At 37.6% G+C, this 72,089-nt stretch overlaps 1 protein-coding gene and 2 non-coding genes across 4 annotated transcripts; 2 read left to right on the plus strand and 1 right to left on the minus strand.

Annotated features, from left to right (window-relative positions):
• Positions 1–20,833: 20,833 nt before the first annotated feature.
• Positions 20,834–20,939, minus strand: LOC122283584. Its single transcript, XR_006230982.1, has one exon. It is a non-coding gene; the product is annotated as a small nucleolar RNA R71 (small nucleolar RNA).
• Positions 20,940–27,469: 6,530 nt separating this feature from the next.
• Positions 27,470–39,808, plus strand: LOC122281859 (vesicle-associated protein 2-1-like). 2 transcript variants are annotated; one of them, XM_043093677.1, is made up of 8 exons: positions 27,470–27,747; positions 27,923–28,020; positions 30,060–30,130; positions 30,261–30,342; positions 31,317–31,432; positions 31,544–31,675; positions 38,552–38,626; positions 39,290–39,808. In XM_043093677.1, the coding sequence occupies exons 2-8, from the start codon at positions 27,948–27,950 to the stop codon at positions 39,422–39,424; spliced, it is 684 nt and encodes a 227-aa protein (XP_042949611.1). In that variant the 5' UTR covers positions 27,470–27,747; positions 27,923–27,947; the 3' UTR covers positions 39,425–39,808. The 2 variants fall into 2 exon arrangements, with proteins under 2 accessions (XP_042949611.1, XP_042949610.1); XM_043093676.1 differs by lacking the exon at positions 27,470–27,747 and having other exon boundaries at positions 27,800–28,020.
• A 28,928-nt stretch (positions 39,809–68,736) lies between these two features.
• LOC122283546 lies at positions 68,737–68,844 on the plus strand. The gene has a single exon (XR_006230946.1). It is a non-coding gene; the product is annotated as a small nucleolar RNA R71 (small nucleolar RNA).
• The last annotated feature ends 3,245 nt before the right edge of the window (positions 68,845–72,089 follow it).

A 72,089-nucleotide genomic window follows, 5' to 3' on the forward strand; every position in this document is an offset into this window, starting at 1 on the left:
TTAGTAATTCGACAATATTTTGTCGGGCTACATGCCTTATGTACCCAATAGCGTTAGGCGTTACCCCGTTTTGGCATTCTTTAAAAAGAATTCATCTGAGGCACATCGACGGTTCTTTGTCAACACAGGGACTACCACTCTATTCTTAAATACTCCAAAGTGGACAGAGGAGTTTCATTAGGACATTCTCCTGGCTTAGCACTTGGAGTTGTGATAAAAAAAATTTTAAAACATCATTTTATTTCCCAAACCCTTTTTGTTCTTGAAAATGTTTTTCTTATGAAATCACTTTTCCCAAATGCATGTGACATGAGAGTTAAGACATACGTGCTAATGATTGACATATGCCATATGAGATACCATGCATGAAATAACCAAGCATAAAATATTTAATTCATAGCATGATAACATAGGACTCATAATGTATTAAAACACAATCATGGATTAGGTAAAGTAGCCTTGGCCGAAATATATATGCACAAGAACATGGAAAATCATCACTTAAACATACTCCAAATTTCATCCAAAATGCTTAGAAATTGTAGCATAGTAAAATAAGATATGAAATCAAGATTTGAATCACTCAAAGTAGGGTAAAGCCAAATCATCAAAGGTCTTAAAATAGCAACATCATTTTCCTTAAAACCGAGACATGCAAGGGATCTTATTACCATTTTTCATCACAAATCGATTCACATTAGTCATTCAATAATCATATTCCAAGTTCATGTAAGAGTATTCAAGCAAACAAATAAGAATAGCAACCAAAGTAATAGAAACAAACAAAAGATTTACACAAATGTATACGTGCATTAACCAAAAGTAAGTTGAGTGTATACTTACAAAAGTCCGCGTAAAGTAACAAATAGCAAGCTATAAATCGAAGTGTAAATAGTTAGAATAAGGGTTCCAAAGACCTTAATCCGTGAGGCTTGAGTGTGTGTGATTGCTAAGGCTACCACTAGAGTTTAAACACCAATAGGCCATTCGGCTTCTAGGGTTTTGAGTCAAGAAATATTTCATTTTTCTTGTGTTCTTCTTCATAACTCAAAGTAGGGTGAAAAGATAAGTAGTTGACTGAATACATGAAAGATTTGGACTCCTCATCATTCGAATTAGACCAAACCCTAGGAAACCCTAGTTGGTTCCTCAAGAACAAGTGTTAAATTGTGAGTGCTTGGCCATTACCGAACCCCTTAGAGATTCTCATCTCTTCATGAGTTGGAAGTGTGTCATGTGTGGGTGTGTGAATCAAGAAAGCAAAGTCTCATCGTGCCCCTCCTCCTTGCTAAAGTTGAAATCTCCTTTTAGAAGTAGTTTCCCTTGTTTGGTTGAAAAGAAAGTGTGAGAAAGTGAGAAATCCCTTGAGTGGTTGTGTAAGAAAATATGAAGAGAGTGAGAACATGAGAGGTCCAAAAATGACAAAAAGAAAAGCCATTGGGCGTGTGGCTCTTCTCCCTTTATATAGAACTCTCCCACAAAACCCTATTGGTTACTTGAGACCCAATGCATGAAGGACAAGCGGCTTGCCCTTCTTTCTTCCCTTTTGGCCATCCATGCCTCTTGAGTTTCCATCATGAGATTGTTGGGAATGACCAAAGGTTGTGGATGGTGTGTGGGGTTCTTCCCCTCTTGGCCAAATGCCTCAAATGCCCCTCTCATATGAGTCTAGGTGCAATGAATCTTAGGGTAACTAGGTAAAACCATCCATAAGTCTCTTCCTCTTCCAAAATAAGGTGTTGAATGGTTGTCATATGGCTTAGGCGTGCAGTGTCTTCTAGGTGCCACCCCCTCTCTCCTCTCCCCGAGATGATCTTTCCTCTTCCATACATATTCCCTAGGTGACCTATTTCCCAAAGCTTCTTGTAACCCTAGCATGACAAGTGGCAAAATCTGAGAAAAGCACATGGGTAGGCGTGTAGTAGGAGGGAAACCGAAAATCATTGTCTTTTGGGTTTCCTTATTTAAATCCATTAGAAAGAGACTCCTTTTAACCCATTGGAAATGGACTCCTTTTACTTACCCTAGAAGCCACTTCCCTAGAGGATCTCCTGATCTCCTTGGGACTTCAAATAATTGCCAAGTAGCATGAAGAATGGGTGTATGTGTGTTGGCCTAGTGGCCTTTGGCCTCTCCTATACATCTCATCATTTCACTCTTCCAGAAACATCCTTGCATGAGTGACAAATGGCAATACTACTAGGGTTAGGTGTGCAAGCCTTCCCTTGGCTTCCCAACATTCTTCTTTCACCCCCTTTGCCCAATATCAAGACTATGTACATAGCTCTCCATGTGTGACACATGGCACTAGTGATTATGGTTTGAATCTTGGGCTAAAAATTCAATTGAGCTTGGGTTTTCCTTGAGGGCCAAATTTTACTCTAGGATTTTTGGGCTAGCTTTTCTTTTGGGCTCAAATACACAATTAAACTTCCAATGCCTCTTCTTCACTTAAGACACTAAGGCCCTAAAATGCTATAGCCTCTAAAAATAAAGCTGACCCATGCTCTACTAAGTTTGGGTTATCACATCATGTTTTTAAACTACCCCAGGTCAGTATAATTATGACGACAGAGCTACAGGACTTGACTTAGTCCAGGAAGACATGACAGTGGCCTAGATCATGTACATAAATTTTAATTTATGTCTTTATGGCACAGATTTCAAAAATTTTTAATAAATACTTCCACGCATCTCTCTTTTATTATATCAGTATTTTAATAAAGAATAATTTTATTTATAGAATTTTTGTACTTAGTGCTTCCTTTAGAATAAAAGAAAATATTTTTAAATTAAGGTTCAATCCTAGTACTTCAGCTCTCAAGAATTTTTAAAAGTGACTTCATTATTATTAACCTTGGGGAGCAGGGTGTTACAGAGGTGGTGAGGTTTAGTTCTCTCTCACATCAAGTGACCATTTGGGGTTGTTAAGGGCAAAGGTTGGTCTGCCATGAGTGGGTGGAAACTTGCTTACGAATTTTTGCCAATGTGGCCAAGATTCATGGGCTTTAAATTAGTGGGCTTCAATTTGGGATTTAAAGAGGGTTTGGTTAGAGTTTGAGATACTATCAAGCCCAAATCTAGTTTTTCTTAACCCAATCATATTTTCAAGGTTTATAATATTGAATGATGAAGTCATAATATGAATTTGATGGATTAATAGTATGTGGAAGTGATTTAATTAAGTGATTAACCATAATGATAGAAATCGATTTCGTTTAGGGTTTGGAAACTAAGTTGGCCCAATCAAATTTTCAAGATTTAAAAATTTTGATAATAATGTCATACTGTGAATTTTGAAGGATTAATAATATGTAAAAGTTATTTAATTAAGTGATTAAATATAGTGCTAGAAACCGAATTAGTTAGGGTTTGGAGGTCAACTTTAAGGTTTGGATAAAACTGTTTAGGGTTTCAATTTCAACCATGTTTTTGGGGTTTCAGTTAGTTCCAACCATATAAGATTTTACTAGAGTTGAAATTTTCTTTGGTTTGGCACAATTTGGTTTGTTGGATAGAATAGGGTTTTGATTAGGTGGCATGATGTCACACTTTGATTCCTGCAAATCCATCAAATGTTCCTTATGGTGCCAAATGCCTAATACTATTCATTATGTGTGATTACGATCTTGCCAAGTGTCCAAATAAAACTTTTCTAACTTAATTTAAAAATTTCACACTGTGATTTTGAAAACACTGCTCTTGATGCACTTATTGAGGTTACTATTCACTCCAAAAAAATAAACAATAAACTTAGCATTTAAAAATTCTAAATATTCATATAAACCTACAGTGAAAATCATTTACCGAAATTCAACCCTGAAGTGTCCATAAAAATAAAAACGCAGTTTTGAACAGGCGTTTCATACAAAAATATGAAAATGGATTTATTGCACCATAAAATCCTAAAAGGTCAACTGAGTCTAATGGTGCAGACCATAATATATTATGACACTTCTAATTACTTCAAATAATTAAAATCATAATTTTGGCACCACAATGAATGATAACACTAACTATATTGATAGACTAAAACTTATGCAATTGGTCGATTTGTAAAAACTTATGAGGATTTCACAAGATTCCTAAAGCCAATAGAAATTCCACCATTAAATTTCTAGCGGGTTGTTACAATATGTCCATTAGTTTAGTCAAAAACTTCAAAATATAACACACTCTCCAGTTTATTGCCAAGAATGACATTTCCATAGTTAAAACAACTTTTGACGGATCAAACGACAATCAAATGAAACAAACAAAATATCCACAAAAACTAAACTCAAAAAAGAACAACCTTACGAGGCGTTGTATGGAAAGAAGTGCAGATCCTCTCTGTATTGGGATGAAGTTGGTGAAAGGAGACCATTAGGACTAGAGTACTTGCAGGACGTACCAAAGCAAGTGGCACTAATATAGGAAAGGACGAAAGCAGCCCAAAGTCGTTAGAAGAGTTATGCCGATAAATGGCGAAGGAATTTGGAGTTTGTCGTAGGAGATTGGGTGTATGTTAAAGTCTCACCAAGGAAGAGGGTCATACGGTTCAGGAAGAAAGGAAAATTGAGTCCCCGGTATGTAGAACTGTTTGAAAGTTATGGAAAGAGTCAGTGTAGTAGCATATCATTTGGATCACTAAGTATTTACGGCCTCTACGAGCTTCATTGTTACTCACCTTGATCGTTGCTGGAGTAGGCTCATTGCTTACCCAAGGCTTTCTATGTGTAGGTAGGTTACATGCTCGCCTTGCGAGTGAGTTGCATAGCTCGCCTAGGACTTGTCGAGTGCTGGTGGATTAAGTGCTACCAGGCTTGTTTCTTACTCTCTAAAGATGTTTTAAGTGCTCAACTGGGATGTCCAAGCTCTCACATGGTTTGTGCCCACCAAACTTTTGTCCCTTGTGAGTTGCATTGCTCATTGGGATTTTTCAAGTGTTGGTGTGATATATTCTTGCCAGGCTTTTGTTGAGCTCATTGCTTGCCCATGATTTTTCGAGTGGTCTCCCAAGTGTTCTAACCTTTTGGTGGGATTCCATGATATTCCCAATGCATGAAAGATAAAGAGAAACAACAGTGAGAATTATCCATTTTTGTTGTGTAAAAGAGGGACCAATACAACTTTGGGCGGTGGTCATGGGGGAGCTCCTAGGCGGTGAATGTGGTTTGCTAATGGTGGCCTGAGCTCCTCACCATGTGTAGAGTAGTCTCTAGTGGACGAGCTAGCAAGCAGTAGGGACTCTATTCCTCCACTCCCACTGTAATGCTCCATTGAGTGCAGCGCCTCCTTTTCGTTGAACTAGTTTTTGTTGGTAATGTGACCTATTGTTCTAAGAGTGATTTTCTAGATCCCATAGATAGAGTCAAATTGTTGATGCATTTACAATGGTATCAAAGCCCAAAAATATGGTTGAATGGTCGATTATGATGGCTTGGGCGTTGATAAATAGTAAATCAAGCATATAAACAATAAATCGTAAATAAGGAGACACAAACATTTGTATGGTTCGGCATAAAAGCTTATATCAATGGGTCGTTTAGGGAAAAAAAACCACTATGTTGAGTGATTTCATAGTCTCTCATAACCTCTCATATCTCTCAAAATAATGCAGAAGATATGAGGAGCAGTTGAAGAAGATGTCGTCACTGTAGAAATCTACAGAGGGGGAGCCAATAATCTTTCTTGATTTGTAGAAACTCTCCATTTTATAGAGGTCTCTTTCTTTTTTTAGAATAGTGAGTTCTACTTACCTTATGTCACTTGCATCAATCAAGTTTTGTTGTCTTTATCTATTCCTTTTATTCCTAGTAATGGTATGAATCCTAATTCATTTCATATCCAACACCTATAATAATAGTAGAGCTTCTCTACAACTCATAAGTTTTGGAAGGACTCCCTATTTCTAAAATTATCTTGTAATTAATAAACTAGCAAATTGGATCCATTCTCCATGAAAGAGCTATTTTGGTTGGATTAATCATAACAAAGTATAACGGTCATTTAATATGTAGGCATGGGGATTTACCTAAATGTAAGATATATATGGATCTCACAAATATTGCTTTCATATCATGTCTTGCTAGACAAAGATCCATAAGGATAAAAAGAAGATCATAACGTACTTAATTTGGATTCTTTAAAAAGGATCTAATGCTTTTATGAAGTTTTTTGACTTGTAATATTGTGTGTGTGTATATATACAGTCTTTCTTATCACTGGAGAGAATAAGTAGGCAAAAATAAATGGGAGATTTTAAAATACACAAATATTTCCATCCTTCATTTTAAAAAAGAAAATAAAAGTACGGATGAAATAATTGTTTATTTATTATCTATTTTGTAAGCCGGATGTAAAAATTTATATCAAGCCACATTTTGTACATATATATAATATTCTAGATCTCCTAGGTTTATTAGATATTCCTATACAAATAATTCTCTCCATGCCTTCCTAAAGAAAAATGTTCGGTTGCATTTGATTAGTTTAATTACTATGCACACACATTTATATACACTTGCTATCTATAAACATAGTATGTACAGTCGTTAATGAGATTAACACTATGTTTAGTTGTTGAATTATCTCATCTCAACTCATGTCAAACCAATTTTTGAATTTTTTAAAAATAGTTAAATCCATCTCAAATTACTTTTTATACATTTCAACTAAAAAAATTGAACTCATCTCAACTTAAAGAGTTAAAAATCTATCTCAATAAGACCCACAAAATACTATTATTTACAACTCAACTCAACTATTCTCAATATCCATGCGCAGCCTAAAGTTTGTAGACTGAATATTATTATCTATGGAGAGAGAGATGGTGCAAACATTAGGGGAGAGGGAATATAATATGTGGGTGGTATCTTGGTCATGATGTGTCTCACATTGGTAATTTACTAACACTAAAAATGATAGGATTTTCTTGAAATGAAACTAGATTCATCAGTGTCTAGCTCTCAGGATGGTGGCAACTTTTTTTTTTTTTTCAAGAGCCGATAGCCACCCACATAGCAGCTTCGTCCCAAGTTTATTAAAGAATCATCAGTTATGGTTGAGGAATACCGTGGTAACAATGAATATAGAAAATAAATCTCAATAAACCAACCTTTACAGAGAACCACTTTACATCTCTTAAAAAATAAACTACCCACCAAGAAAACACCATAAAAATTAATATCTAACATAAGGAATATCCAATTTATCTATGCGAATAAGACCACGTAAATAATCTTGAAAGGATCCCAAACCAGAAAAATCCGAGATCACGCCTCTTGTCCCCTATTTTGCCAAAAAGTCTGCTACCATATTTCTCTGAAAATGTGCCTAAACCAAACATTCAAATCAAATGCTAATACTTTAATAATCCCAAAGAAACCAGTATTTACGCACCCCCAATGCCAACCATTGAACAATCATAAAAGAATCCGAGTACATCAAAATATCCCTCAAGTTCAGCTATTTATACAAACGAAGGCCATCCAATACAGCTTTACATTCAGCAATAGTGTTAGTGGCATAACCATAAGAATGAGAGAAACGAGTAATCACATCTCCATTCGAATCTACCATCCACATTCAACTTTAATCTTCCTATCACTGGCAACTTCTCTTACACCACTGTTAGAAATTAATTACAAAATCTCCATTGTCTCTTCCCCACAAACATCTGAGTGGGGCTAAAGAACCCATGTGCACTTCACTTTTCTGGTCTTGCTCATTTGTCACGATCAAGCCCCCACAAAACCCTTGCTTATGCTGCCACCACCACAAAATAAAAAATGCCCATTTCTCCCTCTTTTCTTTATGGTACTCAATAAAGTCCAAAGGACACCTTCCCATGATCTCCAAAAAAGCAATTCACCTCCCCTCCTTTCATCCAAATAATTCTCTAAACAGCTAGCACCTGACTTTTTCTTCCCCCGTTCCTTCCCCACTACCAACGACACCATTTATGCATATTCATCAAATCTCCATCTACACCCTCGTTAGCAGCCACCTACCTTTCTGTTTAGGGATGGAACTGCTCTAAAGGTCTTCGTTTATTTATTTTTTATATGTATCTATAGTTTGTAAAAGAATTAAGTGTTTGAGAATTTGGAATAAATTAAGATGCCATTTTTGGAGTAAAATCATGTTTTACAAAATGCATGTTTAAATAATCAGCAACCAGAGGTTTATAGAAAGCTGAGCCACAAAATCCTACTGCAAGTTGGAGCATTTCTCGGTCAACCCACTTCAAAAGCAGAAGCTTTTCTTTCTAACAGGCTAAAGAGTAAAGGCCACGTGAAGAATTAAAGCCGACAATGTGGCTCTCTCTTCGTTGAAAAATAAAAAAGTCAATTTCTTTACTAATAACTAAATTGAAATGTACCAATATCCAAACAAGCAAGAATCACAATGTCCCTCTTTATTCAGCTAAGTCAAAATGCTACAAGTTATAGATCTGATAAATCTTCAAACCCATCTTCTCCTTCCCAAAATCACAAATGGAACAGCTCCCAAGAATCATCCACAAGAGAAAATTAACGAAAGCAGCAAAAGTGACAAGGGGAAAAAAAAAGAATACACAAATAAGTATCACAATCTACAAAATAATATAAATGTAAGCAATAATGAGCCAGATGCATGTTATATTAAGCAAGGAGTGCAAACCCTCCAAACAATGCTAGCAAAGCCATGATGTTTTCATGAATAAAAGCACTAGAATCTTCAGATGTCGAGGAGCCCAGAGTCAGTGCTGGTGTCTGCGCTATGGATGGAGTCGCTGCTTCTGGTCCTATGGAAGGACGAGACGTAGATAATGGTGATGCTTCTGGGGCAGAGGGTGAAGTTGATGGACCAGTAGATGGGGTTGGGCTTGCTGGGCTTGTTGGAAAGGATGTAGGAGGGCTCACCGGTGCTGTAATCGGAGTGGATGCTGCGGGAGGTGTGGAAACTGTTGGTGGGGTGGCTGTGGAGGAGGTTGGAGGATTCGCAATGCTTGGTGGTGGGCTGGCTGTCGAGGTTGGAGGAGTTGAAACGCTTGGTGGGTTGGCTGTGGTCATTGGCAGCGGAGTAGCAGTTGTCATTGGTGGTAGGGCAATGGAGGTTGTGGGTGCAGATAATGGAGCTTGAGCAATGGAGGATACAATGAGGGCGAGTGACATGGTTAACAAGAGAATGGCGCGTGGGAGAGCCATTGCTCTACCAATGCGTATGTCTAGAGTAATAGAGTATAGAAAATTTGGGTTAAAATGAACAAGAAGAGAGAGAGAGAGAGAGAGAGAGAGAGAGAGAGAGAGATTTGGGGGATGTGATTATGTGAGGAATGGGCGAGACACAGGTGAGTTTGACATATAGCACTGGAAATAAAAGAACAAGTTCAAAAGAATATATCTTGGTTTCTTCACAGATGAGTATGTGTAGATTTCACGCAACCGACACAGTGATTGACACGTAGAAAGGGCTTATTTAGCCTTTACTCGAAACCAAAACACAATTCCATGCCCTACTTCACATTTTCCTTGTATCACGAAAGATTATCAATCATAAATTCCCTTTCTTCCAAGTACCACCTCAAAAATTTTGCATGGGATTATTATTGATGACCCTTGGACCCACAGGTTTGATTTCCCGATGGCTCTAGGGAGTGTTTTAGAATTATTTAGCAAAAATAAAACCATCTTAGACTATGTTTTCATTCATCTACCCGTATTCTCAATCAGCTGATTGAAATGGCATTATATAAAGATGAGGAATAAAGATGCAGACGGAGGAGGCCATCTTAGCAAAGGCCAAAGAATGGTGATGGTGATTTGTCTCACTTTTTCCTAATTGACCCTCTCTTGTGGAAAGCAAGTTCAATCTCTTACCTTAGCTTGCATACCCATTATGGAGAGATCTCCGGCCCGCACGTAAGTGGTTTGTCCCACTGAAGTTGTGGTTGCTGACTCATTCAAGAGAATCACAATGACAACATCAGCATCAAATACTTGTAGTACTATCTACAGAAAGATCCAGGCGACTTTCCATAAATATATGAATATATTTAGATTAATTATTAAAATAATCATTTTGGTGATTAGCTTTTTTGATAGATTAGTCTTAGAATAGGTTAATTAATCTTTTTATCTAAATTGCTTTTAATTATGATAAAATCAATCACTCCTTCATTTGTTGGATATAAATATGTTTAGTAGGCGAGAAAGTAACTACAAGTGACTAAAGGCCGTGGTCACGTGAGACAGCTGGTGGTCAAAAGATTAAACATCATCAAACACACCACGTGGGCCCAACAATAAAGTCAACTATTCATATCCCTCCAATCACAAGATTGGGTCATAAAGATAAACCCTAGAAGAGCCTAACTAACATGGAGGCCTAACTAACTATATCTTATTGAGATTTCTTTTTACTTATAAAAAAAAAAAAAAAAACTATATCTTAATGAGATACATATATATATATATATGAAAAGTAAGCCCAAGCAAGATATCTACATTGGATGGGCACAATTAATGAACAAATCATTCTAGAGAAGGTAACACACCAAATTGGGTACTAAGAGTCATACCTATGACGATGTGTTACCACATTATGTCATCTTAACCTTTATAAATAGCCCCCCAGGTATGTACCATAGACACACATACTCATTGATTTTTATAAGAGCATGACTCTTCTTTAATATAGGCATAAGAGAAATCCCCCACTACGTCTCCCGAGACTTCCTTTCTAGTTGCAGGTCATTAAGGCATATCAAAAGCATACTTGGAAATTGCATCAACAATTTGGCATCATCTGTAAGATTGTTAGCTTATTCATAAATTGTGTTCATGATGCTTGCAACTACATGCTCTCATATTGTTAAGGATGTGTTTTGTATGCCTTCAGGTCAGACTACTCAGGAGCTCGGGTCTTCAACAAGGCAGCTCCATACCTGTCCCCCCCCCCCCACTTGAGTGGCCTCTGCCAGAGCCCCATAAATGCGACTTCGCTGTGGGGGTCAAATCGTACTGTCCCATCGAGGTGGCATGCTACTTCTTCCTTGGTGATAAGGGTGCTAAGTGCCTCTTGGGTCACGGCCCACTCGACATGTTGGCCCAACCTGCGTCCTCTTGAGTTAGGGGTACCTGTAGTTATGTGGCCTGAAGTTGGATGGGCTTTGGTTTGGCATTGGACCAGATGACATCCTTTCCTAAGTTGGGCTGAACTCCTTAGGGGAGAGTAAGCAAGCGACATGATGGAGAGAAGGTTCACGGAGTTGGAGGAAAAACTGAAGAAAATGACTCTGGAGAGTGAAGCCTTGTGAAAGGAGAACAAAGCCTTAAAATGTTGGGACATGAGGTCTAAAAAAGGCATAGACCAAGACCACAACAAACAACTCGACACGGAGTCCCAAAGTGAGGGAGCCAACTCCAAACGACCAAGAGGAAAAGAAGAGGATACATAACAGCTTGCGCGACTTGATAGACAAGAATGAAGAGATGCCGAAGAGAGTGGGAACATTGTCATCACTTGATAACTTGGTCAAAGCACTAATTTGTCATACAGTCTAGTGATTATGGTAGTGCCTCTTCTCCCAAAATTTAAAGTCCCTTAGATCGACCTATATGACCAGTCTAAGGACCTTGCCAAGCATCTAGAAACTTTTAAGGCCCACGTGAAATTGCACCCATTTTTATGAGAGATCGCATATCAAGCCTTCCCATTAACCCTCAATGGCATAGTGATTTAGAGCCAGCCTCTATCACCGACTTTGAGGAGCCAGGTAGGAAGTTCCTAACATAGTTTTTAGCCAATAGATGCAAGAGACAGTCAGTCGCATACCTCCTTATCATGAAATGGCGGAAGGCCAAAATCATGAAGGCGTACCTTAGTCAGTTCAACAAGGAACGTCTGATGGCAGACGAACATGACAAGCAAATAACACTGTGGGCACTCTTAGGAGAGATTTCACCCAAAAGTCTCTTTATTGTAGAGTTGGAGAGAAAGATGTAAATGACATTGCAGGAATTTATGGAAAGGTCGAATGAATTTTTTTAATGAGGAAGACACACTAAGATTGTTGATCAACCCACAAAGAGCAGAGACATAAAGATACAGATATAAAGGAAGGTGAGCAAGGGTAGCAAAGGACGAGAGAATGAAGATAAGGCGATGAACAAGCATTACAAGCAGAGGAAGGTGAACATCCCATCTCGCTAAGGTTGGTAAAGCTAGAGGAACCAGATATTGCTATCACTAAAACATACATTCTTTCTACCAGAAATAAAATATCCAATAAATAAATTTCTCACTAAATGCTTTAATAAAAGAAATCCCTCAAAATTCTTGTTCAATAGCACTTACTTAAAATATAATTGTCTAACTTATGCAATGCATTGCAGAAATCTAAATCCCCTCTCTGATAACCTGGACTTAGCCAAGTCCACGTCCATTACTTTTATTATGCAAAGTATATGGGAAGCATTATGTGCCTATTGTCTTAGAAAAGTGGGTGCCCAAGCCCAATAGAAGGCCACCGTGGGCTAGTGTGAATCGGCCACTAAGGGCCAAGGGTGTAGGAAAAAAAACCCTTACTAGGGTTTAGCATAGGAAGAGGGAATGAGCTTTTGGTCTTCCCTAGAGATTTCCATCATTGGAATATAAGAAATGAGCATTTTGGTTACCACAAGTAATGTCATGTGACTAGATTGCAAGACTATACCCTGGGTACATTGAATCTAGACGTGAAAATAAAAGAAGGGGGAAAGAGAGAAGAGGGTTTTAGAACCCTAAGGGACACGCCACACACACATGCATTTGTGCAAGTTCCTAGGTAGTGCAATGATTTAATGCCTAGGGAATATGTAAAATTAGAGGCACGATATACTAAGGGACTACATGGATTCAGCCAAAGGAAGATGCAAGTTGCCATGTGTCACGCATGCATGGAGTGTAGGAGTTCTAGAAAAGTGCAATCATGAGAATTGGGAAGAGACACAAGGGACAAAGCAAAACTCAAGTCTCAAAGAGACTCTAGGGTTTTCGCCAAGGGAGCCACACGCCCAACCAACAAAGGCCAACCACCACCATTGTCACTTGTCATGCATGCGTGAAGTACAAGAGTCTCTAGAAGAAAGAGTAATCATGAGAAAGAGGAAGAGAGGGCTTTGGGAAATGGCACACATGAGTTTTGAGGATTCTAGAAGAATCTTAGTGGGAAGTGAAGACAAGAGGAAGAGAGAGGGTAAGTTAGGACCAGAGCCTTGCACACACCACTTGTCATCTACCTAGGGAACCAACCACACGCCACCCTAAACCTAGAGAACAGGAAAGGATTGTCTAGAAAAGATGAAAGGTTGTCTAGAGAAGAGGAATTTTGGCCAACCCCACACACCCACATGCACTACTTGCAAAGTGGCAAGCATGCACACATTTATCCACCAAAGGATGGTTTAGGGTTTGTGCTTTGACCTTTTTGCCATCTAATACATTGAACTTGGACACATGAAGGAGGGTATATGTGGAAGCTAGGGTTTTGAAAGGAGGGATTCATGTCACTTGTCTAAAGGGCTTTTAGTTTATCAACACAACTCAGAGGACTTTTCGGTCATGGTACCATGTGGCACCCATGCACAATATCTTTTGGTTTTCCAAGGAAGGAGGAGACACCTACAAAATGGGAGAGGCCGATGGGTGAAGAGTCTTTTTACCACTTTTCTAATTCCCACTCTTGCGTCACTTCTCGTCCCACATGGCTACACAATTCTCTCACTTTTCTCACCATTTCTATCCAACCAAACACCATATACACACCCATCACCTTCCTCCAACCAATCTTTTGAGTAACAAAGGAGGTAGAGACACCATCCAAGAGGAAGGCACACTCATGGTAAGGACCATTTAACCATTTCTTCCACACACATGCACGACCAAGACCACTCAACCATTTCTTCCACACACACACACGACCACTTAGAGGTAAAAAGGTGAAGAAAGGGTTAAGATTCATGAGTTCACTTACACATACATATTTGGGAAAGGTTATGGTTTCTCCTTAAGGGAGAGACCGAACCGCCATTAGCATTGAACATGTAAGCATGAGACCTTGGAAGGGAACAAAGAGCATGGCTACCATCTTTAGTTTAACTAAGGCTCCTTTCTCTGTAGAGTTTCAACCTTAAGAGTGAAGTCTAAATGTATGAAGAGCCCATCTAGCCATGGAATGGATTTCATAAGCCATAAGGGAGTAAACCCTAGACACGATACACTCACACATGTATCCACTTGAATTAGGGTTTTCATGTGAACTTGTCTAATGATTTTTAATATGTGTTTTTAGCTTGCTATTTGTAACTCATTGGATTTTTGGTAAGTAGACCCTCAACCTACCTTAGATAATATTTGTATATGCTGTGTGAAACTTTGCATTTTGTGTCTATTGTATATACTTGTTGTTTGATGATAATCTCTTGATTATAATCAGATTCACATGATGATCTTGTCATGCTTAGTTGTTTGTGATGTTTTTAGATTCTCCTGGTTCAAGTTGTTGGTTATAGCATATTTTTACAAGTCTTAATAATTTGGCCATGCCAATATGTATATGCTCAAATTTGAACAATGTTCTTTCAGGTCACATATGTTGAATGTTTTGCCTACATTGTGAACTAAGTAGTCGAATCTTCTAATATTTTCAAGTCATAACTTGTTTGGCTACATGATTGCATGACTCATGACATTCATATATTCATATGGTCCATGAAAAGAAAAGTGTTAAAAGTTTCATGTCACATGCATTTGGGTTGCGAATTGTTTTTTTTTTGTTTTTTTTTTAAAGAGCCTGTACATGTTTTATAATGATTCCAAATACTAGGGGATGGGAGAATGCCCTAGTGGAACTCCTATGTCCACTCTGGAGTGTTTAAAATAGAGTGGTAGCCCCTAGGTCAATAAACTACTATCGACAAACTCTGATGGGTCCTTGTGAAAATGATACAATAGTGGGGTAGCACCTAAAACTAGTAGGTGTCTCGCATGAGTTATATGCAGTGAAGGTGAAATATGCGAAGTGCCGCACAAGTTAAAGATTACAACGTAGTCACCACAGTCAAGTAGGCCATTGGTTGATGCGGTAACTAGTAGAGAACACATGATGCATAGAGGAGCTGTGAGGTATCCAACTATATGTTATGACAAATGAACAAGACAATGAGATCAAAGTTATGTTACATGTTTATTGATCCATATGAAAAATTGGAAATGACATTTTATTGAAAAGTCAAAGCATTTTCGTTGCATGTTGTTTTTTAAACAATCAAAGTTGCATAAGTCAAGTTTTATGTTAAGTACATGTCTATGCATTCATTTAATGGTTTTCCCTTATATGCTATATTATCTATTGTATGTTATGTCTTACTGAGATTTTCTAAAATCTCACTGTGGTAGTTTCCGCTACCATTCTCAATCTGGAATGGTAGAAGTTATGGTAGGTACGCAGGACCCTTGAAAGTAATGAATGAATTAATGAACTGATAGATGATGAGTTTACAATAGAGGCTCATTACAATTTTGTTGCCGCTATATTGGAGCTCACAACATAGCACCTTAAGGACATTTTAGAGGTCCTTAGTAAGGATTACAACTGGACAAGGCTACTCGAGCCCAAAATGGCCTCTAAGTTAAAGGAACATATGGATTTTGTGACAGGATATCTTAAACAAGCTATAGGTTACGTTGTGGAGGCAAAGGGAGTTGCTTCTAGTTTGGGACTTCTCGAGCCGGAGCCCAGTTTAGGGGCAATTTTGTAAATACTAATTTTTTGAACCCTTTTAATTTTAAACATCTTCCTTAGTAGTTCAAACTCTAACTTAGTATAATTTTGATTATAGCCGCTTCAATTTTCTAAATTCGGGAAGTTTGTAAGTTGGCCTCTAACTTGCACTTTAATAATTTATTTATGATTTATTGATAAATGTCACATTCATGATATAAATGTCATTTGAGCATGAAACATCATGTTATATGATACATCGAGTATATGACAACTTGCTTACATGACATGTGCAATTTTAGTCATTTGAGCATGTTATATACAAAATTGTTGGTAAGTGTAAAATTTACATGATTTTTATTTATGTTTTACTTATTAAACTTGTTAGTTTTCCTTTATTTCTTGTAATTTTATTTATTTTTTCTTTATTTACTTATGTTTGAAGGAATGAGATGGAAGATTTGTTAGTTGTCAAGTTGAGGAACTCAAGAAACTGTTGATAATGTCATTGGAGAAGCGAATTTTGTTTGAAGAAGAGGTGCTAAAAAAGACATAATTTGATTTAAGAAAATACTTTAGCCACAAAGACATTACACAAAAATAAACCCACAAATTGATGTGGTTTGATATGGTACGACAGATTGTAAAGTTAATTTTATTACAAAGCAAATCTAACATATTTTATTAAACCACATCAGTTTACGGGTTTATTTTGTGTAATATTTTTGTATACGTAGCAATTTTCTTTGATTTAATCAAAACTATATAGGCATAATAGGCTCCAGCAGTTTGAGTTCACACGACCCTAATTTCCGTTTAATCCACATCTGAAGTTTTCAAATTCAAGAAACTTAGAAACCTCATCTCCCAGTTTCGAACTTCAAGTGTTTACATGTAAACCGAAAAACTCTAAACTCTAAACAATTATGTATATTTGTGGCTGCAATTTTGGTCAAAAATAGTAATTAAAATGATCACAATAGGCCGATAGTGGCCATTTTTGCTTGTCACTGGGTGGCTCTTAAATTTTGTCCCAATCGCCACTTTTTCCAACCATTCATCTAGTGGACACAATTAATTATTTGCTTTGACCATGGAGTGTGTCACAAATAGTCCACAATACAGTAAAAAATGCTACTAGCAAATTCCTAAATTTTAGCTGGAAAAATAATTTTATATACCACACTATATTGCCGAAAACGATATTTTGATAAAGTTGATGTTGTCGCAATTACTCAAATATGGCATTGTTTAATGGTTGGAAAATTCTTTCTTGCTAACATTATTGGCTGCTAATGACATTTTTTTTAAAAATTGCAGTTGTGGAAAATGAGCAATTGCTGCAAACTTAACTTTTTTATAAAAACTTCAGTTGTAGAAATTGATTAATTATCACAATTTTTGTGCTAATATTATTGGCCGCTAATGATATTTTTCTAAAAACTTCAACTGTAGGAAATGAGCAAGTGCTGCAAATTTATTTTTTTCTAAAAACTTCAGTTGTAAAAACTAAGCAATTGCTGCAATTTATGGGCTAATATAATTGGTCACTATTGACTATTTTCTAAAAACTTTAATTGTGAAAAATGGGCAATTGCCGCAAGCTTACTTTTTTCCTAAAAACTTTAGTTCTAGAGCAATTACTGTTTTCATAATTCTCATTTGCGTGCTCAATTATGGTTTTTTTTTTCAAGAATAATTATTTTGCCATTTTAAAATCATTGCACCGTTTAATTTATTTTTTTGATTAGTTGAATGGAGGATAACTGTGTAGAAATGTATATAGAAAACCATAAATAAAATTAGTATCCAACTTCTTAAAGCTAGAATTCATGAATTCTTACACAAGCACAAAAAAATATAATGTGTCTACATGCACGCATGTATTAGATAGGTTAAACATGCTTTCTAAAATGCAAAGCCATAGTCAAGCACTTGAAAATAACTTACTACCCCCTCACCAAAAAAAAAAAAAAAAAAACAATAGAACAAGGTAATCATTTAAAGGAAAATATAAGTATAAGATAGGCTAAGACATGATTAGTACAAAATATCTGATTTCATATCGTCCCTTACAATTTTTTCCATGTGTCAGGTTTCTACAAAAAAAGAATCAATAGTTCATACATGATTAGTACAAAAACTACTACCCATTCACAAAAACTGCCATCCAAACTTCATTTTTTTTTATAAGTAAATTGCTATCCAGACTTCATTTTTTTATAAGTAAACTGTCGTCTGGTCTCTCTCTCTCTCTCTCTCTCTCTCTCTTCCATGAAACCAAAACCAATAAAAAAGTGTTACCCTAACCCTAACCCTCCCTCCTCCATAAAATCGAAACCCATAAAACCCTAACTCATTTTCTTCCCTCCCTCCCTCCTGCGTGAAACCAAAACCATAAAACCCTAACCCTCCATAAACTCCTCCAAAGAACAAATCAGACAAAACAGAGCAAATACAGCGTGCAGATAAGTTCTTCTTATTCTAAATCTTCTCATTTCGGTTTTAAATTACCTCGTTGTAAAAGGAAAAAAAATTCGGCTTCCCCTATATAGAATAAATGTACTTTTCTTTATATTGGATATATTGATCTTGGGCATCTGGTTAATTTCTTGATATTGGATATATTAATCTTGGGCAGCTGTTTGCATTCAAGTTGCTCCCTGAAGTTTCAATTTTTGCTACCTTTTACTTTTCATGTGGACACTAGAAAAAATGACATATAATGCAACTTTGTACAATAACTTGTGGTTGGTATATGCCATTTGTACACTTTATGGCTATGTAGACATAAATCTTGTGATAAATTAATCTCATGGTGCTACTGTATATTATTTTGTGGGTTATTTTGTTTGCTTTATGTTCTATGAATCGGGGTTGTATGCCGTGTTTAGCAAAGGAATTATTGTTGAGCCTTGCTTTCTTGGCTGTTAATAGGAAAATGCATGCCTTATGAGTTTACGAGCTAAATTGTTTTCCTTTTGATTTGCTTTAACTTCTATTGAGGTATAATTTATAGATACTTAGCAATGCTTCTTTATTGTCTAAATCTATCTAGTTTTGCTTCTTTGGGACTGTCTATGTTCAGTCCTTGTTAAAGTTAGATATGTCCTAATAGTATTTTGTTTAGATCAAGCTCTTTATTGGCTGTTAATAACAAATGCATGCTTATTGCTTAGATGAATTAATAACTTCTACATGGTTATCGCCTGTTTGTAATTATATTGCTTATTTCTATCACTATATTGTTATGTCTAATATTAATTAATGTGCCAAATGCAGTATGATAGTGGTTCTAGTTCAAGTTCTTGGACTTCAAGAGCAAAAGACCAAGCTACTTTGGAAAGACAAGCTGCTTTGGAGAAACCACTTTGCCACTGTTAGATTCTATCAAAGCTAAAGATTTATGCCAAAGATTCTAGTTTTGGCAAACAGTTTTTCAGTTGTCCAAATTGTAAGATGAACAAACAATGCTCATATTTTTGATAGATTGATTTTGAAATGAAACAAAATAGTTATTGTAAAATGACATTAGAGTTAACTCAAAGAAGGAATGACATGATCAATCAAGAAGGTGTAATGGTTGAAAAAGCGAAATTTAAAGCTATGGAAAAGAAATACATGGGAACATTAACTACTCTATTATTGTCATGGTGTTGTATTGTTGTGTTTTGTACTGTAATTATTTTTTATTTCAATAATAATCATATATGTAGGCCAATGCTAAAATCCTATGGTTAGTAAGCCATTCATGTATGTCAGCCAATGCAAAGATCCTATGTTTCATCGGTATTCTGTGTGTGTTTGGGACCAACAATATTAATGTAATTGCAAAGTCATAAGCTTAATTGAAAATGAAGTTCCCATTCATGTATGTCAGCCAATGCTAAAATCCTATGGTTAGTAAGCCATTCATGTATGTCAGCCAATGCAAAGATCCTATGTTTCATTGGTATTCTGTGTGTGTTTGGGACCAACAATATTAATGTAATTGCAAAGTCATAAGCTTAATTGAAAATGAAGTTCCCATTCATTTTATTGATTACTAATCCAACCAAATAGGCAATAGCAACATTGATTACTTATCTATTTAAAGTCTAAATTAGATCCAAAAAGAAGTGCCCACTTTTATTCAGACCATTAGTGTAGTGTTTTTACCTGCAACAACCAAATAGGCACCGACATGATCCTACAAATCTTTTCCCATCATTTATGATTTTATCTAGTTACCATATGAATCTATCAAATTATGTAACTTGCTATGGATTTGAGAAATAGCATTGGATCAGAGACTGCAATGGATCACAAGACTACTTATGGTTAATACTATTTGTACAGACTACTACAAGCTAGAAATCAATTGCATTTACACATATTAGATCAATTTTATCTAATACAATGTTGGTGCATCCCATGTCTTCGCCTTCTACTCATAGAATAGCTTCCTCTCTTTAAGCTAAATGCGTAGCTCCAAATACATAGTACCAAATACATATTTCTAAATACATTGTACCAAATGAATAGGTCCAAATACATTAATTGCCCAGAAATTCAACATCTCCAAATAATAAGCATTTCTAACTCTAACAATGCCTTTATCTCCATAGAAATTTCCTATAAAATAAAAATAAAAAAATAACAGATCACATTCCAAGCATAGAAGTTGCATACTCCAACTCAAAAACCAACATCATGTGATATGTTCTTCAAGATCCACCATTTGTGATATGTTGTCATTTATATTTCCAAGATCCCTACATGAAAGATAATAAAAGCATCAAAAACAAAGTTATTAGACTAAAACACAAGCCTTGGCCATGGCTTTGTCATCATCAATAATAATAGCTAAAGGGGCATGCCCAAGCATTGCTTCCTGCCATGTTCGCAATAACCATATATAGAATTCAGTTGTTTCATTGACTAACAACGCTCAACCAAACATTATAGTTTGGTGATGATGATTAACTCTTGAAAACGGCACAAATGACATCTTATAAACATTTGTAAGGTACGTCGCATCAAACGTGACAATATCTCCAAAATATTAGTAGGATATGGCTAAAAAGTTTCTTACTAAATTCTTCTCACCTACAAAAACAGCCCAACTCAGGAGTTAGATTTGTCAATTCAAGTAAAATGATTTCAAGTCACTCTATAAAGCATGCGAAAGGTATAAAGATTTGATTCAACGCTGCCCTCAACACGAATTGCCGAACTAGTTGCAAGTTCAGATGTTCTACAATGGGTTGAATGCGCAAACTCGCACCATAGTTGATGCTACTTCTGGTAGAACTTTGATGTCAAAGATAGTTGAAAGTGCTACATCTCTTTGTGAAGAAATGGCCTCAAACAACTATCAACGGCCAACCGAAAGAACTATGGATAAGAAAGTTGTTGAGATTCATGAATTAGAGCCGTTAGCAGTCCTTTCAGTTCAAGTTACTTCTCTATCCTATCAAATTTCAATTTTAACAACCCAAAGTATACCACAAAGTGTAGAATATATTGCAGCTACAAGTATGACAATTTTGAGTAATAAATCGAGTCAAGAACAAGTTCAATACATTACCAATCGGAACTACAACTATCGTAGTAATCCTATGTCAAATTACTACCATCCAGGGCCACAAAATCATTAGAATTTGTCTTATAGAAACACAAAAAAAGTTCTACAACCTCCTCTAGGATTTGATAGTCAACAAAGTAAGGAGAAGATATCACTTGAGGATGCCATGGTTTCCTTTATTGAGAAGACAAATGTAAGGTATAAAAAGACTAATTTATGGTTGGACAACATTGATACTCATTGTAGCAACATGGGAGCTACTATAAAGAATCTTGAAGTGCAAATTAGCCAACTAACCACAACCATCAATATCCAACAAAGAAAAACATTTCCTACCAACACAAAAGTGAATCCAAAGGACCAATAAAAAGCCATTACACTTAGGAGTGTAAGAGAAATTGAGAGGTCACCATCAAAGGAAACTAAGTCCACCCTTACAGCTCCAAACAATGGCCAAAGCAAGAATAAAGTGGAAGAATGACTCATCTTAAAAAGTGTTTTAAGAATTACTCCCAAATATAAGAGTTGTCAAGTAGTAATAGGGGGAAGTCCCTAAGTCATTTCCTCAAGAAACGATCAATTTAATATTAAAATTCATTCACTATCAAAAATAAAAGAAAATTATTAACTAAGGCTATTTACAATGACATTCACAATGAGAATTCATTCTTGGACATTATCAAAAATGCCCTTATGTCCTTTTGCAAGAGATGGTAAATGAGTGCTAAAGAGTATGCAAGAAAAATGAATAATATAATATGTCAAACACGAGTGGGGAATATAAAATATTTAGCTAGCATCGAAGAGATTTTCGCTCTAATGCACCTTGACACTATTTCAATTACTTCTATACATTAAGTGGATTCATGAACGTGCATTGATTAAATTATGATTATCCTCGCTTAAGAAGCTAAACCGCATTCATCAATGTCATCCAACCATGTCCTACGATTGGGGGGAGGAATGTCCTTCTAAGGAGGAATGCCACAAATGTTATGATTTACCTTTGATAAATTCAAAAATTCAGTAAAGAACAAAAGGAGATAAATTCAATTCACAATGAATAAAATTCATCAAATTTAATAAATTTTCATAAACTTCTTAAAATGAGACTATAAAGAGTATTTAAACCAAAACCTAATTAAAACCCTAGCCAAAATAAATCTCTATCTTCCAAAAATACCCTAAGTGAACAGTGTCGCGGGTACAATAATTTGGCTACAGTAACCCTCTTGAAACCCTAGTTTAATAAAATAAAAAATGTGTGGGCCAAGCATCCTCAAGCCCAATTATTCGAGACTAATTCCTATAACTAATTAAAAGTTCTTTTAATGAAATATCCAAGTCCGAGGCTTTCAACAACAATATGTCCAAGTCATGTCTTCCATAGCATATCACATGGATGAAAACTGAATCTCCTTCTCTCAAGCTCATCTTGAATGTTAGGCTTTTGCTAACTTCATACCAAATAGCTTGCACTAATCATTGTATTACTTTCTTGATTTTCTTAACTCTTAACCTTATCATTGGCTCATCTGAAACTTGCAAGGAATCTTTAAAACTCAGTCCATCTTTGGGCCATCATATTTATATATATATATATATATATATATGTGACGCCCCCAAATCTCCATGCCCGAACACGGGGAAATCGAGACGTCCGGATGGTGACAACCCGGGTCACCATCCCATCGACGGGTGCCAAGTGTGTGCAAAAGAAACAAATGTGCACAAAGAAATACGCAGCGGATAACGAAAGTCATAACTAAGTACCAGAATTCTTCTTAACGTAATACAAGCTGTTTAAAACATACATAAATAAAATATTACAAAAACACAAATACAGTTTTAAACCAAATATAAATCATAGCATCAGCAACCCGGCGGAGCCGCATCCTCGGGCTCAGCCTCCTCCTCTTCGTCCTCCAACTCTGCACCAAAAGCTACGGAACCAAAAATGGTACCGCAGGTAAGTAAAACCCAAACACTACCAGATAAAAACACATATAGAACTCAAACAATATGCATGAAACATGCCCAATGCACAAAGCCCATAAAACATAATTTTCCACACACGCCAAAAACCCATTTGGCCCAAAAAACACATCCTTTCCGAAAAACACGCCAAAAGTCACATTTGGCCTTTATCCGACTCAAACCATTATCCATATTAACCGTATGCACCATGACCTCCCCTAGGGGTCATCCGCACACCCTGGCTCCACTGCCACACCGCAGAGTACCACCACGCATGTGACACCTAACGAGCGATGCCCAGTTCCGTGCCCCGCACGTTTGTAGCCAAGCATCCTCTAGCCCTCACCAGCGAAGGGCCACGAAGTCGGTGCGTAGAGCGATGCCCGGTTCCGCGCCCGGCGCGTTCGTAGCCAAGCAACCCCTATCCCCCGCTCCCGTCGTCTAGCGACAACTCAGGGGACATCACTCAGTTTATTCCGCTCCCGAGTGACCAAAGGAGCTCCACCGGGATAATACCTCATCCCGGCTTGGGGTCGTGATACACACGCACCCGTAAGACCACTCACGCCAATACACAGGCTTTTCACACTTAAACAAAAACACACGTGCATGCACCATGTAATGCCATAACAATGCATAAAAATAATCAACCAACATATATCAATAAAACAAGCAACTCCATCCTCCATCCATCCGACCCCCGAACTCCTCGGACTCAGTCCGGAATCAGCCAACCAACAGATAAATAATTATTGAATGAGCAAAATATATTTAAATCTGAAAGTAGGATTTGGAAAATACTTACAGCGCTATACGGTAATTTTAGAAAATACCCGGCGTTGCAAACGGCGGAGAAAAAGCAACGTAACAGTGTAATTTACACTGTTGTCGTGGGTAATAAATTATCCATTTTCGAACGGGGACAAACCAAGGCTCGGGATTGATAGGGAATGGCCTTGAGATATTTATGAAGCTAAGGGAAATGAGTTTTGGCCGTGGGTGGTGGTGGAAATGGCGGTCGAAAGCCAAAAAGGGGCTGAACGGAGTTGAGCTCGTGGGAGCTGCTCCGGCAACGGATCGAGGCTGGAAATGGGTGGTTTAGGTTGGCAAGAAATAGGGGAAGAAGTTGTGAAAAGATGGTGGCCGGAGGTGGTGCGACGGCACCGAAAACGGTGAAAAACCGTATGGCTTGGAGGAGCTCATGGCAGCTAACGGTGGCTCGGATGGAGGTGAAACTTGGTGGGGATGTTCACCGGTGAGAGGGGAAGAAAACTGGGTGGGTGTTGTAGGCCACGCCACCGGAGAGCGGCGGTTCTGGACTGCGAAAGCAACCAGCGACAGGGGCAAAAACAGAGCAGGTGCAGCGACTTCCGGCGGCTCTCGAAGGCTAACGGCTGGTCCGATGGCTCTGAAAATTGGTGGGGATGATCTCTGGTGGAAGGGGAAGAGAATGGTGGTGGCGGTGCACTAAACGGTGGCCGGACGGCGGAGAACTGGCCGGTCAAAGTGGAGGCGACGGGAAGGAGAAAAGAGAGGAGTGCTGCGCGGGGAGAGAGAAACCGGGAAGGAAAGAGGAAGAAAAAAAAGAAGAAAAGAAGAAAAGAAGAAAAAGAAAAAGGAAAAGGGAAAAAGAAAAAGAGAAAAGAAAATAAATGAGATCCAATCCTCACTCCGGAAACCAAAAACAGATCTACCGAAAACGATATTAAAAACCGTAAAACGACTAAAATAAATTAAACACCACCTCAAATAAATTAAAAACCAATTAAAACACATTAATTTAAAATAAATAAACCAATATATTATTCAAATTAAAAACAACCCTTCAGTGAAAATACACGTAAAAACGGGGTATCACATATATATAATAATGTTGTGACAAGATACTAAAAGAATCTTGAAAAAAGGAGATCATGCAAAAAAAAAAAAAATCAAATAGAGACAAATTTGGATCAACAAATAAACTTTCCCAAAAACTAATAATATTTATTACAAAACGAAATTTTAAATTCAAAATTTTATAAGATAAAAAGAATTTGAAAAAATGAGTAATGCTACTCATCATCCTATAAAGTGGCAGTAGATGATTTGAGACTATTTATTATATTTTACTTGTGAACCTATCATCTAATGGCTCATCATGAGATAATGAGATAATGATGAGAAAATACATGATTAATATATTTTTTTCATATTAAAAAGATGAATTCTGCATGGAAACCTTACACCTTGTACATCTACCTAATCAATATGTGATTTGTTATTTTTATCTTTCTATTTACACCACACACATGTTGGTTAAGTGAATGTGTATGGTGTAAGGTTTATTTGTAGCATTTTTCTACTAAAAAATAATTAGTGTTTTATTTTTTATTTTTAAATTATAATAGGTTCCTCTATGAGCTGTGTGTTAACTTACTGATTTATGTATAACAAAATTAAAAGAATTTTCATATTTGAATAAGCAAAGAAATTGCTTCCACTTGATGTTTTTCAAATATTTTAACAATTAATTGAAGGCAACCCAATTTCTCATCAATCATGAAGAATGGTTTATTAAAAACATTTAATAGAGGATTTTCCCAAGTCTTACCAACGTACCAATAGCGGCACTTTCCCTCTAAAGATCAAAACGCTCCTTTCTTATGTAGCAAGGAACTTAAAATGGAAAGAATCATATCAGCTTAATTACAAAATTGGTATTTAAAAACTATAGATGAGAAAGTATATATTAAGCAATCATGATTCATTCCAACAAGTTGTCTAGATCTTCTCAAGGATCTAATTAGTTTTCAAATATGTATGATGTATATATTTATATACACACACATATTCGTATGTATAAGTTGTACGTATGATATTCCATCAGAACCATATTCTCATTAATACTGTAGAAAAGTTGGAAGGAAAACATTTTAGGGCTGATTTAGATTCAGAGATGAAACGAGATGGTTTTAGATAAAAGATGAAAGTTAAATAAAATATTATTTTTTAATATTATTATTGTTTTAGAATTTGAAAATGTTAAATTAAAATTTAAAAAAGTTGATTTGTTTATTATATTTTATATGAGAATTTAAAAAAATTAAAATAATTAAATGAGATAAAATGAAATGAAATGATTTCCCAATATAAACAGTTCTTAACAGGACACATGGGATAAAATTTAACCATCTCGTTTCAATTATTATTCCTCTATTCCTACCTGTCATTTTCTTTTATTTTATTTTCTTTTTATTAATTTCATTCTTTTCGTTAGGGCCTTATTGTATATGCCGAAAAATGTCTCTTATCCATATAAAATTTTCTTACAAATTTTTAAGATTTTTGAAAATATAATTAAAATAGATTTAATTGGGCTTTTTGAAAAATTCATTAAAAATAAGTTTTGATTAAAATAGTTATTTAAATATGTTTTTATTGCTAGTTTTATTTGTTACAAAGAAGTGAGATTACATGTCTTTATGATTGAGGTTAGTTTAGTATGCGAATGATTGGATTGAAAGCAAAGAAAATTTTAAAAGAACCTGCCCTAGTAATCAAAGTGGGATGACTGTGGCAGTCCGATTGGATTACCTAACACTCACTTCAAGTGATAGAGACCCTCTTTCTTTTTTAATTGATCGATTACCCATGACTTCAAGGTACAGAGACACTTAACCCAATTCGTATTTTAAACGTAGAAATTAAATTACGCTCAATCAATCCCATATTTTAATTTTAAAATAAATATTTGATAAGGATGTGTTAATTGATGTAACTTTAATAAATTAAATTATATTTAAGTCTCATTTCAATTTTAATTTTAATTCATCTCATCTTTTTTATGAAAACAAATCATATCATTTCGTGTAAATCACTAAACTTATGTTAGGTGGTTGAGGGTTGAGAACTTGAGGGTACATATCCACCAACAAGATATAGAACACCTATCATTCATCCACCCGATCCAAATTAATTGAAAACCTTAAATCACGAGTCAGGAAATCTCATGTCACATTATTAAAATTTTAAATTATATGATTATCAATCTTGAATAATGTAATGTCTCATAATAGTTGTGAGTAATCTGTATCTGTACTTCAAATTATTAGTTAAATCTTATATTTTACAACAAACATGTTTTTTTTAATTAAAAAAAATACTCTTAAAAGGTTGAACGTAGGTGGGTCGCGCTCACTTTCTGCCTGTCTGGTGCCTCAAAGCGCCCACACTTTTGAACCGGACGTCGCAGTCTCTATGACACGACACGTGCCGCCTCAATCTCCTTCCCCCTCTCTCTGATTGAAGCTGCGTCGTACCAATCGCAGGGTAGCCCGTTACCAGCACACCAAAACACGCGCTCTTTTAGAGGCTGGTTCGGACTTACCTCGGGAGCGGGTCCGATCTTGGTGGCCACAAACCTGGGAACCACCCCACGACTGCTGTGTGGACGGGGCCATCCGTAGGGCCCCTGCTATTCGTTCCACCACGTGTGAGTCCCCAATCAATTCCCCCCCACCCCACCCCCCCCCCCCCCCCCCCCTCCCCAACCCTCTCTCTCTCTCTCTCTAGTTCTGTGTGTCTCAGGAGGTCTGGGGATTGTGTTAGCGTGCAACTATTATTGGCTTTGATAGATTGATCGAGTGAGTTTGTGGTGGCGGTGGTAGGGATCATTGATCTGGTAGGACCATCATGAGCGACGGTGGTGGTGGTGGTGGCGGCAATCATTTGATCTCTGTTCATCCCGATGAGCTTAAGTTTCCATGTATGTTTACCTCTCTCTCTCTCTCTCTCTGTGCGGATTGTCTTTGATAGTTATTATGGTTCTCAATTATGGTTATCATTGTTTTTTAAATCAAAGTTCTGTTTCTTTTGCATGTGTCTGAAACTTGTTGAATTTGCATGAATTTGAATTATCTATGTATCACGGTAGGTCGAGAGCTTGGAAATGTGTCAATTTTCTTTGCTGTGATATATTTCTTGGTTATATTCTGCGGTCGTATCTTGTGTTGATTAGGCAAGACTCCTATTAAATTCCTTATACTCAAAATGTTATTCGAAGTTATGGCTTTATTTCCCTAATAATTATGGTTTGATGCTATGGCCCCTCATGTATTTTGAAATGAGAAGGGAAACACTGACGATTTTTTACCATACGTGGATTTAGCAGAAGTTCGAGCATATATGGCGAAAACTTTTCTGCAGTTTTTGAGAATTCCGGCAAAAAAAAATTGTTGAAATGTATTTTGTATTGGGATTTTGAAAATGGATAGGAAGAGTTGAAAAGTTGTCCGGTTTTTATATTTTCTGTTTTTGTAAAAGTTGTTTTGTTTTTACTTGCCCAAAAATAAAGGAAATTCGTTTTGGTTTTTGTTTCTTTTTTAACCTTAAGTAAGTAATTAAATTATTTAAAAAAATAAAATTGAAATTGAAATTATTTTTGGTGTTAAAAAGCCTTTGGATTGAAGTTGAAATTAAATTAAAATAAAATAAAATCTGAAAATCTTTTTAAACCAAATATACCTAGATTTTCTGATGCTGATGTGGTTAGAAATTTGTTTTGTAGTAGACCTTAAGGTTTGATGTATGGCTGATATGGAGATTCTAGGACTAGGGATGGGTGCAAGACGAGGGGAACAATATGATAAGACGTGATTGCATACGGGAAAAAGTTAGGAGTAATGCTATATACCGTCGTAGAGTGTACAAACGCCATGCGATCCCTTTGAAAATGAGTGGGGTCCACTATTTTTTTTTTTTTTTGTGTGGGTCTCTTATTTACTCACTTTTTGCAAAAAGATTGCACGGCATTTACGCATTTCACGATTGCAATATCGTTTCTCAAAAGTTAACTGTAATTGGAAAAATATCCAAGAAATTAGCTGATATGTTAGTGTTGTATGCTTAGACTTTGGAATAGACGGTGTGCCATCACTTTTTTTGTTTTCATCTAATTCTCTTTTCTGAACTCCATGTATTCTTGATTCTCAAACATTTTGGTTTTCTCATTTTCCACTATTTTTCAGTTGATATGCCGACGTTCTATGAGCTAAGGAATGTTGCTAGGAATTTCCTGTCCCCGTGGGCACATTTATGTTTATTATTTGGTTTTCTATTGAGAAATTTCTGTGTTTTTAGCGTTGTTTGGTTTTCACTTCTTTTGATTTGAAAGTGCTTTTCAAGGTTTCAATGTATGATGATGGGGGTTATGTACTCTATCTCTTGAGTTTCTTTCTCTTTGTAATAAAATATATGTTATTTCTAAAGAAACATAATCTCTATAGTTTCAGTTTGTGGAAGTGTAAGTGGAATTATGAAAGATGCCTATGATTAGTTAGAGGATCAGGAATGTCGGCAAGCAGGTTCCATGCTTGCAGATTCCATGCTTTGTATTAATATCTGCAAACGAGTTGAAGTCACGGTGGAAAGAACAACCTAGGGATTCCAGGGGAGGGTGAATTTTAAAATAAGAAAACGTTTGTCTAGAAAGGGATCTGCAATTTTAGTAAATGAATCCAAATACATGAAGGATGTGGTCAACTTAACTGGAAAACAAGGAAAGATAGTGATAAATTTAACTGGGTTGGTCCTTTAAAGAGATTAACTAAAAGGAATGCTGACCGTGAGTGTGAAATTGAATTGAAAAACTGAAAATTGACATGGGTAAATATGGACCTGTTTCCTATCTGCTAATTTGGTTTCCGTAATATACTTGTGAGTTTTGTCTTCCATTGTTGTGTTTTTATATAGTATTGTTTTTTTCAAGAAGAAAGTTCTTAGTAATGTTGGGATACATGTGACCAGTTGAACTGGAAAAGCAAAGCTACTGTGATCTTAAAGTTGCAAACAACACGGAACATTATGTTGCTTTTAAGGTACTATCTTTGTTACCCTAAAAATATAACCATTTTTATTTCTTATTGTATACATATTTTGATATTTATCAAGCCATTTTAAATTGGTACTGACCAAGTTCAATTTTAATGTTCCCCTCTTTTTTGCTAGGTTAAAACCACTTCACCCAAAAAGTACTTTGTGCGGCCCAACACGGGTGTTATACAGCCTTGGGACTCATGTCTCATAAGAGGTGCTTTACAATAAGTTGTAAAGAACTTATTTATTTTTTGTTGTTTTATTTTCCTCCTTCAAGTAATGACCTTTTGATAATATATGGACAGTTTAGCTAGACATTTCTTTTGTATAATTTTTGTGTACTTGAGTTTTGCCTTTTGCACCTTTTAATAAAGGATGAATCATAACTTATTAAAAGTAATACATGTACGTATTAGTGACTTGGCTAGACAGTTACAGAGCGCCCATTCTAAGGAGTTGGCCCGGGTTTGAGTCCCAAATAATGCACCCTCTTTAATGATATAAAAAAAAAAAAAAAAAAAAAAAGTTAGTGTAAATTGGCTAACATTTAGACATGATCAAAGTAATGGTTGGCCAATAAATAAACATCTATCGGGCAAGATCATAAACTCAAGTAGCTTTTGATTGAAGAATCTACTTGCTGTCATTGACCAATCATATGCCACTTGATCACACACTGTTACCGTCCCCTCCTTTTAAGTTGCTGGTGAAAATTATATACTAACTAGAAGTAAATAATTACAGCCATCAAGCATGAATCTAATATACAGATGGAAGAAAGGCCTTGGGAAATGAAAACATGTATAGATATGAACATGCTTGATCTCTCATAGTTGGATGAGCTGCCTTTCCAAACCCTTGAGGCTGACTTAGCATGGTCTTGCTAGAAATATTTTATTGCTGACATAGTTGCTTCTAAGAATTTGCTCCTACAGTCTACCCTGTTTGACACCACCATCCAGCCCACCTTCACAAGAAAGGCATTATTGATGTCTGTGAATAAACAATATCCTAAACCGTCACTTTGTTATGAATGGAACAGTCAGTCCTAAGCTAGAGATAATGGGCCTTTAGTCATTTACTTTTACCAGCACAAATGCACAATATTTGTGTTTAAAGTATTTTCCAATAGTCCATTATGATTTTGTTATTTCTCCTAATACCTTTGACTATCTTCTTGATTTACAGTCACCCTCCAAGCACAGAGAGAATGTCCTCCAGATATGTATTGCAAAGATAAATTTCTCTTGCAGAGTACAAAGGTGCCTCCACATAGTGATGTTGATGAACTTCCACAGGATACTGTAAGAAATTGGCGTTGAGATCCACATCTGTGTAACTGTGTTTGACCAGCTTGATTATATCCCTTTGAAAGTATATCATGTTGGGACATCAATGTTTAATTTTGAATTCAGTTTAACAAGGACAGTGGAAGGGCAATAGAGGAATGCAAACTTAAAGTTGTGTATATCTCTCCAGCTTCAGCTCAAACAAACTCAGAAGATCAAGCATTAATGGGAACCACAGAGAGTCCTAATCCCAATTCTGTAAGTTTTCTTGAAATCGTGCTGTTTTGTTTTGTTTTTGTTTTTATTTTTTATTTTTTTGTTGTTTGTCTTGCTTGGGAGTTTCTGTGGGCTTTTTTTCATTTTGTGCAGCCATGTGTTTGTGCATGCATGTAGTTTGTTGGTGCATGGTCACCCCCATTTGACAATGTGACTATAGTCGAACAGAGAGAGAATACTTGCTATTATTCATTGATGTTCAATGATATATATATATATATACTACATACAATTAACAATTATACCCTCACAAGTCACACTAACCATGTCCTCTAACACTTCTCCTGAAGCTAGGGCGTACATATAGACCCAGATTGGAACAAATAAGCTTTAACCGACTATAACACAATGACTTTTTTTTTTATAAGTAAACTATAACACAACGACTTAGTAAACATATCTGCAAATTGATCAACAGACTTCACAAATGGTGTAAAAATGTCACTACTTAGTGTTTTATCTTGAATAAAATGACAATCAATCTCAATAGATTTAGTCCTCTCATAGAACACAGGATTAGAGGCAATATGTACTATAGCTTGATTATCACAAAATGTGTGAAGGGACAAGAGCTGGAAAACCAATCTCTTGAAGAAAGCGTTGCAACCATGTCAGCTCACTAATAGTGTGAGCCATTGCTTTGTATACAGCTTCTGCACTAGACCGAGCTACTATTGTTTACTTCTTACTCTTCCACGTAACCAAGTTACTTCCCACAAAGGTACAATATCCAGTAGTAGATCTTCTATCTGAAGGAGATCCTGCCCAATCAGCATTTGAAAAAACTTCAACTCTAATATATCCATTTGGTCTATATAACAATCCAAGGCCAAAAGTTCGCTTAAGATAATGAAGAATATGGATTACATCATCTCAATGTGAGATCCTGGGCGTTTGTAGAAATTGACTAACTACACTCACTGCATAAGAGATATCAGGTCTCGTGATAGTAAGATAATTCAATTTTCTAACAAGTCTTTAATACCTATGAATCTCCAAACAACTCCTCATCATCTTTCAAGAGTTTACGATTTGGGTCCATAGGAGTGTCAATAGATCGTGCACCCAACATGCCAATTTCTTCCAAAAGGTCAAGTATATATTATCTCTGAGATAGGTTAATACTTTTTTTAGATCTACTAACTTCAATTCCACGAAATATCTAAGTTTGCCCAAGTCTTTTATCTGAAACTGATCACGTAAACATTGTTTCAACCTAGCAAATCCAGTTGAGTCAGTCCCAGTAAGTACAATGTCAGCCACATATACAACCAATAAGATATGACCTACATCAGAGAACCTTCCAAACCATGCTCGAGTTGATTGTTTTAAACCATATAATGCTTTTTTCTAACTTGTACACAGTACCTTGATATTCCCCCCGAGCACCAAACCCAGGTGATTGCTCCATATAAACTCCCTTATTTAAGTCGCCATGTAGAAAAACATTTTTAATATCTAATTGAAATAAGGGTCAATCCAAATTAGCATCAAGAGAGATCAATACTCAAAACAAAAGAAATTCTGGCAACCAGGGAGAAAGTCTCGTCATAATCAATGCCATAAGTTTGAGTATAATCCTTAGTAACTAAGTGAGCATGGAATTTGATTGTACATATCCATCTATAGCCAACATGTTGTTTACTAGGTGGTAGGGGAACAAGATCCCTTGTCCCATTATGGTGAAGAGCCTCCATTTCATTTTTCATAGTTGTCCTCCATCCCGAATCAAATAAAACATCCTGAACTGTCTTAGGAATATAAAGTTTTGAAAGTTGAGAAGTAAAACCTAAAAATGAAGGAGATAAGGCATGATGAGAGACATATTCGCTAATCGGATGTTGGGTAAAACAAGAACAAGTATCTTTTCGGAGAGCAATAGATAGAGAGTCTAAAAAACTAGGTAACTCAGGAGCTAAAGATGGAGACAAGGTTGGTGGAAGCATGGGAGTCGGGGGCTGCAAGTGACTCAAGTACACCTATAATGGAACAAGGGAAGGCACTGAGGAGGGTTTGGTAAGAGTGGGTGAGTGTGCAAGAGAAAGGGTAAGAGTAGGTAATAGTAGAGGATCACACTCAACAATCGAAGATGTGTCCGAGAAATAGGGTATGGACTCAAAAAATGTGACATCAGCCCTCATGAACTATCATCTAAGAACAAGATTATAGCAGCGATATCTTTTTTAGTTTGGGAATAACCAACAAAAAAGCACTTGGTAGCATGTATTTGAACATAGCAAACACACCCAAGGATTTTTGGAGAGAAAATGACGGAGAGGTGGGGAACAAGATGGAGAAGGTCGAGAAACCATTGAGGACTAATGAAGGCATATAGTTAATAAGGTGACACGCAGTAAGAGCATCATCACTCCAAAAACGTTTAGGAACATGCATATGCAGTAAAAGTGTTTGGGTTACATCTAACAAATGGTGGTTTTTGCATTCAGCCACCCTATTCTGTTGGGGTGTATAAGAACATGAAATTTGATGAACAATTCCTTTGTTGCTTAAGTAGTAAAAGCACTAGATTGATATTCTTTATTATTTTCAGAACACAAAACTTGAACTTTTTGTCTAAATTGAGTTTTAGGCCTCGTTTGTTTTTGCAAATGAAATGAGATGAGATGAGATGAGATTAGTTGAAACAAAAGTTGAAAGTTAAATAAAATATTGTTAGAATATATTTTTTTAATATTATTTTTATTTTGAGATTTGAAAAAGTTGAATTGTTTATTTTATTTTATGTTGTGAGTTCTACGTGTAAAGAGGTATTGAGTTGAAAAAGGTTGTGGGTCCCACATGTAAGGAGGTTTTGAATTAAAATGAGTTTAGTAATTTGAGGATTGTGTGTTTGGATGTTAGACTCAACTTAAAATTAGACTGAACTAAATTAATTTCAGTGCATTCCAATACCCAAACAAGCCTTTAATTTCTTCTTAAAAGACTTTAAATATAAAAAGAAGTTCAGATTGTGCCTTCATCAAAAACAACCATGTCATACGAGAGTAGTCATCAACAAATGTAACAAAATACTGAAACTTATTTGATACAATGTTGATTGATCCCCATGTATTAGAGTGAACCAATTCAAAAGGACTAGATGCTCAATCATCAACTCTAGGTACAAAAGATACAATGATGTTTGCTAAGTTGACATGCTTCATAAGGAAAGGAAGACACATTTTCAAAATTCCAAACTTGACATTTCAAAAGAGAAAGAGAGGGTTGTCCAAATCGGCAATGCCAATTAATAGCAGATGATGATGCAGATGAGAGGGCTCGAGTAGGTGACTGTTTGACATCAAGGTAATATAGACCACCAACTTCATGCCCCATACCAATCTTCTTCCCCGTCTTGAGATCCTAAAAGATACCTACAGAGGGATAAAAGGTCATAGAACCCTGAAGGTCCTGAATCATTAAACTAAAGGGAAAACTAGGAGCGTATAAAACAAATGACAAGGATATAGAATTAGTGAGCTTCGTGGATCCAATGCCTATAACTTTAGCGATAGAACCATTAGCAAGAGTAACACTCTTTGGAAATGCTAGAGTATCTAACTTAGATAAAGAATAAGACAAACCGGTCAGATGCTCATAAGCTCTTGAATTGATGATCCATGGATCTTGAGTAGATGAGACAAGACATGCGGATGTTGTACCTGAATGGGCAAGAGTAGCTATGGAAGATGAAGTCCATGTGCAACCCAAAAGCTGATCATACTCATCCTTTGATATGCTAATCATATTTGGAGTCGGGTTGGAGCTCGTTGACGGTGATGTAGCATCTTAGCAAATGGCTTGATTAGCAAACCCAAATTGTCTACATTTCTACCATGTATCCCAACAATAGTCTACCAAGTGGTTAGTGCGACCACAATGGGTGCACTTACGAGATTTATAACCTCGAGTACAATTACCTTTAGCATCACATCCCCCACGTACCCCTCTACCACCTTGGCCTCCGCGCCCACCAGAAGCAACATAGGAGACAACTAAAGCGTATCTCTCATTTATCTGATTAGAAGACAACTAAGAACCTTGTCCAGATAATGTGGCATGTTAAGTTGGGAGAATACATCAGGAAATGAGGGAAGCTGTGGACTTGCCAAAATTTGAAAACGCACTATCTCATACTCAGGTTTTAAGCCAACAAGAAAACGAACAACATTGAACTCTTCACGTTGTTGTTGCATACATGAAATATTAGAAGTGATAGGTTGATACATTTTGAGTTCTTCACATATGCTCATTACTTGAAAATAATACTCTTCTAGGCCCAAAGTACCTTGTTCCAACCCAAAAAATTGCTTACACAACTCATAAATACGGGTTATGTTCCAAGCACCCGAATATATCTGTTTGAGATGCCTCCACACCTCTTTAACGGTGTCAAAATGTATCAAACTAGTGCAAATATTAGGCTTAATACTGGTCAACATCAAGGAAAAGATTTGAGCATCTTTTTGTTCCCATTGAGCAAATGCAGAACTAGTTGAGTTAGGCATTGGATCAACCAGGTGGGTACAAAGACCCTTGCATTTTAAAAACATTTCAACAAATTTTGACCACAAAATATAGTTCTTTCCATTCAACTCTACCAAAATCATAGGCATATTAAAGTTTGGTGCAAGAGACAATGACTCAAATTTAGTTGTCATGGACGCAGAAAAATATCACAATTCAACTTGGAGATAGAAAATCCACACAGAATATGAAACATAGTTGAAATTGAGAAACACAACCTGGAAAAATAGAAGCCTAGCTTAAATACCCAAATTTTGGCTCTGAATCGATCGAAATAGGCACGTATCGGCTCGGAATCGACCTATATCGGGTCTGAATCAGCTTGTATCGAGTCTGAATCAGGTATTACCGGTATTGACTTCAAACTATCCTTAACCAAGGATTAGGTTATCCTAAACAAGGATAAGTGAGTCTGGGTTTACCGTATTCTAGTTACCAAATAGGTGTTATTCTGGATAGGAATAAGATCTTAATCCAAGTTGGGGGCAATCGCACTCGAGGATTGGATAGTTTAGACTAGCACCCAAACACTCCGAGACTTCAACGTTGCTGGCAACAAACAGTTCTTCCAATAGCCGTTGACGACGGGAAACTCACCGAGGTGCACCGAGAACGACGGCGAGCTCGACTCCGGTGCCCAATACCCAAGATGACACTGGAAAAGCATTGGACCTTGAAAATCCTACTAGCCGCCAATGACGAAGAGAAAAACCACTAGAGTGCACAGACAATAATGGTGAACTCGAATTTAGCAAGCGAACCACTAACCACCACTAGCTAAACCACTAACCACCACTAACACTATCACACAACCACCACCAACCAACTATCAATTCTCTGACACCATTTAGTCGAACATAGAGAGAATACTTGCTATTATTCATTGATGTTTAACAATATATATACTACATACAATTGTAAACTATACCCTCATAAGTTACACTAATTAAAACCATGTCCTCTAACAGTGAAAAAACCAAGAAGTTGGTGCACTTAAGGGTGTAATCAGTCCGGTCCAGGGGAGGTCACAGACTGAAATTTTCGGTCCATCATTTATGCCGGACTGGACCGTTAGTTATTGGTCCGGTCGGTCCATGAACATCTTTTTCTTTTTCTTTTTCTTTTTTTGATTGAAAAATGAATACAAAAAATTAATTAAATTAGTAAAATTAATATTAAGTGATCTCTTTAACATTTTTATATATGGTTAATGAATATTAAATAATTTCATGGTATATATGGTCAATGGTGATCCCTTGGATGAAAATTATATAATTAACTTATACAACTACTATATAAAATAATATATCATAGATATATATAAATATTTAAAAATATATATACACCTTCGGTCGGTCTCAGTCTGGTCTGGTCCAAAAAAACCACACCTCGAGACCGACCAGTATGACTATCGGTTTGGTCGGTTTTTTCGATCTGAACCAATAGTCTTACACCCCTAGCTGCACTTCATTTTTCATCACTTTAAAATAAAAGCTTTTTCATTGGAATTACTTACAAGCACTAATGTACCTCCTTATTGGAAACTTAGCTCCTAAACATCTTATCACGGAAAAGTGGGAGAATGAAATGAGGCTTTAGTTGTGAGCATATCTCTATTGCAAGTTGGGTTGTGTGGTGATCAGCCTCATGATCAGTGCATAAGGTCTTTTTTTTTTTTTTTTTTTTTTTTTATTATTATTATTATTATTATAAGTATCAGTGCATGAGGTCCTTGGGAACGACAAAAAGGAGGAAGTTGAGAAAACACATGGAAGGGGCAAAAAAGCTACCTAGAATGATTTAAACGTGGAAGAGACAGAAAACAGTGAAAAGACAACTTACATCCTGTTTCCCACACCAGAATTGTCAGAAACATTGTCATGCTTGTATCAACATGCACCAGAGTTGACCTATCATTAGTTCATTACCACTGAGGTTAGCAATTGGATGTACTGATCTCTCCCTCCCTTTGCAGGTGGTTTATTTGTGTTATCAGTTTTCTATTGGTAATTAATTATGCCTGTCTATGTGACTGATTCTCTTGGATCTTCTTCAAGAAATTATGATAATTGTGTTGAATTCCTTCATTCTTGTATCTGCAGTTACATGCTGTTAGCCTGTCATTTTACTAATTGCGAATATATTTCTTGGTCATTTCTTTTAGATTTCTTAGTTTGTTTGATAGGATTGAATGCTTTATGCTGTTCATCTTGTCTACTTGCAAGTGGGTATTGTGCTTGATTATGCTTATAATGTAACGTAAAATGCAACTTTTAACAAGCTCACTAAGTTGAGTACTTCTTTTCTTCCATCATTTTCTTTTATATGTAGAACCAGGCTTTGCAGTTGCTGAAGGCTGAAAGAGATGCAGCAGTTCGACAAACACAGCAGCTACAACAAGAACTGGTAATTGTGTTCTCTGTTTTTCCTTGGATCAGTTTCTTTCCATTCATTGGTTTGATGTTGATAATAACAAAATTAATCTAACTCCACCAGAGAAGCCTGCATAAATTTACAGGAGCACATTTAACACCACCTTCTCAAAATGCCCTACTTACATGATGACTACGGAAAGTCAGACTGAAAACTTGTCTTATTTAAGTGGTTAAATGGATGTTTGACATTTATTAAAAGCTCAAAAATATGCATCTTTGCCATTATGAATAAAGATATAGTGTGTAACAGAGTTGGAATCTATGAATTAGGCAGAAAAAGCAAACCAGGAGAATGGGACGTTTCATTAGGTGATAAGTGATATCTTGTCTTAGAAAATGAAGAAGGGGAAGGTTTTTTGGAAAATTAAGATGGAAAAAAAAACAAACAATTGTTGTGTTTGGAACCAACACATAATATATCTTATTCCATGATCTTCCGATTAGCATATCAATACACTGGACCAGTTTTACCATTTAACTATCCCTTTCGCCTATTGATTGGAGCTTTGAATGTTTAGTGGAAATTATGCAGTCCTCTTGATAATCTAGCTTTTATAAGATCAGCTTTTAAATTACGTACTGCTGCAGACTGATAGTTGTGACTATTGGCTAATTTATCTCGTCTCTGCAACAGGACATGCTGAAGAGACGAAGATCTCGAAAAAGTGACAATGGCTTCTCACTCACCTTTGCAATATTTGCGGCACTCATTGGCATTATGGTTGGCTTCCTTATGAACCTTTCATTGTTCTCATCATCTGCAGAATGACTCAATACTTTCCAGGATTCATGAGACCCCCTTTCTTATCTGTGCACTGTATAATTTCAAAGCTCGGTTGGATGGGAATTTGCCTATTTTGTATATTGGTCATGGTAAAACTGTTGTGATCAGTTGGTTCACAAAAGATGTTCCCTTTCCATCAACAGGTTACTCCCAATGTGATAGCGAAAATCTGTTTTTTTTTTTTTTTTTTAGGTGATAGTGAAAATCTGTTTAATCCCAAATGTTAATAACCCCACCATCCCCATTATTTTTCCTCCTATTTTTTTCCCTTTTTGTTATGTAATGATGCTACTCTCATTGAACCTTTTGGCCGTCTTTTTAGTTTTTATAGCTCAACTGATAAAATAAAGGTAAGAATGTGGCCTTTAACGCAGTCTCTCAAACCTTCGACTACTATTGAATACAAAAAAGAACAAGTAAACACAAATCTCGTGTTGGAATAATCCTGCCTGAATTGGATTCTACATGCCATTATATAATAGAGCTCCAATTGTCCGATTATGATTAGTAATTTAGTACTTCCAGAGTATCGTGTAGACACAATTTGAGATCAAGATAGATGTTATAATCAGTTCAGTAGATGGTAGATGGAATATTGGAACGATGCTGATAAGAGTCTGTAGCAGGAGAGTTAGTTAATTGTTAGTTTTTTTTTTTTTTTTCTAATCAAGCTTGCATATATATTAATGAACTGAAGAGGAAACAGGAGGGTCTTTGCCACTATCTATAGATATAATATTGGAAGGTAAAATAGCTACTGGAATGCAACCAACAATACCGTTGGTTGTTGCCCATTGCGCCACAAAATGCGCAAATCGATTTTGAGATCGATTAATTTTTTTAAAGGACCATCCTTGGTGAAGATCTAACAGAGAAACAATATCATCTAGAATTGGGGATATTTGCCAGCGAGAGGATGAGCCTTGGATGGCTGAGATAACAATGAGAGAGTCGCCTTCAAAGGAGATGTTCGAAAACCTGGAGACATTTGCTCTTTTGATAGCAAGTTTGGCTGCAAGTGCTTCAGCTACTACTGGAATTGATGTTCCTGCTTTTTCTGCCCATACTTCTAATACTTTTCCTTGTAAGTCTCGGCATATCGTTGAAATCCATGAAAAAGAGTTACTAACTGCGGCATCAAATGAGATACTTATTACATTGGGTTCGGGCTGCTCCCAAGGTTGATTGATCTGATGAGTACTCTTCATTTCCCAGGCCTTTAGATTTTCCTGATAGGAGGAATTTAGTAGTTCTGCTGCTTTCTGCAAAGGTATGGCTTTTTGACTGTGGACTACCTCATTTCTCATTCGCCATGTGAAATCCATAATGAGAGCCGCAAAAATTTGAAAGGGATGAACATCATGGGGGTTTAGTCCCAGTTTCTGATTTGGATTGAGAATAAGAGTAATCCATTCCTGAGTAGTGTTGGTGACCACTGAGGAAAGATTTAAAGGCCATCTACTTTGCCTCCACAAGATTCTTGAGATTGGGCACTCTATGAAGAGATGGAACAAAGTTTCTTCTTGCTCATTGCATAAAGGACAAAGGAGAGTTGGCATGGACGATAAGAATCTCTTCAGAATTCCTCTCGTGGGTAATATATCCCATGCAATTTTCCACAGAAGGAGCTTATGGCGATCATGAATTTTTAACTTCCAAATCTTCTCAAAAGCAGTAGTATCCATATTTGAGGTGCTTACGTGGATAACATTGACACTTTTTGCTGCCAGATGATAAGCTGTTTTGACTGAGAATTTTCCATTGTGGTTTTTTATCCATATGCGGCAATCCTCTCTTAATCTTGTGCTAGGAAGTGGTATCTTCAAGATTTCTTGTATGCTTTCTTGTCTGAAGAAGAGTTTCAGTTTTGGCAGATTCCAATTGTGGGATTCTTGGATGATGAAATCTGAAACTTTGAGAGATGGAGATAAAATAGTTATATGACTTAGTGGATTCGGTCTGAAATTTTCAAGGGATGGTATCCAAGGATCTATCCAAACACTCACTGTTGTTCCATTGGAGATTTGATAACACATACCTTGTTCCAGCAGTTTACGAGTTTTGAGCAAGTTCTTCCAGAAGATAGAATCCGCTGCCTTTGGGGTTACCTGCCAGAAAGTGTTTGTCTTCAGATATTTTTTTGTGAGGAGCGAGTGCCATATGTTGGTGTTTGCTTGGCTTATTTCCCATCCTGTCTTGGCTAGCAGTGCCAAGTTCATATTTTCCATCAATCTCAACCCTAAGCCACCTTCCTTTTTCGGCTGACAGATCGACTTCCATGATTTTAGATAGAGCTTGTGCTTTTGATCTGTCTTTGTGCCCCACCAAAAATTTTTGAAGCTCGTATTCATTGACTTACACACCGAATGTGGTAAAAGATGAGTCGACATTTGGTATGTGGGAATGGTACTAGCCACTGTTCGAATAAGCATCGTTCTTCCTGCTTGTGAAAGTAACTTTGATCTCCATCCTTCTAACTTGGAATTTATGTTATCCAATAGCCCCTTGTAGCTTTCTCTTTTGGATCTTCCGAAGGAGGTTTGGATGCCAAGATATTTCATTTTGAGGTTTGTTTCTCTGTATTCCAGTTGCTCAATTATAGCCCTTCTTACTGCTGGATTTGTATTGCCTGTGATGTAGATTGATGATTTTTCTTTGTTGATTCGTTGGCCTAACCATTCCTGGTACTTTTCAGATTTTTACTTATATTCCTGGCTTCGGTTTCTTCTGCTATTCCAAAAATGATGAGATCATCTGCGAATAGAAGATGTGAGATTGATGGACAATTCCTGCCTAATTTGAGCCCTTTTATGGTTCCCATAGCTTTTGATCTAGCAATTAATCTTGATAAGACTTCAGTGCATAGAGTGAATAGGAACGGTGAGATTGGATCACCTTGTCTGAGTCCCCTTTCAGCTTGGAAAAAACCACGAGGGGAGCCGTTTATAAGTACCGAGAATGTTGCCGTTGTTATACACTCTCTGACGAGATTGATCCATTTGTTGCTGTATCCCAGTGCTTTCATAACTGCAAACAAGAAATCCCATTCTATAAAATCGAATGCTTCTCCATGTCTAGTTTTATTGCCATTTGACCCTTCTTTCCCTTCAGTTTTTTGAGGTGATGAAACAGCTCATGAGCAATGATTGAATTTTCCTTTATATTACGACCTGGAACGAAAGCCGTTTGAAAAGGAGAGATGATGTTTGGGAGCGTTTTCTTCAATCGGTTAGCCAGAATCTTGGTGATGATCTTGTATATAACATTAGTCAAGCTGATTGGCCGGAAGTTTTTTGGTGAGCTCGGATTGGGCACTTTCGGAATCAATGCTATATTTGTGTGGTTGATTTGTCTCAATAGCTTTCCACTTCTGAAGAAATTTTGTACTGCATCAAGAACTTCCTTCTTTACTATATTCCAATAGTGCTTGTAAAAGAGAGCCGTCATACCATCTGGGCCTGGAGCTTTGTGGTTTTGGATTTGCTTTAGTGCCTCATAGATCTCCGCTTCTTCTGGCATTTTAGTTAGACAATCATTTTCCTGTTCCGATATTTGCCTTTGAAAAAGATTTTCTAGCTCACTTAGAATGTCGGGCTTCGTTGAAGAGTAGATGGACCTGAAATGTTCTATGAAAATTAATTCAATTTCATCTTGATTCATAGTCCAATTACCTGGGCCAATCTTGATAGAGTCGATTCCATTGCTTCTTCTTCGGATTGTTGTTGAGAGATGATAGAATTTTGTGTTAAGGTCTGATGTTGTCAGCCAATTGATTCTTGACTTCTGGCGCCACAATGTTTCTTCATGTCGCAATTGATCTTGAAGTTGGATATTCAATTGGTCCTCTTTCTGAATGCTTCTGGGATTTGGTTGCGAGCTTTGAAGATGAGTAATTTCTGCTTCTAATTGCTTGATGTTTTCTTGAATCCTCCCAAAATGTACCTTGTTCCATAATTTGAGAGCTTCTTTTGTGGCTTTAATTTTCCTGCATAGAATGTATGATGGATTGCCACGAAATTGTTTTCCCCACGCTTCTTGGATGATTGTGCTACTGATTGGTTCTTTAGTCCAGAATTCTTCAAACTTAAAAGATGAGGCCCTTTTTTGTACTCTTACTATATTCAATAAGAGGGGGTGATGGTCTGATGCCCCTGAGACGAGATGTTGGATTGTAGCGTCAGGAAAAAGTAATCTCCATTTAGTGTTCACTATTCCTCTGTCTAGCCTTTCTCTGATGAGAGCTTTTCCTTGTCGATTGTTCGTCCAAGTGAAATGTGAACCCAAGAACCCCATGTCTACTAGACCATGTTTATTCATCATATATTTCAGTCCCCCGATTGAGCTTGAATTTACAGGCCGCCCCCCAAATTTTTCTGATTGATTAACAAGATCATTAAAATCCCCAATGCAAAGCCAAGCACCCGAGTGAGAATTATGAATTGTGTCCAGAGAGTTCCAAAATTGTGCTTTTTGTTGCCATTGTGCCGGAGCGTAGACATAAGTTGCCAACCAAGGATAGTGAGAAGGATCAGAATAAACCAAAATAGAGATAGCATTAGTATTCACATGCACCGGTTCAATATCTACACCCGGTCTCCACATCAACAAAAGTCCTCCATTTTTCCCCGAGGAGGGGTAGTTAACAAAATTTTGGAAACCTAAGCTAGTAACTATACTATGGGTGCGAGTATCTGGCACCATGGTTTCCGACAAAAAAATAATATCCGGGTTATATTTCCTAATATTGGCTCTTATACTTCTGATTGCCTTGGGACGAGCCAATCCCCGACAATTCCAGACTAGTGTCTTCATGGGTCTAGAGGGGGTCCCGAAACCCCCGCCTTGTCACCAGATAATTTTTTTGCAGCCATCGCCAACTTTGAGGAAGCACGGGTGTATGGCTTATTTTTGGTGTAGTCCTTTTTCTTTTTGAGTTTCCCCCCCACAGATTTCTCTTGCATTGACAGGAGCATTTGAGCTAATTCATTATCTTCCATACTGATGTTTGTTCCTTCAGTCTGTTCCTTTTTGTGATCTTCAGTGATTTTTGGCACTTTGCTTTGGGTAATCTGTTCCTCTTCATTAGCTGAGGATTTATTTCTTTTCAGAGAGCTTGGAGATGGCTTTTCCTGATGCTTGTCCGGTGGCTTCTCATGTCGGATATTGGTAGTGGGCCATTCAAATATGTTAGGAAAAGAAAAGGGATTGACTTGAGAAAAGGAGAGCACCTCTTTTTTATTTTCCATGGTAGCAGCTTGGTCTTTCGGTACATGAGGATATTGGTCCATCTGGGATTTCTTGAGGGGCTGAGGGCGAAATGGGCCAGCTGAAGATGGTTTGCTTTCCTGGGCCGAGCCTTGCATTAAGAAGGGCCAAGCCCGATGTGAGCTATGAGCTTTAAAGGATAGAGCCAAAGCGTGCAGCTTCTTCCATGTTTCTGCCCACCCGTCCGGATTCAACGCTGATGGATAGGTGAAGCTTTGCAGAGCCGATTCCATCAAATTACTGTAAAGGAGTTGTTGTTCTGTCAGTGGAGTGTGGGTTTGATTCGATGGGTTGATTGATGTGCAGCTCTCTGTTGAGGAAGAAATTACTCCTTGAGTAATGGTAGACCGGATGGTTGGTGGAGGGACTTTATGATCTACTGTAGTCTTGGTCGGAACAGAGAAAGGCGAGCTCATGGAGGAGCCGCTTGCCGGCTTTCGGAGATAAGAGCCGTCACAACTGATAGAGCCACCGAGATGGTCCATGGGGTCCGATTTATTCATCCAGGTAAAACTTTCCTTTTGCTGAACTATATCATCACGATTTCCTTTGCAAGGGTTTGGCTCTATTTCTTGAATTTTTGTATTAGATCCCAATGGTAATGGCACGCTGCTAGTTAATAGTTCTCTTGGGGATGAAACCCTAGTAGGAATTCGAAAGGGCCTTGATTTAAGTTCCGTCTGTGAGAGTTCCTCTGTTATGATCGGAGATTTTCCAGAGACATCCACCATAATCCCTTTTCCTTTATCAGCTTTCTTCGGCAACATACTTTGGACTGAATTGGTAGTTGAAACCGAGACTTTTCCTTTGAATGAGAGGTCTGTATTGATATATTCCACTGGTCCCTGGTATATAACAGAGGAAGGAAATTCCTTTAAATTTTTGATCTCGACAATTGCACTGGATCGTGAACTTTCAATGTAAATTCTGTTTTCAGGCAGAGTTTCTGATAGGATCGATGATGAAGAAAGGCCTGTTCCTTGGTTCGGTGGGGGTAATATTTCCTGGGTTTAGATACTCGGCCCTAAGCCATGGACCGTAGTGGAGAGGATCAGGAATGACTTTTAAGAACTGGCAAAAGATCTAGGAATGTCCCAATCTACCACATGCATAGCAAAAGTCATTGAGCCGTTCGTACTTGAAAGAAACCCAAGTGTCAATATGATAGTCCCTCTGAGACCAAAAACCTTGTATTAAAGGTTTGTTTATGTCAATCTCCACCTTAAGTCTAACAAACTTTTTGCATGTAATGCCAAAAGAGGGATCGACATCTATTTCCAAAAGGGTTCCCAGTGCTTCTCCAATCTTTTGAGCATTTTTAATAGTGATATAGTCTAGAGGAAGTCCATGAACTTGTCCGTAAAAAGCTGCTGTATTAAGACTTATCTCTTGCCAGGTTGAGCCCGCTGGCCATTCTTTGAGAATCAGCAGATGACCCTTAAAGTTCCATGGGGCTTGATTCAGAATTCTTTGCTTGTCTCTAGCTGATTGGAACGTGAAAAGAAACTTGTTAACCTCCAAATCTTCAATGTAGAATTTCTTGAGAAAACTCCAAGCAACTTTGAAAGTTGCATGAAGTGAAGTTTTGTTTAAAGGCCTTGTTGCTACAATTCTTCCTATTAACGCCAGCTCTGATGTTTCTTTTGAGAATCCATGTCCATGTCTCTGACCGTAAGAAAGAAAATGGCAGATTTCAATCGATCACCAGTGGAAGATGGGCAAGCGATCTCCAAAGCAAGACTCTCACCTCTTATGTTTTTTGAGAGTAGAGAGAGCAGACTGAATTAAATAGTACTTAGTACGGGGTTGTTGATGGGTGTGTAAATAGTACTTAGTACTGAATTAAATAGTCTCTAGTTAATTGTTAGTTGTTCATATGTTAATCACTTGTTTTTTTGAGTGGTTTAATGTACTATTTTGTCCTCATTTACTCACTGATGATTACTATAATACCCTTACATGTGATTGTCTATAAGTACTGGACATCTCATTTGTATCATTACGTTGAAAAGGTTAATAAGAATTCTTTGGAGGTTCCTGATCCCTCGAAGATCAGTGTTCATTTCCATTGTTGTGTGATACTCTCTAGCGTATTGTTACAATTAGCATCAGAGCAGTTCCCAATTCTGGGCAAAAAAAAAAAATTCCTCCTCAAGGATGGCAGAACATGGTTTAAAGATTTGGAGAAGATGGTTCTTGGGTTGAAGCAACATCAAGACCTACAAGAAAAGTGAGTCCCAGGTCACCAAAGTGCATGGATGGTCTGAATTCTAAGATGGATCTTTTGTTGGAAGCTGTGAATGGAGGACGAAATGTTCGAAATGGAGTGGAAAAAATGGTGATAGGGCACAGTCCGATAACTCGAATGTAACTCCTAAAATGCAATTTCGAAGTGTCAAGTTGGATTTTTCAACATTCGATTGAGACAACCCAATTGGATGGCTTTGTAAAGCAAATAATTATTTTGCCTTACATCCCATGCCGGATGGGCAGAAGAATTTGATGGCCTCATTCTATATGGACGGTAGTGTGTTAGTATGGTTTCAAGATGTTGAGGAAACTTATTCTTTCAATACGTGGAGTTCTTTTGTTGAAGTTGTCCAGTTTAGATTCGGGAGTACTTCTTATGATGACCCTATGGAGGCACTTACATGATTGAGACAAAGTTCTATAGTGGGAATATACAAGACTCAATTTGAAGTGATCTCAAACAAATTGAAAGGTTTGTCTGAAAATTATAAACTTTCTTGTTTCTTGAGTGGGCTTTGAGATGAGATCAGATTGCCATTGTTGTGCCTAAACTTTGACTCAAACTAGTGAACAAAAAATTCATGACAGTTTTACATGTAAGTATACAGGTGTTGTAATACCTAATAGGGTTGAATCCACAAGGCTTGACTTATATGATAAAGAAAATAAACTCAAACAATGAAAAGAAATTACTAAAAGAAACGTGCAATCAAATATAAGATAAAATTACTAAGATGAAGATTTTTGAAGTAACATAATAAAACTAAAATGATAAAATAAATTGATACAGAGAATGACTAAGGTTTTGAGGATTCGTCTAATAATTTAGAATATTGTTTCCAATCGATTTACTTCAATTAAATTAAAATAATAATTTTGTTTAATTGGAAGATTTAGTATTTAAAGTCAAGAAAAATAGTCACTAATAATTAAGTATGAATGATTGATGGTTAAAACATTCACAAACTCATTTGAATATCACAGTAATCTTTTCAAGCATTCACTGCATTTGAAAATTACAATAAATCAAGACAAATATATAGATAATTAAAATATCTAATAATAAAATCATTCAATCAATCAAACTCAAAATATAAATTCTAATGTTGATCTAAAAATAAAGTTTAAATTATTAGACTTTACCTTTAACCTTAGTACGAAAATTTAGCCAATTATATTCATCACAAGAGCCATGGAAATCAAATAAATATTCTCCATGATAAAACTAAAATAAAATACAAGAAAACAGCCACAGGAAAGTGGGAAGAAGATAGAGCCCAAGAAAAGTCCTTGAAGTCAGACCGAAAATCAAGCAAGAAAGTCTTCCACCTCCATCTAGCGTGATCCTCACTTGTTCTTCGTCTCCTTGTTCTTCATCTCCTTCGTTCAACATCCCAGCGTTCCAGCCAAAAAGACAACATCTCTCTCTCCCAAGTTCTCAAAACCGACTGGACCTCTCTCAAGTCCCCAGCCAACGCCGAACCCCTTTTTTTTCTCTCTTCCGAAATTAAACCAGCAGCCCCTTAGTCCGTGCCTTCTCTCCCCATTTTCTCATTTCAGTTCTCCCTCTTCAAAAACCAGGCCTGCAAGTCTCACCAAAACTCCCTCTTCGTCCTTTGTCTGTAACACTACTGTGAGTAAAATAGGTGAAATCGTAGAAATAAGGAAGGAAGTAGCAATGCTTTCTTCGAGGGAAAGCGCCTCCAAAATCAAGGGATGAGAAAATAGGGTTTTTGGATAAAATGTTCAATGCCATTTCTCTTCTAGGTATCCCACATAAGAGAGACTCTATACTGGGCCACAGGGGCCTTACATATGGACTACAAAAGAAATACTAGACTCAGCCTCATGGCCCTTGACACAAACTCAATGAGTAAATTAAAAGCAATAACATAGAAGGCCCTCAACACCCAGCCCACGCCGGACTGCTTCGGACCATAACCAAACTTAAGCCCACAGAACTTAAGCCCAAGCACTAGACAACCCAGTTCATCAAAACACCCGTGTACTTCCTTCTGAACTTAACACCGAACCTCTTCACTTCTTCTTCTCTTTTTTGTTGGCATCAGTCTCCTTTAGGTAGGGTTCCACTTCCATTTTCTGCTACCATTTTCTTCCACTGTGTGTTCCTCTTGCCTGGCCAGAGTTGTTACACGTCCCCCCCCCCCCCCCCCCCCCCCCGTTCAAAACACCTTGCCCACAAGGTGAGGGAAGTCCTCCTTGAGTTTCGAATAGCCCTCCCATGTCATGTCGGCCACTGCCTGACCCTGCCACTGGACTAAAAGCTCCGCCCAAGCCTGATTTCCAGCATTTACCATGCGTCTGTTCAGGATCTGTATGGGCTCTGGCCGAATAAGCCCTTCGTCGTCTACAGGTGGTAGTGTGGGCAGTGTCGTGGCCTTGGATCCCAGTTTTCGTTTGAGTTGGGAGACATGGAAGGTGGAGTGAATCCGTGAAGTGGATGGAAGGTTGAGCTTGTAAGCCACCTGTTCGATCTTCTTAATGATACAGAATGGACCGAAGAAACGAGGGGACAGCTTCAAGTTACGCCGTTGTTCCACCGTGCTCTATCTATAGGGCTGTAGCCCAGGTATACTTCATCTCCCTCACTGAATTGTTGCTCCTTACGCCTGAGATCTGAGTATTTTTTTCATTCTATTTTGTGCACTGAGTAGATTTTGTTTGAGCACCTTTGAGATTTGGTCCCGTGTCCTTAGAGTAGTAGTGTCTACGGCTTCATGGTGTGTTGTTCCTGGCACGTAATCCAGTAGCCTAGGTGGTGGTTGGCCGTAGAGGGCCTTGTAGGGAGTCATCCGTGTGGAGGAGTGCTGAGTGAAATTGTACCACCACTCGGCTAGGGGAATCCACTTCGCCCAATCCTTAGGTCTGTCACCACTGAAACATCGAAGATAATTCTCCAAGGTTTTGTTCACCGCCTCCGTTTGACCGTTCGTTTGTGGGTGGTACGCCGTGCTCATAGAGAGTTGAAGCCCCTACAAGGAAAAGATTTCTTGCCAGAATTGGCTTGGAAAGGTGCTGTCACGGTCAGAAATAATGGACTGTGGTAGCCCATGGAGATTGAAGATTTGTGTAAAAAACAGATTAGCAATATCCCTAGCTGTATAGGGATGCTTGATAGGGAAAAAATGGTTGTATTTGGTCAGCCTATCAGCCACTACCCACAAGGCGTTGAACCCTTGGGAGTTGGGTAACCCTTCTACGAAATCCATGGTTATGTGGGCCCATGGTTTTGTTGGCACTGGTAGTGGCTGTAAGAGTCCACTTGGCAGGGTGTTGTCAACCTTAACCCTTTGACACAAATCACAATTCCGGATAAAAGCTTTGACATCCTTCTTAAGGCCTTTCCAATGGAAATCTCTTCGTGTTCTGTGAATAGTTTTGTCATACCCTAAATGCCCTCCCCAAGGGCTACTATGCAACAATTCTAGCAGTTTATTCTTGAACCCTTCGTGTTTGGGAACGTACAATCTACCCTTGTACAGCAGGAGGCCCTCCCTCATGGTGTATTTAGGGCCTAGCTTGCCTTCTGTGGGTAGTTTAACAAGACTTTGTATTTGTGCATCCCCTCCACAAGCTGACTTTAATTCTTCTAGCCATTGCACATTAGGAAATGAAATGAGCATTAGTTCCGTTGTCCCATCCATCTCCTTCCTTGATAGGGCATCAACAACCCTATTCTCCACCCCTCTTTTGTACTCCACCACAAAGTCATACCCTAGTAGTTTAGTAATCCAGCATTGTTGCATTGGAGTGCCACCTTTTGGTCCAAAAGGTGCTTGAGACTCTGCTGGTCAGTACGTACCACAAAAGCTTGCCCAAGTAGATAGTGTCGCCACTTAAGAACAGAAGAAACTAGAGCAAATAATTCCTTCTCATAGGTAGACATCATAAGGGCCCTTCCCTTTAATGCTTGGCTGAAAAAAGCTATGGGTTTACCCTGCTGCATTAAGACAGCCCCAATGGCATTGCCTGAGGCGTCACACTCAATAGTAAACGGTCTTGAGAAATCCGGAAATGTTAATACCGATGGTTGGGTGATTGCCTCCTTGAGCTTGTGAAAGGCCAGCCGTGCTTCCTCACTCCATTTGAAGGCATCTTTTTTCAGCATTTGGGTTAAGGGGGAGGCAAGCCCGCCATATCCCTTTATGAACTGACGGTAGTAACCTGTTAGGCCCAAAAAGCCCCTCAAGCCCTTAAGGGAGTTAGGTAGTGGCCAATCCTTCATGGCTAGCAGCTTATCGGGATCTGCCCGAACTCCTTCCACTGAGATTAGATGACCCAAGTAGCCTACTTCCTTGCATCCAAAGTGGCATTTGGATCTCTTGGCGTACAGCCTATGTTGTCGTAGAATGTCAAGGGTCACTTGGAGGTGCTGGACATGTTCCTCCACTGTTTTACTATACACAAGTATATCATAAAAAAAAACAAGTATAAACTTCCTCAAGTAGGGCCTAAATACCTCATTCATGAGGCTTTGGAAAGTGGATGGTGCATTGGTCAGCCCAAAGGGCATAACTAAGAATTCATAGTGGCCCTCATGCGTCCTAAACGCTGTCTTGGATATATCTTCTGATTTGACCAAAATTTGGTGATAGCCCGACCTCAAATCTAGCTTGGAAAAAATTTTTCCTCCATACAATTCATCCATAAGCTCCTCCACCACAGGATTAGGATATTTATCCTTGATGGTGGCCTTATTGAGGCCGCGGTAGTCGACACATAGCCTCCATGTGCCATCTGCCTTATGGACCAGCAACACCGGGGATGAGTAGGGACTTTGACTGGGCCGTATAACCCCTGTAGAAAGGAGTTCCTTCACTATTTTTTCGATCTCTTCCATTTGGTAATATTGGTAATTCAGCCTTTTGATTGAGCTGAATTATTGCATTTTTAATACTTTTGGAATCAATATATATTAATTCTTTCATTACTTTATCATTGGTTTTATATGGAAAAATAAATAAATCAAAGTTGTGATTTTAATTGATTAAAAGCATGAATTTCTGCTCTAATTTTATCAACTGTTGATTAATATGGTTTATGGTACATATCGCTGTTGATTTTATCAACTGTTGATTAATTGCCAGAAGCCGCCGCTCGAGCGAAGTCAGGCAGATTCAAACGCTCGACTTCCGCTCGACAGTGGGCTCGAGCGAGATGTGGGAAAAGAGATCGCTCGAGCGGCCAAATGCCTCCGCTCGAGCTAATTCAGGCAGAGTCGAACGCTCGATGTTTGCTCGACAGGCTGCTCGAGCGAATTCAGGCAGAGTCGAACGCTCGATGTTCGTTCGACAGGCCGCTCGAGCGAACTTAAGCAGAGTCGAACGCTCGATGTTCGCTTAACACTCCGCTCGAGCGAATATCGCATTTTTACAGATCAGGATTTATTCCGTCGTCAGAGTATATATATGTTTTTTTTACATCTTAGGACAACTCTTGGCTGGAAAACTCGGTTTTGGGTAGAGAAACACTTTGAATTCATTATTTTCCATTGATTTTCATTCAAATTCGGAGAGGAGGATTCATACAATCAATCATTCACGCAGCCACACAATTTCCACTGGATCATTCGCTCACACTACAGCAGATTGAAGAACTCTTTGAGGGGTCCAATTGCCACTGCAGCTCAGCTTCCTCCACCGCTTTGAATCTTCATCTCCATTCAATTGGCTTGATCTTTTCAATTCCCTACTTGCTATTTCATTTCAGTTTTGAGTTTCTGAATTATTTTAGAGAATTTTGATTTAGACGTTTGAGTAATTTATTTGTTATTCATTTAATTCATGTTATTTATTTTTATTGTTTCGTTAAGCTTTCAATTTAATAGTGATTACAATTACGGTGATTTAATTTGAGAATTTGTGATTTGAATACAATGATGAACCCTAGAACATTGATTTTGGGGCTTTTCAATTTTCAGTGCATGTCTTGTCAATTACTTCCTAATTTAGTTTAATTCTTAATTTAGTTTTATTAATTTCTGAGTTTAATCTATTAGTCCTTTACATTCCGATCCGACAATCAAAACCTAAAAACATGAATCTAGTCCATGACTAGTACCCTTTTCCATCCATTGCACATATCATCATTTTATTTTCTCTTTGTGAAGTTTTTCACCATTTTCAACGAGTTTGATTTTTAAGCAACTTTCCCTGAGGAGATGATCTAGGAATTTATTCCTAATTATTACACGACATCCTCCTGCACTTGGGATAGCTTTAGTGCTACTCATTTTTTAGTGAGTCAAGTTCTTGGTGCCGTTGCCGAGGAAAGTATTTTAGCTTAAATTTAAACTCGTTATTTTTGTTATGCTCTTTAAACTGATGTTTCATGTCATGGGTGAGGGACAGTTCAAATAGGTTGCATAGAGTCACATCGAGTGTTGAGAGTAGTATACACAGTTTGGAGATAGATAGCTCTTCTGTCTTTTCTATTTGAGTCAGGTGAGGAAATTGAAATTGAACCAGAAAACATGGCTGCACCTGCACCACGCACTCTTAAGGATTATTTGCAACCCACTCGCACCACTACACCTTCATGCATTGTTTTACCTGAAAATGCATCTAATTTCTCTATTAAGTATGGCATTGAATCTTAGAGGTTGGTGAGCTATTTTTACACTGGTCTCACTCCAGAATGCAAGCAGTTTGTTCAGACAATATGCAATGGGGAGTTCTTCAGCAAGGAACCTGATGAAGCACTATCATTTTTTGACTACCTTGCTGAGAGCGCACAACAGTGGAACGCTCGTACTGATCGAGTTCCATTAGCAACACAACCACTGAGGGCTATTTCTGGAGGGGGTAGATCTGAGCTTAAAGAAGACACTGATGTTCAAGCCCGAATAGCTGCATTGACTAGAAGACTAGAGCTCATGGAAATGGAAAAAGTGAAGGCTGTGAAAGTAGTAGAGGCATGTTCTATATGTGCTGATTCAAACCATAAGACCCAAGACTGCCCGATTATGCCAGTATTTCAAAAAGGTGGGTCTGAGCAGATGCAATCAGCTAACTGGGTTAATAGAGCACATAATCAGCCTTTCTCCAACACATATAATCCAAGGTGGAGGAATCACCCAAATTTCTTATGGAGAAATGATCAGCCTGGTCGGTCCCCACCACCTCAGCAGCAGCCATTTAATCAGGGTGCTCCTCAGCACCAGTATCTGCCATATCAGAATCCTCAGAGCTATCCTTATGTAGCTCCTCCTGGATTTTAGCCTCATGTAGCTGCACAGAGTTCTCAGCCTTCATCATCTGCAAACAAGACTCTAGATGACAGTATGGCTCAGATGGCCAATACACTTCAGCAATTCATGCAGATTCAGACCACCACAAATAATCAGAACACTCAGACCATAAATGAGTTGCGAGGCACTATTAATAAGATGAGCACAACCTTGAGCACTCTAGAGAAATTTCCAGCACAGCCACAGCCTAATCCTCAAGTATACAGGCAGCAACAACAGCAAGTGCATAATGTCTCAGGAGATGTTATTGAGACAGCGAAGGCAGTTCTTACTTTGAGAAGTGGGAAGGAAGTTCCCCAACCAGAGATACTTATAGACACACAGGTAGTTGGTCCTACACCTGAAGATGTAACAGAGACTGATGAAGTTGAAAAAGAATCAGAGGTAGTGAGACCAGAGCTGAAGAAGCCTGTGAGTGCAGATGTTGAGACTAGTAAGGGATGCCAACCTGTGATTCCCTATCCTCAGAGATTGGCAGCTGGCCAAAAGAACAAGTATCACACGGAGATTCAAGAGATTTTCAAGCAAGTGAAGATCAATATTCCACTCTTGGATGCCATACAACAAGTGCCTTCATATGCAAAATTTTTGAAGGACTTGTGCACAGTGAAGAGGAAGCTGAATGTGAAGAAGAAAGCTTTCCTAACGGAGCAAGTTAGTGCATTGATATTGAGCGAGACTCTTCAGAAGTTTGGAGATCCCGGCTCTCCCAACATTTCCATTATGATTGGTGAATCACGCATTGGGAGAGCTTTACTTGATTTGAGGAGTAGTGTGAACTTGCTACCGTTCTCAGTATATGAGTAGTTGGGATTGGGTGAGCTAAAAAAGACCTCCATCATGCTACAGCTAGCTGACAGATCAGTTAAGGTATCGAGGGGTATTGTGGAGGACGTGTTGGTCCAGGTGGACAAATTCTACTACCTAGTGGATTTTGTGGTTCTTGACATGCAGCAGCCGGTCTCCACTATTTACCAAGCTCCTGTCATTCTAGAAAGACCATTTCTAGCTACATCAAATGCATTGATCAATTGCAGAAGTGGAGTTTTGAAGCTTACCTTTGGGAACATGGCACTTGAGTTGAACGTTTTCAACGCTTGCAAGATGCCAGCACATTTTGATGACACAAGTGATTTGAATGCTGTGGAGAGTTTGATACCAACAGATTTTATTTGCTCAACTTCTCCCTTCTCTGATGATGATTATATTTTTCAGACACCTGAATTTTTACTTGATGAGAAAATTGATCATATCAATGAAGATGATTTTGATTTTTTTGATTGTTTTGCAGATTCATCTTTACCACTTGAAGTACAATTTGCAGGAGCAAGATGGAAACCCCAGTTTGAAGCTCTACCACCACCAGACATGCTTAAATCTTCAGAGGAAGAAGTTCCCCAGTTGGAACTGAAACCACTTCCTCAAGATATAAAGTATGTGTTCCTTGGTCCTGAAGAAGGAACTTTTCCGGTGGTGATTTCCTCAAAGCTAAATCAGAAGGATGAAGCCCAGTTGATTGAAGTATTAAGGAAGCATCGAGGCGCAATTGGTTGGACAATAGCTGACATCAAAGGCATTGATGCCGCTGTATGTACCCACAGAATCCATCTTGAAGACGATGCTAGACCAGTTCGTGATGCTCAACGTAGGCTCAATCCTACCATGAAGGAAGTTGTGAAAGAGGAAGTGCTTAAGCTACTCGCAGTGGGTATCATTTATCCCATCTCAGACAGTAAGTGGGTAAGTCCAACTCAAGTGGTACCAAAAAAATCTGGTTTGACTGTCATAAAAAATGATAAAAATGAGTTGATTCCAACTAGAAGGGTTACTGGCTGGAGAATGTGCATTGACTATAGAAAACTTAACTCAGCCAGTAGGAAGGATCATTTTCCTTTACCATTCTTGGATCAAATTTTGGAAAGAGTAGCTGGTAATGCATATTATTGTTTTTTGGATGGCTATTCTGGTTATTATCAAATTGCTGTAGCGCCTGAGGATCAGGAGAAAACCACTTTCACCTGTCCTTTTGGCACTTTTGCTTTTACTAGAATGCCTTTTGGTTTGTGTAATGCTCTAGCTACTTTTCAGAGATGCATGATGAGTATTTTTTCTGATATGATTGATGATATTTGTGAAATATTCATGGATGATTTCTCTCTTTTTGAAAAATCCTTTGAGAGTTGTTTGCATAATTTGGCACGTATTCTCCAGAGATGTGAGGAAAGAAATCTTTTACTTAATTAGGAGAAATGCCAATTTATGGTCACTCAGGGCATTGTATTGGGGCATATTGTTTCTTCTGAGGGTATAAAGGTTGACAATGCAAAGATTGAATTAATATCTAAACTTCCTATTCCTAGGACGGTTAGGGACATTCGTTCTTTTCTTGGTCATGCTGGCTTTTATAGGCGGTTTATTCAAGGGTTTAGTTCTATTGCAAAACCTTTGTGCACTCTTTTACAAAATGATATTGAATTTGTTTGGACTGATGAGTGCCAAAAAGCTTTTGATACCCTGAAAAAGTCGCTTACCACTGCCCCTATTGTGCAACCTCCGCAGTGGGACCTTCCATTTGAGATTATGACAGATGCTAGTGACTATGCCTTAGGAGCTGTTTTGGGGGCAGTGGGTGGATAATAGGCCATTTGTGATTTATTATGCTAGTAGAACCTTGAATGATGCCCAGAAAAATTATACCACTACTGAAAAAGAATTGCTTGCAGTGGTTTTTGCACTTGATAAATTTCGGACTTATATTCTTGGTTCTCCTGTTACTATTTTCACTGACCACTCTGCTCTTAAGTATTTGTTGGCTAAGAAAGATGCAAAGCCACGCTTGATTCGCTGGGTTCTATTACTTCAAGAGTTCAACATCAACATTAAGGACAAGAAAGGAGTTGAAAACCTGGTAGCTAACCACCTCTCTAGATTGTCATCATCTCCTTCTTCAAATGTCAGCCTTTCTCTTGATGATAGTTTCTCGGATGAGTAGCTGTTTGTGGTTGATAGAGCTCCCTGGTATGCTGACATAGTCAATTATCTGGTGACTGAGCGAATGCCTTCTGAATGGTCCACCCAAGATAAGCGTCGGTTTCTCTCTGAGGTACGAGACTTTTATTTTGATGATCCATATCTTTTTAAGTATTGCTCGGACCAATTGATTCGAAGATGCATTCCTGATGATGAGTTTTCTTCCGTTTTGAGATTTTGTCATATGGGTGCATGTGGTGGTCATTTTTCAGCAAAGAAAACAGTTTCAAAAATTTTGCAAAGCGGTTTTTACTGGCCTTCCATGTTTAAAGATGCTTATAAGTTTTGCAAGACTTGTGAGCCTTGTCAAAAATTGGGATCCATTAGCAAAAGAGACATGATGCCTCTTTCCCCTATTCTTACTTTAGAAATTTTTGATTGTTGGGGAATAGACTTCATGGGACCTTTTCCAGTTTCTTTTGGAAACACATATATTCTATTGGTTGTGGATTATGTTTCAAAATGGGTGGAAGTCATTGCTTGCAAAACAAATGACCATCATGTTGTCCTGAAATTTTTGCAATCTTTGTTTGCTCATTTTGGCATGCCAAAAGTTATTATAAGTGATGGGGGTTCTCATTTTTGCAACAAACCATTTTCTACACTTGTGAAGAAATATGGTATTACACACAGAGTTTCTACCCCTTATCACCCTCAAACAAATGGGCAAGTTGAATTGGCAAACAAAGAGATAAAAATTATTTTAGAGAAAACCATCAAGCCTAATAGGAAAGATTGGTCGGTTAAACTTCTTGATGCTTTGTGGGCTTATAGGATAGCTTTTAAAACAAATCTAGGGATGTCTCCTTATCGATTAGTTTATGATAAAGTTTTTCATTTACCTGTTGATATTCAGCATCGAGCTCTTTGGGCCATAAAACATGTTAAAATGTCACTTGATGAAGCTTTAGGGTTGAGAAAATTGCAGATCAATGAATTGGATGAAGCTCGTCGGAATGCTTATGACAACGCTCAGCTTGCAAAGGAACGTATGAAAATTCTGCATGATCAGAAAATTCATCCAAAGCATTTCACACTTGGCCAGGAAGTTCTTCTTTACAACTCTCGCTTGCATATTTTTCCTGGAAAGTTGAAATCCCAATGGAGTGGGCTGTACATTGTAAAGACCGTTCATCCTCATGGTGCGGTAGACATTGTCAATCCGAAGAATGGTAATAAACTCACTGTCAACGGACAACATCTAAAGTCATTTCTAAAGGTCTTTGATCTACATGAAGAGATCTTGCTTGTGCAAGACCCCAGGGAAGTGTTTTGATTTGCTTCTCCTTCTTTACAGTTTTCTTTACTTGCTTTGTTTTTATTTGTTCAGTTGCTTTGATTTTATATTTCATGTTGATTGTTTGTTTTGCTTGCTTAGTTCTGTGCACTTTCTTTTCTTTCGTTCGACTCATTGAGGACTATGTCTCTCACTAGTTGGGGGGTAGCATGTGTGCACAGTTTTTAAAAAATATATATATATATATATATATATATAAAATAAAAAAATAAGATTTGTGAAATTTGAGCATCTTGGTGGAGTAGTTGAGCGGGATCATTTGTGAAGATTTATTTTCAAGCTTAAACATAGAACATGATTTTTGATGCATCATATTTTGTTGATATGTGGCTTGAAACACCGGGATGTTATGCTTATTGAGATGAAACTTGATAAAATTTTTGTAGAACGAAAGGTAAATTTTGAAGGACATTTTGCACATGCTTATGCTTGTAGTGTTCCTTATTTACCATTCATTGATTTAACACTGGAGAAGTAAACTGCAGGACTATTGAGCCATGCCAAAAAAAAAAAAAGGAAAAGGATCTGAAAAGATTAGAATGAAAAGAAAAGAAGAAAAGAAAAAAAAAACAAAAAGAAAAGAAAAAAAAAAGAGAGAGAGAAAAGGAATAAAGGAAACTTAGTGAACTTTCCTAAGTAAAAAGGGCTAGAAACAGTTACCCAAGACTTTAGGGATTGAGTGTCCAACCTTCAAAAACAGAGCTGGCGTGAAAACTGCTAGACTCTTGGGCTTTGAGGTAGTTAGAATCAGCAATGATTAATCTTAAGGTTGAAAAATCATATGGCAAATCATGGCTAGTAATGAGGAACACACAACCAGTCTAGCTCCACACACACATTTGAGTTCTGAGATATTTGCCTTGATTCTATGTGAAAGATTGTTGAGATAGTCTTGGTGGGTATAACCCTTGGGGGTTGAGTAGTAACGTGTCAGTTTTGTGAGAATTCAGAATTGTGTTTGATTGTTTTTGTTTGAATTTCGATCTTTATGCAATATTCATCTCAATTAATTTTAACTATTTTGCTCAAGGATTAGCAAAATGCTAGTTGGGGGGTGTGATTGAGCTGAATTATTGCATTTTTAATGCTTTTGGAACCAATATATATTAATTCTTTCATTACTTTATCATTGGTTTTATATGGAAACATGAATAAATCAAAGTTGTGATTTTAATTGATTAAAAGCATGAATTTTTGCTCTAATTTTATCAACTGTTGATTAATATGGTTTATGGTACATATCGCTCGAGCGGCGATAGAAGCCGCCGCTCGATCGAAGTCAGGCAGATTCAAACGCTCGACTTCCACTCAACAGTGGGCTAGAGCGAGATGCGGGAAAAGAGATCGCTCGAGAGGAGGCATTTGGCCGCTCGAGCGAATTCAGGCAGAGTCGAACGCTCGATGTTCGCTCGGCCGCTCGAGCGAACTTAGGCAGAGTCGAACGCTCGATGTTCGCTCGACACTCCGCTCGAGCGAATATCGCATTTTTACAGATCAAGGTTTATTTCGCCGTCAGAGTATATATATGTTTTTTTTACATCTTATGACGACTTTTGGCTAGAAAAACTCAGTTTTGGGTAGAGAAACACTTAGAATTCATTATTTTCCATTGATTTTCATTCAGATTCGGAGAGGAGGATTCATACAATCAATCATTCACGCAGCCACACAATTTCCACTGGATCATTCGCTCACACTGCAGCAGATTGAAGAACTCCTTGAGGGGTCCAATTGCCACTGCAGCTTAGCTTCCTCCACTGCTTCAAATCTTCATCTCCATTCAATTGGCTTGATCTTTTCAATTCCCTACTTGCTATTTCATTTCAGTTTTGAGTTTCTGAATTATTTTGGAGAATTTTGATTTAGACGTTTGAGTAATTTATTTGTTATTCATTTAATTCATGTTATTTATTTTTATTGTTTCGTTAAGTTTTCAATTTAATAGTGATTACAATTACGGTGGTTTAATTTGAGAATTTGTGATTTGAATACAATGATGAACCCTAGAACATTGATTTTGAGGCTTTTCAATTTTCAGTGCATGTCTTGTCAATTACTTCCTAATTTAGTTTAATTCTTAATTTAGTTTTATTAATTTCTGAGTTTAATCTATTAGTCCTTTACATTCCGATCCGACAATCAAAACCTAAAAACATGAATCTAGTCCATGACTAGTACCCTTTTCCATCCATTGCACATATCATCATTTTATTTTCTCTTTGTGAAGTTTTTCACCATTTTCAACGAGTTTGATTTTTAAGTAACTTTCCCTGAGGAGATGATCTAGGAATTTATTCCTAATTATTACACGACATCCTCCTGCACTTGGGATAGCTTTAGTGCTACTCATTTTTTAGTGAGTCAAGTTCTTGGTGCCGTTGCCGAGGAAAGTATTTTAGCTTAAATTTAAACTCGTTATTTTTGTTATGCTCTTTAAACTGATGTTTCATGTCATGGGTGAGGGACAGTTCAAATAGGTTGCAAAGAGTCACATCGAGTGTTGAGAGTAGTATACACAGTTTGGAGATAGATAGCTCTTCTGTCTTTTCTATTTGAGTCAGGTGAGGAAATTGAAATTGAACCAGAAAACATGGCTGCACCTGCACCACGCACTCTTAAGGATTATTTGCAACCCACTCGCACCACTACACCTTCATGCATTGTTTTACCTGAAAATGCATCTAATTACTATCCCTTTGAAGAAACATTCACCACTTTTAAAAAACGTGAATTACTATCCCTATTGATAAAATCCAATGACGACAATATACTCAGGAAGTGATATTGCAGCAAAAAACTAAATCAATATAGATAAATAATTGATCCAAACATAATCAAAGAACTAATCCATTCAATAGAAAAAGCATGACTGAATCCATAAACACAATAAATTCTATGATTATTCGGAGAAGAAAACATCAACGACGAATTGAGAATGATAAAACAAAAGAGTTTTAGCAATTGAAAATCAAATACATGAATTAACAATAAATTAAAAATACCATCTAATGTGCAAGTTCATCCCTAACCCTACTTGAGAATTTAGTTACCCATAAATATACTGGACAACAAAAATCTCCAGAAAAAACTGAAGCGAACGGTGGCCGTGGAAGTGATTTTCTCCTCTCTTCAGATCTGCCTCTTGTGCCTCTTCCTCCTCTCCATTTCGTGCTAATGATATGCTTATATAGGGTAAGAAAGAAACCCTAATGTCCTCTTGATTTCCGCATATAGGACTTATCTTGGTAGCTACGTACACCCTTCAGGAGTTCGAATTTGGAAATTCTTATTAGAGACAAAGTTATAGCCCTTTAAGATATCTTTCTAATGCATTAAGAATCGCATCAATCCGATATGTGAGTAAAAGGATACAGTCAAAAGACTAAAAGTATGTCCAGACTGTCCCTAGCGAATTTTGGACTTGGACTTCTTGTGGTCTCATTTTGTGATTTTTTTTTCTTTTTCTTTTCTTCCAAATTGCTATCAAACCCCATGAATGTCCTCCTTTTAGTTTGACTGGGCTTGACTTCCTCTTTTATAAACTCTGAAATTAGACATAAAAAAACGGCTTAGGAGTATTCCAACGTAAATAGAAATTCAATTTAAGAATACACATTAATTCCTATGATTTCTATTCACATTTTAGCATTTTAGTCCAATAATAGGGTATATAGAGTGCACTTTCGCACACTCATCACACCCCCCAACTTACTCAATGCTAGTCTCTAGCAATTTTCGTGTCAAAACAACGAAAGAGACCAAAGAAAATCACACATAAAGGCCATCAAGTCACACTTTCCAGATTCACATATCAAAACAGTCTAAGGAATCCAATAACCCATCAAGATCAATCCACCTATAGCAATCCACAGAGTGTGTGTGTGTTCTCCAAGCCATAATCATCGTACCACTAATCTTGACACATGCAACATCAAGACCATCTTAAGCAAAAGGTTCAACTCCATAACTCACGGGTATAATAGTGTTTCGTGTAAAGGCTCTCTCTATGGAGTTGACAATGGGTGAATACACACTCTCATGGAAAATTAGGCAATTATGTACAAACAACAAGCAAACATTGATCTTATGATAGGAACACTAACAAATGAGACTTCCATCAATCTTTCCAACAGCTTCCTTAGGATTAGAATGGTCAACACAAAAGGTTGTAATGTGGCTTGGTTTTGGGGTTATATGAAAAAAAAGGATGAAAGGGATTCAAAAACTTCCAAGTACATACAAAGGAAATTTTATTAAATATCTCAATAGACCACACTTCTCACTTGATATACTCTCCAACTTTTCAGATCATTAAATAATAATGCTTTTCCTTCTTCTTCCTCTTTTTTTTTTCAACAATTTGATGGACAAACACATGCCACTTTTGTATTCTTTCCATCTCTACCAACTTCTTTTTTTTTTTTTGGAGCTCACTCAATTAAACACTTTGCAACTTGTACTCTTCTCTTTTTTTCCGTCGTCTTCTTCTTCTTCTTCTTTTTAATTGAAAATGATAAAATTAAAGAAAGAAAATACAAATTCCACAGCTAGTATACACTTGGAAGTAAAAAGGGTAAGAAAATCTGTGTATAGGTTATACTCCAATGTGGAGAGGCATGGATGATATGGGCATATGAAAAGAAAAAGCTACAAGTGTTTTATTGGCTCAAAGTTGGCTACTAGGGGTCTATGATGGAAATGATAGCTTAAAAGGCTCAAACGTAAATCCTAAGTTGACCTTCGTCATATCTCAAGTATATCCAACATGGTACCGCAAACCATGTAATGATATTCTCAAAAGAAGTGCCAAATTCAACAGATCAATGAACGCTTATCACAATTTACTGCATTTGTATGCTCTCAATCCTCTCCAAACTCACATGAATACTTAAGCAAAAGAGTTCTCTAGCTACATGTGTCAAACCACCATCTTACCACAAAACTTGGATAAGTGCATTAAGAATTCTGTGAATGTTTCAGCAAAAAATGATTTGGTGGGTTTGGTGAATTCACGAAGATGGCTATGAATGAGAATGAGTACACATGTGAAAATGATGCACGTGTGATGCAAATTAAAAAAAATTGACACATGAAAATATGCCACAGAGTTCCAACAAGCATTTTAAATACTGAATTTGCACCACCACCCCCCAACTTAAATGAAACATTGTCCTCAATGTTTAAGAATCAAAATTAAATGGGGAGTAACTGAAAATTGTAGAATACACCTGATGAGTGACGTGTGTAGCTCCCTAAACACCAAAGATGGTAATTTGAAATGACGAAATGAAACTATCCTGCAATCAAAAACAAAGAAAACAACAGTAAACAAAAAGGAAAAGAAAGAAAATAAGAAAAAACAAAGCAAAACAAAACAAATAAAGAAACACATACCTTGGTGGTGTGGTCAAGGTTGATAGACTGGATCCACAAGTGGAATGTCTTCCACTTCCGAAACTTACCTATCAATTAATATTTTAAGGCGTTGACCATTTACTTTAAAGATCCGACCATCCTTAGGATCTTCTATTTCTACCGCCTCATTTACAAAAACATTCCTTACTAAAAAGGGGCCAGTCCACCTAGACCGAAGTTTTCCTGGGTGCTTATGGAGTCTAGAATCATATAAAAACACTCGATCATTAAGCTTAAACGTTTTTCTCAAAATATTTTTATCATGAAATGCTTTCATTTTAGCCTTATAGATTCTAGAGCTCTCATAAGTATCATTTCTCAACTCCTCTAACTCAGTCAACTGAAATTTTCTAAGCTTACCTGCTTCTCCCATATCAAAATTGAAATGCTTGATGGCCCAATAAGCTCGATGCTCGAGCTCCACAGGTAAGTGGCAAGGCTTCCCAAAAACAAGCCTATAAGGTGACATACCTAAGGGAGTTTTGAAAGATGTACGATAGGCTCAAAGCGCATCAACTAGTCTTAAAGACCAATCTTTGCGATCTGGATTGACCGTTTTTTCTAAAATTTGCTTAATTTCCCTGTTTACAAGTTCTACCTGTCCACTTGTCTGGGGGTGGTAGGCAGTAGAGATCTTATGTACCACCCCATATTTTTTCATCAAAGCCTCAAAAGAACGGTTGCAAAAATGTGTACCCCGATCACTAATGATAGCACGTGGTGTACCAAATCGAGATAACACATTCTCTTTGAGAAATTTGATTACCGTCCTATTATCATTGCTCCTGCAAGCTACTGCCTCTACCCATTTTGATACATAATCTACTGCCACAATAATATATTGATATCCAAAGAATGAGGAAATGGTCCCATAAAATCAATGCCCCAACAATCAAAAATTTCAATCACTAAAATTGGGTTTAAGGGTATCATATTACGACGGGATATAACTCCTAACTTTTGACACTTTTCACATGAGCGACAATAGATGTTTGCATCCTTAAATATGGTGGGCAAATAAAATCCACACTGCAGAATTTTTGCAGCAGTTTTCTTCATTGAAAAGTGGCCCCCACAAGCTTGAGAGTGACAAAATTCTAAGACGCTAGCAATCTCTTCATCAGGGATGCAATGCCTTAAAATTTGGTTAGGGCAGTATTTGAAAAGAAAAGGATCATCCCAATAGAAATTACGTACCTCAATTATGAACTTCATCTTGTCTTGAGCGCTCCAATCCATCGGTATCTCACCTGCAGCCAAATAATTCACAATATGAGCAAACCATGGTAGAAAAGTAATAAATAGTAAATGCTCATCGGGAAAATCATCCCTAATTGGTAGGTGGTCAGAGGTGTCCTCAAATGTGAGCCTCGAGAGATGGTCAGCCACTGCGTTCTCCACTCCTTTCTTGTCTTTGATGGTGATATCAAATTCCTGCAAAAGTAAAATCCATCATATTAATCGTGCCTTAGCAACCTTCTTTGTAAGAAGGTACTTAAGGGCTGCATGATCCGTAAAAATAATAATAGGAGAACCAATCACGTAAGCACGAAACTTATCCAAAGCAAACACTACAGCTAGCAACTCTTTTTTAGTGGTGGAGTAATTCATCTGAGCACTATTTAGAGTTCTACTAGCATAGTAAATGACAAAAGGCTTTCCCTCCCTTCGCTGTCCAAGTATAGCACCTACAGCAAAATCACTTGCATCACACATAATCTCAAAAGGTAAAGTCCAATCAGGTGGCTGCATTATGGGTGCTGAGGTAAGCTTGCCAATTAGCGTTTTAAAGGCCTCTTGACAATCTTGTGTCCACTCAAATGGGGCATCTTTAGCTAGGAGGTCACATAGTGGTCTAGATATGGTGGAAAAATTCTGTATGAACCTCCTCTAAAAGCCCGCATGACCAAGAAAGGATCTCACGTCCTTTACTGTCCTAGGTGTAGGCAACTTAGAGATTAATTCAATCTTAGATTAATCTACCTCTATCCCCCTAGAAGAAATAATATGCCCTAACACAATACCTGAAGGTACCATAAAGTGGCATTTTTCCCAATTCAAAACCAATTCCTTCTCCTCACAGCGAGTCAACACCCTCTCTAAATTCAATAAGCATGCATCAAAAGTAGATCCAAAAATAGTCAAGTCGTCCATAAAAACTTCCATGCAATTTTCAACCATGTCACTAAAAATGCTCATCATGCAACGTTGAAAAGTAGCAGGTGCATTACACAATCCAAATGGCATTTTACGAAAAGCATAAGTACCGAAAGGACAAGTGAAAGTGGTTTTATCCTGGTCTTCTAATGCAATTTTAATTTGATAATAACCAGAATAACCATCCAAGAAACAATAGAAAGGATGACCAGCCACACGCTCAAGAATTTGATCAATAAAAGGGAGAGGAAAATGGTCTTTCGGGTGGCAGCATTCAATTTTCTATAATCAATGCACATCCGCCACCCAGTCACAAGTTTTGTAGGGACTAGCTCTCCCAGGTCATTCTTCACCACAATAACACCTGACTTCTTAGGAACAACCTGTGTAGGACTTACCCATTTACTATCAGCAATAGTATATATGATTCCTGCATCTAATAGTTTCAACACTTCATTTTTCACCACTTCTTTCATAGTAGGATTAAGCCTACGCTGGGGGTCTCTACGAGGGCTAGTTCCTTCCTCCAAATTAATTTTATGAGAACAGACCAAGGGACTAACACCTTTTATATCAGCAATGCTCTAACCTAAGGCTGACTTATGCTCACTTAGGATCCGAATTAATTTCTCACCTTGAGACTCAGACAATTCAGATGAGATAATAACAGGAAAAGTATCACCTGGACCAAGGAAAACATGCTTTAAACCCTTAGGCAGAGGTTTCAGTTCAACTTTGGGTGCTTCCACACTTGAAGGAATTTGCTTTTCCTCTCTCTCAGGCAACTCCTCAAACTTCGGTTGCCAGGCCCGAGTGCCATAATCCTGAGTTCTATCAAAAACAGCACAAATATCAATAACATCAGATGAATCACTAACAGATGTATTAAACTCAAAATTCACAAGGGAATATTCAAGGGGATCAAAATCATGAGTTGTGTGAACTCCCTTGTCTATGATTGCATCAATCATATACGTTTGGTGGCACTCGTCATCTGTTGGCTGCTTCTCAATATGGAAAATATTGACCTCCATGGTCATGTTTCCAAAAGATAACTTCATCAACCCATTCCTGCAATTTATAAGTGCATTAGCCGTAGCAAGAAAAGGTCTACCTAATATGAGAGGAAGTTTAGAGTTAGACTCAACAACTGATTGAGTGTCCAAAATTAAGAAATCAACAGGATAATAAAACTTTTCAATTTGGATCAAAACATCCTCAATTATCCCTCTCGGTTTCTTAACTGAACGATCAGCCAACTAAAGCACGACAGAAGTAGGCTTAATTTCACCCAAACCAAGCTGCAAATAAATGGAATAAGGCATCAAATTAACACTAGCTCCTAGATCTAGCAAGGCTTGCCCAAACTCATGATTCCCAATATTACATGCAATGGTTGGACAACTAGGATCCTTGTACTTAGGAGGAATTCGCTGCTCAATTAGAGCACTAACTTGCTCTGTTAGAAATGTTGTCTTCTTAACATGGTGCTTCCTCTTAACTGTACACAAATCTTTAAGAACTTTTGCATAAGTGGAAACTTGTTTAATAACATGCAAAAGAGGAAGGTTAATCTTTACCTGCCTGAGGTTCTCCAAGATTTCATTACTAGGATCCAAAGTTCGCATACCAGATTTTAAAGCTTGAGGAAATGGTACCTTAAATGGACTCTTGATTACCTCGGCATCCTTGGGGAACTCGGTGCTATCATTGCTTTGTTCCTCTTTAACATCCTCTTGCTTATCAGTTGTTGGGATGTGTATGGACTTACCACTTCTTGTCATAATGGCATTCACTTCTTTTAAATTTTTTTATGTCATATGCTGACCTTGGGGTGCAGATTGAGCTTGAGAAGGAAACTTGTCATGCTCATTCAAACTCAAGGAGCTCATTATCTTGGATATATGACTCTTTATCTCTTTGTTTTCTTCAACAACCTGCATAATCAAAGATTCAAACTTTTGATTAGTTTTACTTTGTGCCTCAATAAAAGCATGCAAAGTGTCTTCTAAAGGACTCCTAGAAGATGAAGGTGCATGATATGGTGCAGGATATGATCTAGGGGGTTGTGCAGGCTGCTGGTTTTCAGACTTCTAGCTAAAATTGGGGTGATTACACCACCCAGGATTGTAGGTATCAGAGAAAGGTGCAACAGGCTTCATGTACATACCTAAGGCATTACATTGTTCCTCATACATCCCTCTCATCTCAGCAAATGTGGGACACTCTTGGGCAAGGTGATCTACCCCACCACACACAAAACATCGTCCAAAAGACTCTGCATGATTAGCCACGTGTGTTGGCTTTAAGTCTTTATTCTTCAACGCCTCTAGCTCTCTAGTGAGCATCTCAACCTTAGCTTTTAGGTTATCTTCTTCCCTGAGATGGTAAATTCCACCACCATTTAGGTTTCCTGTAGGTTGTGACCTATATGTGCTCTCAGTAGCACTAGGTCCAGTCCAAGTGTGAGCTTTTTCAGCAAGCTCATTGAGGTATTCTATGGCCTCATCAGGATCTTTCTATAAGAACTCACCATTACACATCATCTCCACAAATTGACGCTCTCTAAGTGTAAGTCCCTCATAAAAATAGCTCACTAAGCGCCATTTCTCATATCCATGGTGAGGACACATACTCAATAGCTCCTTAAATCTCTCCCAAGACTAATACAAAGTCTCACTATCATTTTGTACAAAGGTGGAGATTTACCTTTTTAAAGCATTGGTCTTATGTTGGGGAAAGTATTTATTAAAGAAGACCTAAGCCATCTCATTCCACGACCCAATAGATCGTGGTCTCAATGAGTATAGCCAACTCTTAGCTCTATATTTCAAAGAGAAAAGAAAAGAACTTAAGTCTCACAATGTCATCAGTTGCATTTTGACTATGAAAAGTCGCAACTACTTCCTCAAACTCCCTAATGTGCACATATGGATTTTCATTTTCCAAGCCATGAAAAGTAGGAAGTAACTGTATCATCCCTGTTTTAAAATCCAATTGGCGAATATTAGCTTGAAACATGATGCATGATGGTGTGGCTGTGCGTGTAGGGTGGAGGTAATCCTGAAGGGTCCTAGTGGGTTGATCTTCGTGTTCACTCATTTTCTCAGAATTAGAAGAATTATCAAACAAATGATCAGAAAAATTAAACTCTAACTCTAACACAGGTCTACAAGCAAACCGACCCAAGGCGTCTCTATACCAGTGCATGCAAGGTAGAGAAAAACGCAACACTAAAAAAACTACAAAAAGAAAAGGAAAATAAAAAAAAAAATGCAGCAAGCTAAAATAGGGAACGAAGTTACCGCCTTTACAAACTGTTGGAAAGGAAAACTATCTCACAATTCTTCTACCATCTCCCCGGCAACGGCGCCAAAATTTGATTACGCCCAAAGAATAACGCGGTAGTTGTAGCACAGCTTTGGGGTGTCGATTCCACAAGGAGACAAATTAAAAGAATAGCAAGAGGAACAAAGAAACTAAAGAAAAATATTAAATAAGTAATAGAGAACAAAGATTAATTTTAAATGTAAATTAAAGTGAAGCGAAGTGATTAACAGAAAAAGTACTCAAATTTGACAAACAGTAGAGCGTCGGGAATCCCTTGCACAAATCTGGTATTTTAATTATTCTTAATTCATTGGATAACTCAATTAGGAACTCAATTCCCGCAATTCCCAATTGGAAGGTATAGATTTATAAACCAGACTTAAATCAAATGTAACCCTTTGAAAAAACATTCACCACTTTTAAAAAACATGAATTACTACCCCTATTGATAAAATCCAATGACGACAATATACTCAGGAAGCGATATTGCAGCAAAAAACTAAATCAATATAGATAAATAATTGATCCAAACATAATCAAAGAACTAATCCATTCAATAGAAAAAAGCATGACTGAATCCATAAACACAATAAATTCTATGATTATTCGGAGAAGAAAACATCAACGACGAATTGAGAATGATAAAACAAAAGAGTTTTAGCAATTGAAAATCAAATACATGAATTAACAAAAAATTAGAAATACCATCTAATGTGCAAGTTCATCCCTAACCCTACTTGAGAATTTAGTTACCCATAAATATACTGGACAACAAAAATCTCCAGAGAAAACTGAAGCGAACGGTGGCCATGGAAGTGATTTTCTCCTCTCTTCAGATTTGCTTCTTGTACCTCTTCCTCCTCTCCATTTCGTGCTAATGATATGCTTATATAGGGTAAGAAAGAAACCCTAATGTCCTCTTGATTTCCGCATAAAAAAAAATCGCCTAAATTTTAGGACTTATCTTGGCAGCCACGTACATCCTTCAGGAGTTCAACTTTGGAAATTCTTATTAGCGACAAAGTTATAGCCCTTTAAGATATCTTTCTAATGCATCAAGAATTACATCAATCTGATATGTGAGTAAAAAGATACAGTCAAAAGACTAAAAGTATGTCCAGACTGTCCCTAGCGAATTTCAGACTTGGACTTCTTGTGGTCTCATTTTGTGATTTTTTTTTCTTTTTCTTTTCTTCCAAATTGCTCTCAAACCCCATGAATGTCCTCCTTTTAATTTGACTGGGCTTGACTTGCTCTTTTATAAACTCTGAAATTAGACATAAAAAAACTGTTTAGGAGTATCCCAACGTAAATAGAAATTCAATTTAAGAATACACATTAATTCTTATGATTTCTATTCACATTTTAGCATTTTAGTCTAATAATAGGGTATATATAGTGCACTTTCACACACTCATCAATCCTCTCTATGAAACACAGGAAACTCAAGTCTAATGGTGCGAGCTTGGACCTCACCATGTGGCCGATGTGGATCCGCTACTTCATAAGTCTCCACCATGGAGGAAGAATCTCCACCTCCCTTCCGCCACTGCTGCATTTCAGCATGCATAATTGCTAGCTACTGTATGACTGCCTCAAGCTGTCTTTTGATGGTCGATACTTCGGTTCCCAGCCCGTCAATTGTTTGTTTTACAGCATTAAGACCCTTTTGTAATAGACTTATTCGTGTGCCTTCAGCCATTTTGTAATAGTTTATTTTCTTTGTGTTGTTTGAGAAATAGAGAATCGGTGTCTCTGGATACCACTTGCAACACTACTGTGAGTAAAATAGGTGAAATCGTAGAACCAGGGAAGGAAGTAGCAATGCTTTCTTCGAGGGAAAGCGCCTCCAAAATCAAGAGATGAGAAAATAGGGTTTTTGGATAAAATGTTCAATGCCATTTCTCCACATAAGAGAGACTCTATACTGGGCCACAGGGGCCTTATATATGGACTACAAAAGAAATACTAGACTCAGCCTCATGGCCTTTGACACAAACTCGACGAGTAAATTAAAAGTAATAACATAGAAGGCCCTCAACACCCAGCCCACGCCGGACTGCTTCGGACCATAACCAGACTTAAGCTCACAAAACTTAAGCCCACGTGCTAGGCAACCCGGTTCATCAGAACACCCGTGTACTTCCTTCTGAACTTAACACCGAACCTCTTCACTTCTTCTTCTCTTTTCTGTCGGCATCAGTCTCCTTTAGGTAGGGTTCCACTTCCATTTTCTGCTACCATTTTCTTCCACCGTGTGTTCCTCTTGCCTGGCTAGAGTTGTTACATTGTCCCAAAGAAAGAACAAAGCATGCCTCCCTTAGCCTTTTCGTTTTTTTTCTTCCATTCAGAAACCCAGGAAAAAATACCAGCAACCCTTTTGCAACTCCCTATCTCTTCTCTCACTTGGCCAGTTTTCTTTTTCCCCCAAAACTCCAAAATGGAAACCCTTTGAGCCCCGTTCCCACTCTCCCCAAACCTGTTGCGTGACACCCAACGAAAAAAAAACTCTCCCCCTCGTTTTCGTCTCACCAACCCCTTTCCATAAAACCCTCCCCTTCAACGTCTTCTCATTTGCCTTTCTTTTCTTTTTCTTTTTTTCTCTCTTCCCTACTCTCCCTCCCAAAAGACCAAAG

Source organism: Carya illinoinensis, chromosome 11 (genome assembly GCF_018687715.1).
Source record: "Carya illinoinensis cultivar Pawnee chromosome 11, C.illinoinensisPawnee_v1, whole genome shotgun sequence".
NCBI lineage: Eukaryota > Viridiplantae > Streptophyta > Magnoliopsida > Fagales > Juglandaceae > Carya > Carya illinoinensis.

What these genes read in the sequence shown, in the direction of transcription:
- LOC122281859 (XM_043093677.1), top strand. Translation starts at nt 27,948, where the DNA reads ATGAGCGACGGTGGTGGTGGTGGTGGCGGCAATCATTTGATCTCTGTT. An exon ending in ATGAACTTCCACAGGATACT is followed by an intron (nt 31,433 to 31,543) that starts GTAAGAAATTGG and finishes TTTTGAATTCAG; the next exon opens with TTTAACAAGGACAGTGGAAG. An exon ending in AGAGTCCTAATCCCAATTCT is followed by an intron (nt 31,676 to 38,551) that starts GTAAGTTTTCTT and finishes TTTTATATGTAG; the next exon opens with AACCAGGCTTTGCAGTTGCT.